The sequence below is a fragment of the Toxotes jaculatrix genome, chromosome 4 (genome assembly GCF_017976425.1).
Source record: "Toxotes jaculatrix isolate fToxJac2 chromosome 4, fToxJac2.pri, whole genome shotgun sequence".
NCBI classification, from domain to species: Eukaryota; Metazoa; Chordata; class Actinopteri; family Toxotidae; genus Toxotes; species Toxotes jaculatrix.
In genome coordinates, this window is record NC_054397.1 from 28378418 (window position 1) to 28450506 (window position 72089).

Genomic DNA, 72089 nt, shown 5'->3' on the forward strand with positions numbered 1-72089 from the left:
TTGGACTCGGGGTGCACACAAATGGGGGGGTAGGACAAGGTCCCATGTCTCTATCTTGCTCCGCTGAGGATCGGTCAAAACTGACCCTGGTTAAAACTCCAAGCCCTGTACACTCTTAACAACCGTAAACACCAACTTCAACTTGACAAAAAGTACCACAAAAAGGGGGGTCCAAACCACTCGTAGGGCTCTGAAATGTGTTCCTAAACACTTTCTGGGGGAACACTTTTGGCCTCTCACACTTGGGCAAATTTTCACTCTCCCAACTCACTTATATGGGGGAACTTCAAATGCTCATAACTCCAGAACCCTATGTCCTAGAAACTCAAGGGTGGTACCGTTGGACTCGGGGTGCACACAAATGGGGGGGTAGGACAAGGTCCCATGTCTCTATCTTGCTCCGCTGAGGATCGGTCAAAACTGACCCTGGTTAAAACTCCAAGCCCTGTACACTCTTAACAACCGTAAACACCAACTTCAACTTGACAAAAAGTACCACAAAAAGGGGGGTCCAAACCACTCGTAGGGCTCTGAAATGTGTTCCTAAACACTTTCTGGGGGAACACTTTTGGCCTCTCACACTTGGGCAAATTTTCACTCTCCCAACTCACTTATATGGGGGAACTTCAAATGCTCATAACTCCAGAACCCTATGTCCTAGAGACTCAAGGGTGGTACCGTTGGACTCGGGGTGCACACAAATGGGGGGGGGGTAGGACAAGGTCCCATGTCTCTATCTTGCTCCGCTGAGGATCGGTCAAAACTGACCCTGGTTAAAACTCCAAGCCCTGTACACTCTTAACAACCGTAAACACCAACTTCAACTTGACAAAAAGTACCACAAAAAGGGGAGTCCAAACCACTCATAGGGCTCTGAAATGTGTTCCTAAACACTTTCTGGGGGAACACTTTTGGCCTCTCACACTTGGGCAAATTTTCACTCTCCCAACTCACTTATATGGGGGAACTTCAAATGCTCATAACTCCAGAACCCTATGTCCTAGAGACTCAAGGGTGGTACCGTTGGACTCGGGGTGCACACAAATGGGGGGGTAGGACAAGGTCCCATGTCTCTATCTTGCTGCGCTGAGGATCGGTCAAAACTGATCCTGATTAAAAACCCCAATTTTCACTCTCCCAACTCACTTATATGGGGGAACTTCAAATGCTCATAACTCCAGAACCCTATGTCCTAGAGACTCAAGGGTGGTACCGTTGGACTCGGGGTGCACACAAATGGGGGGGTAGGACAAGGTCCCATGTCTCTATCTTGCTCCGCTGAGGATCGGTCAAAACTGACCCTGGTTAAAACCCCAAATTTTCACTCTCCCAACTCACTTATATGGGGGAACTTCAAATGCTCATAACTCCAGAACCCTATGTCCTAGAGACTCAAGGGTGGTACCGTTGGACTCGGGGTGCACACAAATGGGGGGGTAGGACAAGGTCCCATGTCTCTATCTTGCTCCGCTGAGGATCGGTCAAAACTGACCCTGGTTAAAACTCCAAGCCCTGTACACTCTTAACAACCGTAAACACCAACTTCAACTTGACAAAAAGTACCACAAAAAGGGGGGTCCAAACCACTCGTAGGGCTCTGAAATGTGTTCCTAAACACTTTCTGGGGGAACACTTTTGGCCTCTCACACTTGGGCAAATTTTCACTCTCCCAACTCACTTATATGGGGGAACTTCAAATGCTCATAACTCCAGAACCCTATGTCCTAGAGACTCAAGGGTGGTACCGTTGGACTCGGGGTGCACACAAATGGGGGGGGGGGTAGGACAAGGTCCCATGTCTCTATCTTGCTCCGCTGAGGATCGGTCAAAACTGACCCTGGTTAAAACCCCAAATTTTCACTCTCCCAACTCACTTATATGGGGGAACTTCAAATGCTCATAACTCAAGAACCCTATGTCCTATAGACTCAAGGGTGGTACCGTTGGACTCGGGGTGCACACAAATGGGGGGGTAGGACAAGGTCCCATGTCTCTATCTTGCTCCGCTGAGGATCGGTCAAAACTGACCCTGGTTAAAACCCCAAATTTTCACTCTCCCAACTCACTTATATGGGGGAACTTCAAATGCTCATAACTCCAGAACCCTATGTCCTAGAGACTCAAGGGTGGTACCGTTGGACTCGGGGTGCACACAAATGGGGGGGTAGGACAAGGTCCCATGTCTCTATCTTGCTCCGCTGAGGATCGGTCAAAACTGACCCTGGTTAAAACTCCAAGCCCTGTACACTCTTAACAACCGTAAACACCAACTTCAACTTGACAAAAAGTACCACAAAAAGGGGGGTCCAAACCACTCGTAGGGCTCTGAAATGTGTTCCTAAACACTTTCTGGGGGAACACTTTTGGCCTCTCACACTTGGGCAAATTTTCACTCTCCCAACTCACTTATATGGGGGAACTTCAAATGCTCATAACTCCAGAACCCTATGTCCTAGAGACTCAAGGGTGGTACCGTTGGACTCGGGGTGCACACAAATGGGGGGGGTAGGACAAGGTCCCATGTCTCTATCTTGCTCCGCTGAGGATCGGTCAAAACTGACCCTGGTTAAAACCCCAAATTTTCACTCTCCCAACTCACTTATATGGGGGAACTTCAAATGCTCATAATTTAAGAACCCTATGTCCTATAGACTCAAGGGTGGTACCGTTGGACTCGGGGTGCACACAAATGGGGGGGTAGGACAAGGTCCCATGTCTCTATCTTGCTCCGCTGAGGATCGGTCAAAACTGACCCTGGTTAAAACCCCAAATTTTCACTCTCCCAACTCACTTATATGGGGGAATTTCAAATGCTCATAACTCAAGAACCCTATGTCCTAGAGACTCAAGGGTGGTACCGTTGGACTCGGGGTGCACACAAATGGGGGGGTAGGACAAGGTCCCATGTCTCTATCTTGCTGCGCTGAGGATCGGTCAAAACTGATCCTGATTAAAAACCCCAATTTTCACTCTCCCAACTCACTTATATGGGGGAACTTCAAATGCTCATAACTCCAGAACCCTATGTCCTAGAGACTCAAGGGTGGTACCGTTGGACTCGGGGTGCACACAAATGGGGGGGTAGGACAAGGTCCCATGTCTCTATCTTGCTCCGCTGAGGATCGGTCAAAACTGACCCTGGTTAAAACTCCAAGCCCTGTACACTCTTAACAACCGTAAACACCAACTTCAACTTGACAAAAAGTACCACAAAAAGGGGGGTCCAAACCACTCGTAGGGCTCTGAAATGTGTTCCTAAACACTTTCTGGGGGAACACTTTTGGCCTCTCACACTTGGGCAAATTTTCACTCTCCCAACTCACTTATATGGGGGAACTTCAAATGCTCATAACTCCAGAACCCTATGTCCTAGAAACTCAAGGGTGGTACCGTTGGACTCGGGGTGCACACAAATGGGGGGGTAGGACAAGGTCCCATGTCTCTATCTTGCTCCGCTGAGGATCGGTCAAAACTGACCCTGGTTAAAACTCCAAGCCCTGTACACTCTTAACAACCGTAAACACCAACTTCAACTTGACAAAAAGTACCACAAAAAGGGGGGTCCAAACCACTCGTAGGGCTCTGAAATGTGTTCCTAAACACTTTCTGGGGGAACACTTTTGGCCTCTCACACTTGGGCAAATTTTCACTCTCCCAACTCACTTATATGGGGGAACTTCAAATGCTCATAACTCCAGAACCCTATGTCCTAGAGACTCAAGGGTGGTACCGTTGGACTCGGGGTGCACACAAATGGGGGGGGGGTAGGACAAGGTCCCATGTCTCTATCTTGCTCCGCTGAGGATCGGTCAAAACTGACCCTGGTTAAAACTCCAAGCCCTGTACACTCTTAACAACCGTAAACACCAACTTCAACTTGACAAAAAGTACCACAAAAAGGGGAGTCCAAACCACTCATAGGGCTCTGAAATGTGTTCCTAAACACTTTCTGGGGGAACACTTTTGGCCTCTCACACTTGGGCAAATTTTCACTCTCCCAACTCACTTATATGGGGGAACTTCAAATGCTCATAACTCCAGAACCCTATGTCCTAGAGACTCAAGGGTGGTACCGTTGGACTCGGGGTGCACACAAATGGGGGGGTAGGACAAGGTCCCATGTCTCTATCTTGCTGCGCTGAGGATCGGTCAAAACTGATCCTGATTAAAAACCCCAATTTTCACTCTCCCAACTCACTTATATGGGGGAACTTCAAATGCTCATAACTCCAGAACCCTATGTCCTAGAGACTCAAGGGTGGTACCGTTGGACTCGGGGTGCACACAAATGGGGGGGTAGGACAAGGTCCCATGTCTCTATCTTGCTCCGCTGAGGATCGGTCAAAACTGACCCTGGTTAAAACCCCAAATTTTCACTCTCCCAACTCACTTATATGGGGGAACTTCAAATGCTCATAACTCCAGAACCCTATGTCCTAGAGACTCAAGGGTGGTACCGTTGGACTCGGGGTGCACACAAATGGGGGGGTAGGACAAGGTCCCATGTCTCTATCTTGCTCCGCTGAGGATCGGTCAAAACTGACCCTGGTTAAAACTCCAAGCCCTGTACACTCTTAACAACCGTAAACACCAACTTCAACTTGACAAAAAGTACCACAAAAAGGGGGGTCCAAACCACTCGTAGGGCTCTGAAATGTGTTCCTAAACACTTTCTGGGGGAACACTTTTGGCCTCTCACACTTGGGCAAATTTTCACTCTCCCAACTCACTTATATGGGGGAACTTCAAATGCTCATAACTCCAGAACCCTATGTCCTAGAGACTCAAGGGTGGTACCGTTGGACTCGGGGTGCACACAAATGGGGGGGGGGTAGGACAAGGTCCCATGTCTCTATCTTGCTCCGCTGAGGATCGGTCAAAACTGACCCTGGTTAAAACCCCAAATTTTCACTCTCCCAACTCACTTATATGGGGGAACTTCAAATGCTCATAACTCAAGAACCCTATGTCCTATAGACTCAAGGGTGGTACCGTTGGACTCGGGGTGCACACAAATGGGGGGGGTAGGACAAGGTCCCATGTCTCTATCTTGCTCCGCTGAGGATCAGTCAAAACTGATCCTGATTAAAAACCCCAAATTTTCACTCTCCCAACTCACTTATATGGGGGAACTTCAAATGCTCATAACTCCAGAACCCTATGTCCTAGAGACTCAAGGGTGGTACCGTTGGACTCGGGGTGCACACAAATGGGGGGGGGGGTAGGACAAGGTCCCATGTCTCTATCTTGCTCCGCTGAGGATCGGTCAAAACTGACCCTGTTTAAAACTCCAAGCCCTGTACACTCTTAACAACCATAAACACCAACTTCAACTTGACAAAAAGTACCACAAAAAGGGGGGTCCAAACCACTCGTAGGGCTCTGAAATGTGTTCCTAAACACTTTCTGGGGGAACACTTTTGGCCTCTCACACTTGGGCAAATTTTCACTCTCCCAACTCACTTATATGGGGGAACTTCAAATGCTCATAACTCCAGAACCCTATGTCCTAGAGACTCAAGGGTGGTACCGTTGGACTCGGGGTGCACACAAATGGGGGGGTAGGACAAGGTCCCATGTCTCTATCTTGCTCCGCTGAGGATCGGTCAAAACTGACCCCGGTTAAAACCCCAAATTTTCACTCTCCCAACTCACTTATATGGGGGAACTTCAAATGCTCATAACTCCAGAACCCTATGTCCTAGAGACTCAAGGGTGGTACCGTTGGACTCGGGGTGCACACAAATGGGGGGGTAGGACAAGGTCCCATGTCTCTATCTTGCTCCGCTGAGGATCAGTCAAAACTGATCCTGATTAAAAACCCCAATTTTCACTCTCCCAACTCACTTATATGGGGGAACTTCAAATGCTCATAACTCCAGAACCCTATGTCCTAGAGACTCAAGGGTGGTACCGTTGGACTCGGGGTGCACACAAATGGGGGGGTAGGAATAGGTCCCATGTCTCTATCTTGCTCCGCTGAGGATCGGTCAAAACTGACCCTGGTTAAAACCCCAAATTTTCACTCTCCCAACTCACTTATATGGGGAAACTTCAAATGCTCATAATTCCAGAACCCTATGTCCTATAGACTCAAGGGTGGTACCGTTGGACTCGGGGTGCACACAAATGGGGGGGTAGGACAAGGTCCCATGTCTCTATCTTGCTCCGCTGAGGATCGGTCAAAACTGATCCTGATTAAAAACCCCAATTTTCACTCTCCCAACTCACTTATATGGGGGAACTTCAAATGCTCATAACTCCAGAACCCTATGTCCTAGAGACTCAAGGGTAGTACAGTTGGAGTCGGGGTGCACACAAATGGGGGGGTAGGAATAGGTCCCATGTCTCTATCTTGCTCCGCTGAGGATCGGTCAAAACTGACCCTGGTTAAAACTCCAAGCCCTGTACACTCTTAACAACCGTAAACACCAACTTCAACTTGACAAAAAGTACCACAAAAAGGGGAGTCCAAACCACTCATAGGGCTCTGAAATGTGTTCCTAAACACTTTCTGGGGGAACACTTTTGGCCTCTCACACTTGGGCAAATTTTCACTCTCCCAACTCACTTATATGGGGGAACTTCAAATGCTCATAACTCCAGAACCCTATGTCCTAGAGACTCAAGGGTGGTACCGTTGGACTCGGGGTGCACACAAATGGGGGGGTAGGACAAGGTCCCATGTCTCTATCTTGCTCCGCTGAGGATCGGTCAAAACTGACCCTGGTTAAAACCCCAAATTTTCACTCTCCCAACTCACTTATATGGGGGAACTTCAAATGCTCATAACTCCAGAACCCTATGTCCTATAGACTCAAGGGTGGTACCGTTGGACTCGGGGTGCACACAAATGGGGGGGTAGGACAAGGTCCCATGTCTCTATCTTGCTCCGCTGAGGATCGGTCAAAACTGATACTGATTAAAAACCCCAATTTTCACTCTCCCAACTCACTTATATGGGGGAACTTCAAATGCTCATAACTCCAGAACCCTATGTCCTAGAGACTCAAGGGTGGTACCGTTGGACTCGGGGTGCACACAAATGGGGGGGTAGGACAAGGTCCCATGTCTCTATCTTGCTCCGCTGAGGATCGGTCAAAACTGACCCTGGTTAAAACTCCAAGCCCTGTACACTCTTAACAACCGTAAACACCAACTTCAACTTGACAAAAAGGGGGGTCCAAACCACTCGTAGGGCTCTGAAATGTGTTCCTAAACACTTTCTGGGGGAACACTTTTGGCCTCTCACACTTGGGCAAATTTTCACTCTCCCAACTCACTTATATGGGGGAACTTCAAATGCTCATAACTCCAGAACCCTATGTCCTAGAGACTCAAGGGTGGTACCGTTGGACTCGGGGTGCACACAAATGGGGGGATAGGACAAGGTCCCATGTCTCTATCTTGCTCCCCTGAGGATCAGTCAAAACTGATCCTGATTAAAAACCCCAATTTTCACTCTCCCAACTCACTTATATGGGGGAACTTCAAATGCTCATAACTCCAGAACCCTATGTCCTAGAGACTCAAGGGTGGTACCGTTGGACTCGGGGTGCACACAAATGGGGGGGTAGGACAAGGTCCCATGTCTCTATCTTGCTCCGCTGAGGATCGGTCAAAACTGACCCTGGTTAAAACTCCAAGCCCTGTACACTCTTAACAACCGTAAACACCAACTTCAACTTGACAAAAAGTACCACAAAAAGGGGAGTCCAAACCACTCATAGGGCTCTGAAATGTGTTCCTAAACACTTTCTGGGGGAACACTTTTGGCCTCTCACACTTGGGCAAATTTTCACTCTCCCAACTCACTTATATGGGGGAACTTCAAATGCTCATAACTCCAGAACCCTATGTCCTAGAGACTCAAGGGTGGTACCGTTGGACTCGGGGTGCACACAAATGGGGGGGTAGGACAAGGTCCCATGTCTCTATCTTGCTGCGCTGAGGATCGGTCAAAACTGATCCTGATTAAAAACCCCAATTTTCACTCTCCCAACTCACTTATATGGGGGAACTTCAAATGCTCATAACTCCAGAACCCTATGTCCTAGAGACTCAAGGGTGGTACCGTTGGACTCGGGGTGCACACAAATGGGGGGGTAGGACAAGGTCCCATGTCTCTATCTTGCTCCGCTGAGGATCGGTCAAAACTGACCCTGGTTAAAACCCCAAATTTTCACTCTCCCAACTCACTTATATGGGGGAACTTCAAATGCTCATAACTCCAGAACCCTATGTCCTAGAGACTCAAGGGTGGTACCGTTGGACTCGGGGTGCACACAAATGGGGGGGTAGGACAAGGTCCCATGTCTCTATCTTGCTCCGCTGAGGATCGGTCAAAACTGACCCTGGTTAAAACTCCAAGCCCTGTACACTCTTAACAACCGTAAACACCAACTTCAACTTGACAAAAAGTACCACAAAAAGGGGGGTCCAAACCACTCGTAGGGCTCTGAAATGTGTTCCTAAACACTTTCTGGGGGAACACTTTTGGCCTCTCACACTTGGGCAAATTTTCACTCTCCCAACTCACTTATATGGGGGAACTTCAAATGCTCATAACTCCAGAACCCTATGTCCTAGAGACTCAAGGGTGGTACCGTTGGACTCGGGGTGCACACAAATGGGGGGGGGTAGGACAAGGTCCCATGTCTCTATCTTGCTCCGCTGAGGATCGGTCAAAACTGACCCTGGTTAAAACCCCAAATTTTCACTCTCCCAACTCACTTATATGGGGGAACTTCAAATGCTCATAACTCAAGAACCCTATGTCCTATAGACTCAAGGGTGGTACCGTTGGACTCGGGGTGCACACAAATGGGGGGGGTAGGACAAGGTCCCATGTCTCTATCTTGCTCCGCTGAGGATCAGTCAAAACTGATCCTGATTAAAAACCCCAAATTTTCACTCTCCCAACTCACTTATATGGGGGAACTTCAAATGCTCATAACTCCAGAACCCTATGTCCTAGAGACTCAAGGGTGGTACCGTTGGACTCGGGGTGCACACAAATGGGGGGGGGGTAGGACAAGGTCCCATGTCTCTATCTTGCTCCGCTGAGGATCGGTCAAAACTGACCCTGTTTAAAACTCCAAGCCCTGTACACTCTTAACAACCATAAACACCAACTTCAACTTGACAAAAAGTACCACAAAAAGGGGGGTCCAAACCACTCGTAGGGCTCTGAAATGTGTTCCTAAACACTTTCTGGGGGAACACTTTTGGCCTCTCACACTTGGGCAAATTTTCACTCTCCCAACTCACTTATATGGGGGAACTTCAAATGCTCATAACTCCAGAACCCTATGTCCTAGAGACTCAAGGGTGGTACCGTTGGACTCGGGGTGCACACAAATGGGGGGGTAGGACAAGGTCCCATGTCTCTATCTTGCTCCGCTGAGGATCGGTCAAAACTGACCCCGGTTAAAACCCCAAATTTTCACTCTCCCAACTCACTTATATGGGGGAACTTCAAATGCTCATAACTCCAGAACCCTATGTCCTAGAGACTCAAGGGTGGTACCGTTGGACTCGGGGTGCACACAAATGGGGGGGTAGGACAAGGTCCCATGTCTCTATCTTGCTCCGCTGAGGATCAGTCAAAACTGATCCTGATTAAAAACCCCAATTTTCACTCTCCCAACTCACTTATATGGGGGAACTTCAAATGCTCATAACTCCAGAACCCTATGTCCTAGAGACTCAAGGGTGGTACCGTTGGACTCGGGGTGCACACAAATGGGGGGGTAGGAATAGGTCCCATGTCTCTATCTTGCTCCGCTGAGGATCGGTCAAAACTGACCCTGGTTAAAACCCCAAATTTTCACTCTCCCAACTCACTTATATGGGGAAACTTCAAATGCTCATAATTCCAGAACCCTATGTCCTATAGACTCAAGGGTGGTACCGTTGGACTCGGGGTGCACACAAATGGGGGGGTAGGACAAGGTCCCATGTCTCTATCTTGCTCCGCTGAGGATCGGTCAAAACTGATCCTGATTAAAAACCCCAATTTTCACTCTCCCAACTCACTTATATGGGGGAACTTCAAATGCTCATAACTCCAGAACCCTATGTCCTAGAGACTCAAGGGTAGTACAGTTGGAGTCGGGGTGCACACAAATGGGGGGGTAGGAATAGGTCCCATGTCTCTATCTTGCTCCGCTGAGGATCGGTCAAAACTGACCCTGGTTAAAACTCCAAGCCCTGTACACTCTTAACAACCGTAAACACCAACTTCAACTTGACAAAAAGTACCACAAAAAGGGGAGTCCAAACCACTCATAGGGCTCTGAAATGTGTTCCTAAACACTTTCTGGGGGAACACTTTTGGCCTCTCACACTTGGGCAAATTTTCACTCTCCCAACTCACTTATATGGGGGAACTTCAAATGCTCATAACTCCAGAACCCTATGTCCTAGAGACTCAAGGGTGGTACCGTTGGACTCGGGGTGCACACAAATGGGGGGGTAGGACAAGGTCCCATGTCTCTATCTTGCTCCGCTGAGGATCGGTCAAAACTGACCCTGGTTAAAACCCCAAATTTTCACTCTCCCAACTCACTTATATGGGGGAACTTCAAATGCTCATAACTCCAGAACCCTATGTCCTATAGACTCAAGGGTGGTACCGTTGGACTCGGGGTGCACACAAATGGGGGGGTAGGACAAGGTCCCATGTCTCTATCTTGCTCCGCTGAGGATCGGTCAAAACTGATACTGATTAAAAACCCCAATTTTCACTCTCCCAACTCACTTATATGGGGGAACTTCAAATGCTCATAACTCCAGAACCCTATGTCCTAGAGACTCAAGGGTGGTACCGTTGGACTCGGGGTGCACACAAATGGGGGGGTAGGACAAGGTCCCATGTCTCTATCTTGCTCCGCTGAGGATCGGTCAAAACTGACCCTGGTTAAAACTCCAAGCCCTGTACACTCTTAACAACCGTAAACACCAACTTCAACTTGACAAAAAGGGGGGTCCAAACCACTCGTAGGGCTCTGAAATGTGTTCCTAAACACTTTCTGGGGGAACACTTTTGGCCTCTCACACTTGGGCAAATTTTCACTCTCCCAACTCACTTATATGGGGGAACTTCAAATGCTCATAACTCCAGAACCCTATGTCCTAGAGACTCAAGGGTGGTACCGTTGGACTCGGGGTGCACACAAATGGGGGGATAGGACAAGGTCCCATGTCTCTATCTTGCTCCCCTGAGGATCAGTCAAAACTGATCCTGATTAAAAACCCCAATTTTCACTCTCCCAACTCACTTATATGGGGGAACTTCAAATGCTCATAACTCCAGAACCCTATGTCCTAGAGACTCAAGGGTGGTACCGTTGGACTCGGGGTGCACACAAATGGGGGGGTAGGACAAGGTCCCATGTCTCTATCTTGCTCCGCTGAGGATCGGTCAAAACTGACCCTGGTTAAAACTCCAAGCCCTGTACACTCTTAACAACCGTAAACACCAACTTCAACTTGACAAAAAGTACCACAAAAAGGGGGGTCCAAACCACTCGTAGGGCTCTGAAATGTGTTCCTAAACACTTTCTGGGGGAACACTTTTGGCCTCTCACACTTGGGCAAATTTTCACTCTCCCAACTCACTTATATGGGGGAACTTCAAATGCTCATAACTCCAGAACACTATGTCCTAGAGACTCAAGGGTGGTACCGTTGGACTCGGGGTGCACACAAATGGGGGGGTAGGACAACGTCCCATGTCTCTATCTTGCTCCGCTGAGGATCGGTTAAACCTGACCCTGATTAAAACCGCAAATTTTCACTCTCCCAACTCACTTATATGGGGGAACTTCAAATGCTCATAACTCCAGAACCCTATGTCCTAGAGACTCAAGGGTGGTACCGTTGGACTCGGGGTGCACACAAATGGGGGGATAGGACAAGGTCCCATGTCTCTATCTTGCTCCCCTGAGGATCAGTCAAAACTGATCCTGATTAAAAACCCCAATTTTCACTCTCCCAACTCACTTATATGGGGGAACTTCAAATGCTCATAACTCCAGAACCCTATGTCCTAGAGACTCAAGGGTGGTACCGTTGGACTCGGGGTGCACACAAATGGGGGGGTAGGACAAGGTCCCATGTCTCTATCTTGCTCCGCTGAGGATCGGTCAAAACTGATCCTGATTAAAAACCCCAATTTTCACTCTCCCAACTCACTTATATGGGGGAACTTCAAATGCTCATAACTCCAGAACCCTATGTCCTAGAGACTCAAGGGTGGTACCGTTGGACTCGGGGTGCACACAAATGGGGGGGTAGGACAAGGTCCCATGTCTCTATCTTGCTCCGCTGAGGATCGGTCAAAACTGATACTGATTAAAAACCCCAATTTTCACTCTCCCAACTCACTTATATGGGGGAACTTCAAATGCTCATAACTCCAGAACCCTATGTCCTAGAGACTCAAGGGTGGTACCGTTGGACTCGGGGTGCACACAAATGGGGGGGGGGGTAGGACAAGGTCCCATGTCTCTATCTTGCTCCGCTGAGGATCGGTCAAAACTGACCCTGTTTAAAACTCCAAGCCCTGTACACTCTTAACAACCGTAAACACCAACTTCAACTTGACAAAAAGTACCACAAAAAGGGGGGTCCAAACCACTCGTAGGGCTCTGAAATGTGTTCCTAAACACTTTCTGGGGGAACACTTTTGGCCTCTCACACTTGGGCAAATTTTCACTCTCCCAACTCACTTATATGGGGGAACTTCAAATGCTCATAACTCCAGAACCCTATGTCCTAGAGACTCAAGGGTGGTACCGTTGGACTCGGGGTGCACACAAATGGGGGGGTAGGACAAGGTCCCATGTCTCTATCTTGCTCCGCTGAGGATCGGTCAAAACTGACCCTGGTTAAAACCCCAAATTTTCACTCTCCCAACTCACTTATATGGGGGAACTTCAAATGCTCATAACTCCAGAACCCTATGTCCTAGAGACTCAAGGGTGGTACCGTTGGACTCGGGGTGCACACAAATGGGGGGGTAGGACAAGGTCCCATGTCTCTATCTTGCTCCGCTGAGGATCAGTCAAAACTGATCCTGATTAAAAACCCCAATTTTCACTCTCCCAACTCACTTATATGGGGGAACTTCAAATGCTCATAACTCCAGAACCCTATGTCCTAGAGACTCAAGGGTGGTACCGTTGGACTCGGGGTGCACACAAATGGGGGGGTAGGAATAGGTCCCATGTCTCTATCTTGCTCCGCTGAGGATCGGTCAAAACTGACCCTGGTTAAAACCCCAAATTTTCACTCTCCCAACTCACTTATATGGGGAAACTTCAAATGCTCATAATTCAAGAACCCTATGTCCTATAGACTCAAGGGTGGTACCGTTGGACTCGGGGTGCACACAAATGGGGGGGTAGGACAAGGTCCCATGTCTCTATCTTGCTCCGCTGAGGATCGGTCAAAACTGATCCTGATTAAAAACCCCAATTTTCACTCTCCCAACTCACTTATATGGGGGAACTTCAAATGCTCATAACTCCAGAACCCTATGTCCTAGAGACTCAAGGGTAGTACAGTTGGAGTCGGGGTGCACACAAATGGGGGGGTAGGAATAGGTCCCATGTCTCTATCTTGCTCCGCTGAGGATCGGTCAAAACTGACCCTGGTTAAAACTCCAAGCCCTGTACACTCTTAACAACCGTAAACACCAACTTCAACTTGACAAAAAGTACCACAAAAAGGGGAGTCCAAACCACTCATAGGGCTCTGAAATGTGTTCCTAAACACTTTCTGGGGGAACACTTTTGGCCTCTCACACTTGGGCAAATTTTCACTCTCCCAACTCACTTATATGGGGGAACTTCAAATGCTCATAACTCCAGAACCCTATGTCCTAGAGACTCAAGGGTGGTACCGTTGGACTCGGGGTGCACACAAATGGGGGGGTAGGACAAGGTCCCATGTCTCTATCTTGCTCCGCTGAGGATCGGTCAAAACTGACCCTGGTTAAAACCCCAAATTTTCACTCTCCCAACTCACTTATATGGGGGAACTTCAAATGCTCATAACTCCAGAACCCTATGTCCTATAGACTCAAGGGTGGTACCGTTGGACTCGGGGTGCACACAAATGGGGGGGTAGGACAAGGTCCCATGTCTCTATCTTGCTCCGCTGAGGATCGGTCAAAACTGATACTGATTAAAAACCCCAATTTTCACTCTCCCAACTCACTTATATGGGGGAACTTCAAATGCTCATAACTCCAGAACCCTATGTCCTAGAGACTCAAGGGTGGTACCGTTGGACTCGGGGTGCACACAAATGGGGGGGTAGGACAAGGTCCCATGTCTCTATCTTGCTCCGCTGAGGATCGGTCAAAACTGACCCTGGTTAAAACTCCAAGCCCTGTACACTCTTAACAACCGTAAACACCAACTTCAACTTGACAAAAAGGGGGGTCCAAACCACTCGTAGGGCTCTGAAATGTGTTCCTAAACACTTTCTGGGGGAACACTTTTGGCCTCTCACACTTGGGCAAATTTTCACTCTCCCAACTCACTTATATGGGGGAACTTCAAATGCTCATAACTCCAGAACCCTATGTCCTAGAGACTCAAGGGTGGTACCGTTGGACTCGGGGTGCACACAAATGGGGGGGTAGGACAAGGTCCCATGTCTCTATCTTGCTCCGCTGAGGATCGGTCAAAACTGACCCTGGTTAAAACCCCAAATTTTCACTCTCCCAACTCACTTATATGGGGGAACTTCAAATGCTCATAACTCCAGAACCCTATGTCCTAGAGACTCAAGGGTGGTACCGTTGGACTCGGGGTGCACACAAATGGGGGGGTATGACAAGGTCCCATGTCTCTATCTTGCTCCGCTGAGGATCGGTCAAAACTGACCCTGGTTAAAACTCCAAGCCCTGTACACTCTTAACAACCGTAAACACCAACTTCAACTTGACAAAAAGTACCACAAAAAGGGGGATCCAAACCACTCGTAGGGCTCTGAAATGTGTTCCTAAACACTTTCTGGGGGAACACTTTTGGCCTCTCACACTTGGGCAAATTTTCACTCTCCCAACTCACTTATATGGGGGAACTTCAAATGCTCATAACTCCAGAACCCTATGTCCTAGAGACTCAAGGGTGGTACCGTTGGACTCGGGGTGCACACAAATGGGGGGTAGGACAAGGTCCCATGTCTCTATCTTGCTCCGCTGAGGATCGGTCAAAACTGACCCTGGTTAAAACCCCAAATTTTCACTCTCCCAACTCACTTATATGGGGGAACTTCAAATGCTCATAACTCCAGAACCCTATGTCCTAGAGACTCAAGGGTGGTACCGTTGGACTCGGGGTGCACACAAATGGGGGGGGGGGGGGGTAGGACAAGGTCCCATGTCTCTATCTTGCTCCGCTGAGGATCGGTCAAAACTGATCCTGATTAAAAACCCCAATTTTCACTCTCCCAACTCACTTATATGGGGGAACTTCAAATGCTCATAACTCCAGAACCCTACGTCCTAGAGACTCAAGGGTGGTACCGTTGGACTCGGGGTGCACACAAATGGGGGGGTAGGACAAGGTCCCATGTCTCTATCTTGCTCCGCTGAGGATCGGTCAAAACTGACCCTGTTTAAAACTCCAAGCCCTGTACACTCTTAACAACCGTAAACACCAACTTCAACTTGACAAAAAATACCACAAAAAGGGGGGTCCAAACCACTCGTAGGGCTCTGAAATGTGTTCCTAAACACTTTCTGGGGGAACACTTTTGGCCTCTCACACTTGGGCAAATTTTCACTCTCCCAACTCACTTATATGGGGGAACTTCAAATGCTCATAACTCCAGAACCCTATGTCCTAGAGACTCAAGGGTGGTACTGTTGGACTCGGGGTGCACACAAATGGGAGGGTAGGACAAGGTCCCATGTCTCTATCTTGCTCCGCTGAGGATCGGTCAAAACTGACCCTGGTTAAAACCCCAAATTTTCACTCTCCCAACTCACTTATATGGGGGAACTTCAAATGCTCATAACTCCAGAACCCTATGTCCTAGAGACTCAAGGGTGGTACCGTTGGACTCGGGGTGCACACAAATGGGGGGGGTAGGACAAGGTCCAATGTCTCTATCTTGCTCCGCTGAGGATCGGTCAAAACTGACCCTGGTTAAAACTCCAAGCCCTGTACACTTAACAACCGTAAACACCAACTTCAACTTGACAAAAAGTACCACAAAAAGGGGGGTCCAAACCACTCGTAGGGCTCTGAAATGTGTTCCTAAACACTTTCTGGGGGAACACTTTTGGCCTCTCACACTTGGGCAAATTTTCACTCTCCCAACTCACTTATATGGGGGAACTTCAAATGCTCATAACTCCAGAACCCTATGTCCTAGAGACTCAAGGGTGGTACCGTTGGACTCGGGGTGCACACAAATGGGGGGTAGGACAAGGTCCCATGTCTCTATCTTGCTCCGCTGAGGATCGGTCAAAACTGACCCTGGTTAAAACCCCAAATTTTCACTCTCCCAACTCACTTATATGGGGCAACTTCAAATGCTCATAACTCCGGAACCCTAAGTCCTAGAGACTCAAGGGTGGTACTGTTGGACTCGGGGTACACACAAATGGGGGGTCGGGGGTAGGACAAGGTCCCATGTCTCTATCTTGCTCCCCTGAGGATCGGTCAAAACTGACCCTGGTCAAAATCCCAAATTTTCACTCTCCCAACTCACTTATATGGGGGAACTTCAAATGTTCATAACTCCGGAACCCTAAGTCCTAGACACTCAAGGGTGGTACCGTTGCACTCGGGGTACACACAAATGGGGGGATAGGACAAGGTCTCATACTATGACCATTTTTATGACATTTTGAGGCCATGCTATACTATGACTTTTTTTTTTTTTAGCCTATATTGAAGCCTTGCTATACTATGACCTTTTTTGGCCCATTTTGAGGCCATACTAAAGTATGACTTTTTTTGACCTATTTTGAAGCCTTACTATACCATATGCCACAGTCAGTAGGTCAAAAGATCAGTTACAGCTCTGGTTTTCAGAAGCTAATGGCCATTGGTGTACACTGTTCAAATGAATCATAAAATTAACATACACTGCATTCTGTCTCTCTCTGTATCTTCTCCTTTCCATGTGTGCAGCAGTGGACAGCCATGTGAAAAGCACCTGCATGTGATTGGATACACAAACACCAATTTCACCAACTTCAGTGGAGCCCCTCCTCCCCGGCCTAGAGATCTGGACCCGTCCTGCTCTCTCTTCCAGTGTTATATTACCAAGGAGGGTCAGGTGAGCTCCAGACCCCTGTGGATGTCAGCTGGTGGTGTGGGTGGAGGAGCATCAGGAGGCTCCCACAGGAGGCCCAGCAGCAGCCTGGAGGTGGAGGACGGTTTGCTCCTCCAGGAGCTGGAAGTGACAGCTAACAGGACGGAGAAAGAAGCGATCCTGCTGGCCCACTTCAGCATCCCTAACTGTGTGAGCTCTGAGCAGAGCTCAACGGTAGGAGAGGGTGACCTGCTGCTGGGAGAGCCAGAGCTGCCAATCATTCTAGATGGGCGGGACGAGAGTGGCAGAAAACACCAATAACCACAATGATTTCACATAGAGTTGGAGAGCTGAGAGCAGCTGCTCATCAGATGGGATAACTTAGCAGACACCATTGGTTTGATTCCAACTTAACATGGATGGATGATGTGTACTCTTCCAGACATTAAAATATTCACTGACTGGTCACTAAATACTCTGACCAGCCCACCCATGGAAACAACAGCATCATCCAGCAACTGCTAAGACCTAAAGACCTAAAAGGAAGGATAAAGGAAGACAGTCAGTCAGACACAAGGATTCATTTTCATACTGTGCAAAAGCATGTATGGATTTTGTTGATATCTCTGCTAGAAATGAACAATCTCATCTTTACTATATACTGTAAATGAGGATTGAACAACAGGAAAGTGGCTGGAATGGAAACCGACAGAAAATCAAACTGCAGCCATAAAGAAGTTCCTCTACTGGTATGAGGTAAATGAGAGAAAATGTACAGTAACAATCCAGCGTTATTGTTGTTCACACCTCTGATAAGTTCTATAAATAGTGGTATTTGAGATACTGATCCTAGTAGCATCAACAGCCTGTAACAGGCTAAACTCCTCTATTCTGAATACGTTAATATGCATTCTTTTACTTTACATTTATTTATAATCACCAATAACATTTAGTGCAGTCAGTCCAGCACGTCCCAGACGGCCTGTAATCTCTTCTGTCTGTGTACTGCTGTCATGCAGGACCCTGAAATGAAGGACAAACATGATAAATATCTGCCATTCTTATGTGTCATTGGGGTAAAAGTGGAGAAGCTGCAGTTTCTACAAACTTCCTGGTGACCTGATGTCCATCACACCTGTGTCCACATTCAGAAGCTAGCTAAAAATGTTCCTGTTCTCTCAGGCTCATCATTCATGTGTTGTGTGGACCTGCTCTGTTAATGTTTGTGGTTGTCTTATAGTGTATATATATGTTGTGTTTATTTTTCTACAGTTTTCATTTTGATGTAAAGCACATTGTGTTTACTTGTAATGTGGTGTGTGTACAAACAAATCTACTTTGCTCCGCCTTTGAGCCACAAGCACTATTTCACATTATCTACAGCTTACCTTGCACGCAGCAAACCCATGCTACAGAGGTCTGACCCCGAGCTCCATGTTCCCAGGGCTTTTCATGTCTCTTCCTCACATACCAGGATTGCAGGGATGGCAGGGAAAGAAAACAAGCTGGAAGTCAAGTGATAAAATTAATGAGCAACTGAGATAAAGTTCAAGTTATGCTCAGAGACACCGGACAGCAACAAAGATAAAGAATAGACTTCTAATGCAGGAAATAATACAACATCCAATCAGACTGAACACACTTGCACCAATAAGTATAGCAGATACGATAATTGATTTCCATTTACCAAACTTACTGTCATACCAGTCCATCAATGTATCTCATCACTGTATATGTTAGGGTCCATTCCAAATACATCTCGCGTCTGCCGGTGACGGTCAGTGACTGCAAGGAACCTTTGTTCAGGAATGACAACAATTTCCTGTACCAGCATTACATGACCACACAAACCTGTCCAATTGAAAGGCAGGACAGAACGCAATTTATTATCTCCACAAACCCAGAAAACATCAGGAACTGGATAGGTTTGCTTACCTATCCACTCGTACCATACCAGGGCCTGCAGCTGTTTTTTATTCGGGATAGAGTCGCCAGAGTTGTTCTTTTGTGCCACTACAATTTGAGTACAGGGCCCCGTCCAATTTCCTACGGACTGGTTACCGGTGGGGCGATAATAACAGACAATATGTGTGTTGTTTAAAGGTGGTGGAGCTGTCCTTGTGGGCGGCGGGAGCCTGCTGTGGATCCTAGATTACATGAGGACCAAGAGGAGACTCTAGAGCGGGCTCCTCGAGCTAGTAAACAGTCGTGCTTACACAAATTAGTACTGGTGGAAACACAATCATCTCCTTCAAACGGAATACCTATCATAAGCAATCTGGGTCTGCCTGCTGCACACATAAAACAGGACGTATTACCTCCATACAGTTGTTGAGCTGTGAAATTTAGCCACAATGTCCACAGATTAGTTTCATATAAATCAACAGAGCGTGGAGTGCGCATGTGTGCTCGGAATTGTGACACATTAGGATGCACACTGGTTAGGTTATGAGCATTAGCTGGTGGTGTATAATGTGTGAAAAAAATAACAAATACCACAAATACAGCTAAAAGAATAAGTAAAGCTGTTGAACCTTTGAGACCGCATCATCCTGGCCCCCTGAAGGGATGCCAAGGTCTGGGCTCCATTGTTGCTCTCGTTGGTGACACGGAGCTTTAATCTGTAGTCACTTCGTTGGAGCTTGGCACGCTACTGGTGGAGGAGGGCGCTTTTTCACCCCTCACTCTTATATCGCAGATGGTTCCAAAGCAGCTGCAGGTTAGGGGCAGCGCACAGCATACACCCCAGTTGTCTTCCTCAATGTCTAGATGAGTCAATTTTATTCTTAGACCATTATTCTGGGTCTAGAGCTGAATTTGTGTCACCTCCTTAGCTTTACTCCTCTGGTGTCTAGATGTCGGCTGTTGGTTCAGGAACCTGTTTGCAGTGGCTGGCGTGTACCCATGCGGCCTTCTCCGCAACCTTTACAGCTGTTTCAGTGATCAGCAGAACCTGGAACGGGCCCTGGAATCACCTTTGTTTCCAGTGACGGCGTCTGTGATCTTTGATGAGAACCCAATCTCCAGGCTGTAAGTTGTGGAGGACTGCTGTGGCTGCAGATGGCAGGGCACTTTTCACCTGTGAATGCAATGCTGACAAGGTTGTAGACAAGTTGGCACAGTATCTCAACATAGCATCATCACATGCACCTGTGGTAAGGGGAGGACGCCTAACTGGACCTACACCTGTCTGAGGGGGTCTACCAAACAAGATTTCAAATGGACTCAAACCATGTTTATTTCTGATTCGCGTGCGCATGTGGAAAAGCACCAGTGGAAGCGCTTTAACCCACAAAAGACCAGTTTCATCACAACATTTAGCAAGTTTTGCTTTAATGGTGCCATTTTCTCTTTCAACAGCACCTGCACTCTGTGGATGATATGAACAATGATGACGTATGTCAAACCCAAGATAGTCTGACACTTCTTTCAGGGCTTGGTTGACAAAACCTGGTCCATTGTCACTGCTGATGACTGAAGGAATTCCCCACCTAGGAATAATTTCAGTTAGTAGTGCTTTAGCCACAGCTCCAGCATCCTGTTTGGAAGAGGGGAAAACTTCAACCCATTTGCTGAACATGTCAACAATTACAAGACAGTATGTTTTCCCTTCACTTGGTGTTAGGTCAATGAAATCCATCATTAAATGATCAAAAGGTCTGTCAGGTGGTGGATGACCAGCAGGCAGCATATGAATAGCCCCTGATGCATTGTTGGATGCACAAATTAGGCATTTCCTGCAAAAATCCTGTGCAAAAGTTGAAAAACCACATGTGTACCATGATGAATTAACAGCAGCACACATTCCCCCTTTGCCCACGTGGTCTCTTCCATGGGACAGTTTAGCATAACAGTGGAAGAGAGGACGAGGCAAACAAGGTTTGTTATCTGGACCCTTCCACACTGAGTCTTTAAATGCGGCACCTGATTTTGACCACATGGTGCGCTCTTGAGGAGTGGAAAGAGACTGCAGAACAGAAACATCAGCAGATGAGCAAGTGTCAGGAGTGTTAGACAACATCAAACAGTTAACTGTGAAAGGTGAACCAGACAATGCAGCAGCTTTAGCAGCTGCATCTGCTGCAGCATTTCCTGTAGAAATAGAGTCAGAACTGTTAGATTGAGCTTCACATTTAATCACAGAGATGGATGCTGGAAGGAGGATGGCATCTAGCAATGCAGACACAAGTTTATGGTGTGAGATGGGCTTGCCAGAAGATGTAAGAAATCCTCTATGTCGCCAGAGGGCCCCAAAATCGTGCACCACTCCAAGCGCATAACGCGAGTCTGTGTAAATATTCACAGTTTTACCTGAAGCCAGTTTACAGGCTTCAGTAAGAGCTACAAGTTCTGCAGCTTGTGCTGAAAAGTGTGATGGCAGTTTGCCACTGAGCAAAATGTCATGTGATGTCACTATTGCAAAACCCACTCGAGCCGCACCTGTGTCCACGTTGCAGGACGCCGAACCGTCCACAAACAGCTCCATGTCTGCATTTGGTATGGGCTGAGTGGAAAGACCTGGTCTGGCTGTGCAAACTTCATCAAGAACCTGAAGACAGTCATGTGCTTCTCCATCTGCTGCAGTTGGGAGAAGAGTTGCTGGATTAAGTACACTGCATCTTTTAACAGTAATGTTAGGCATATCAAGCAAAGTAGTGTGATATCTTAACCAGCGCTGTGCAGAGAGATGAGAGGTCTTCTGTGTGTGCAGAATGTGAGCAACAGCATGAGGAACCATGAGTGTCAAATCTCCATAACCCACAATGTCACGTGATGCAACCACAGCCTTCTCTGCTGCAGCTACAGCACGCAGACAGAGAGGGAGACCAGCGGCAACAGCATCAAGCTTGGTGGAAAAATAAGCTACAGCTCTAAGTCTACCCCCATGTTCCTGTGTCAAAACAGAGGTCATGTATCCGTCCTTCTGGTCAACAACCTGAGTAAAAGGAAGGTCAGGGTTTGGCAGTCCCAGTGTGGGAGCAGCCTGCAAAGAAGCCTTTAAGTCAGTGAAGGCTCTGTCAGTTTGGTCAGTCCAAGTCAGTTTGTCATGTGCACACAGACTGTTACCATGAATCATGGAAGAGAGAGGTGCCTCTCTCTCTGAATAATTTGGGATCCACTGTCTGCAATATAACATCATGCCTAAGAAACTCATCATTTGCTTTTTGGTGATTGGTTTTGGTACAGATTGAACTGCTTCAATACGTTTGGGAGAGAGAGATTTGCCCTCTGCTGTGATCACATGTCCCAAATATGTAACACAAGTCTGAGCAAACTGCAGTTTTGACAAGCTAGCTTTATGGCCATTGTTTGCTAGATGTTTTAGCAATATCAACATACTGTAACAAGACAGAACCTAGAGGCAAATGGAGGCTCTGTAAATTGTCACGCAGTGCACTGTGGAATACTCCAGGACTTTCTGAATATCCCTGTGGACAGCGAGTCCAAGTGTAGCCCTTACCATCAAAAGAAAACGCAAACCAGAATTGACTATCTGGATGAACGGGAACAGAGAAAAAAGCATTTGCAAGATCAATGACAGAGAAATGAGTGGCATTAGGTGGAATTACTGACAAAATTGTATGCGGATTTGAAACTTGGGGCGCCCGCGGATGTATTGCAGCATTTACTGCTTGCAAATCTTGTACAAATCGCCACTCAGTGGGTTGATCTGCGTCTCTGATTTTCTTAACCGGAAAAATTGGTGTTCTGACAGGGGAGTCATCGCACGGAACTATAACTCCAGCCTTCAAAAGTGAATCAAAAACAGGCCTGATACCATTTAGCGCTTCTGGTTTCAATGGATATTGTCTCATGCATGGTCTGTAATCTGATTTTGGGTGAACTACAAGAGGTGTGGCTCCCTCAATAAGCCCCACGTCATATTTGTGACGCGCCCACAAACAGGGTGGCACCTCAGATAGTTCAGCCATGTCAACTGGTGTGTCATGTAAAAGCATGCAAGGTGTGGTGTGTGTATTAGGAATCAAGCAAATCGTTCTGTCGACAAAGGCAGCAGATGTAAGTTTTGTTTTATGTACATCTTTGCAACATTGTACATTATACTATTATTATTTGTACAGACTTTCTTCCTCTTAGTACTTTCCTCTTTCTCTTATTTTAGTATTAAAACTTTCTTCTCTTGTTCAACTTTGTGTTATGGGACTTGTCAGTCCAATTTGTCTGTTTGTTGCACCAACAACACCACGCCAAATTCCTTGTATGTGTAACATACCTGGCAATAAAGTTTTCTGATCAGCCCTTTCGCTGTACAGTGTTCTGGGATCCCCTTTCGTGGGCCTGAAATCAGAGAGGGTCTGTTGTCTGCGGAGCCATGGTCCCATTTCCTGCCATGTCCAGTGGGCAGGTTTTGCCAGAGACACGTGTGGGGACGCACCATCAAACAGCTCATCTTGTGAATGAGAGAGAGATACAGAGACAGCAGCAGCCCTCTTTGTCCAATAAATACATGTCATATTCAATTTCTCCACTTCAAGTGGCTTTCTGTTCCAAACCTTCTCAAACCTTTCATCTGACCCTTCTGAAACATGTGCTGTGCAGTGTAGTCAATCAGGTGACATGTAATCAGTGTGTGAGCAAAGCTGGTCTTCATTGCAAGCAGTGTGTGTGTGTGTTACCTCCTGTAGTCTGTGAGTCAGTGTTGCTGTGGTCAGATTGCTCCTCTCCTCGTGCCCCGTCCCGCACTCACTTTGCAGCAGTTGTAGTCTGCACAGAGACATTCTTCTGTGGACAGTCTTTAGCCCAGTGTCCTTGCTGATGACAGTCAAAACAAGTGTTGGGGTCATATCGCCAGTGTCCATCTCAGTGGCAGTGGAGGTGCGGTCGGAGGGCAGGAGTTGAGGTCGCGATCCACCTTGACATATTGACTCACAGAGAACAGAAGGACAAGGTGTATTAGGTTTTTTTTTTTTTCTCTCTGTGACGAATGTCATGTACTTTTGTGTTTCTTTTCCCTACGTTCTGCTTCCTCTATCCACACTTTCATTGCTCTTTTGTCCTTTTCAATCTCTAAAAAAAGATACGTGCTAGTGTGTCCAGATTTGTTTTCATGTCTGTTCTCTTAATCTCCTTCTTTCCCTCTCTTCTCTTCTTTTCTCCACATGCTGTATGCCTTCCAGTCTGCTTTAAACCATTCATGCTTCTCTCGTTTACGTTTGGACAACGCCACATGCCGCTCTGCACTTTTTTTTTTCTTTTGCTTCCAAACATGTCTTCAGTTGATCCAATTGTCTCAGACTAAAGCTGCCATTTTCTGGAAACCCCAAATCAACCCACTGTTTGAATTGATTCATGCTTCCAGGATTTTTCTCCATCATCAGTTTTATTATTGGTGGGAGGATTTTGGGAGTTGGCTCCACTTTGAACTTCTCCTTACTCTGACTTTTACCCATCCTTTATATCTGATTATTTTGTCTCTTGTATTTACAGAATAAACTGGTCCACTTTTCAAGCAGATACACCAGAAATCCTCAAACACTACAATAATAACCAAGACACGTCTGTCTGCAAGTGCTTATGTGAGATTATACCGGTTTAATTCCCTGATTAACTCTGCAAACTCTCACAAGCAACATCAACACTTCTCACCGTGTGTGATTCTTTCCCTTTAAATCCCTCGGGATTGGAGCGATGACCGGGCTCCGTCTGAGGACAGCTTCTCACCCACAGGGAGGAATCTTTCTTTGCAGCCGGCTTTCTGTCTTTCCAACGGAGTCCAGATCACACGTCCAATCCCATCCTCGTCGCCAAGTTTGTGGTGGAAAAATACTTTCCTCCTGATGAGAAGTGAAATAGAATTCTTTAGACAGTTATTGTCTTTTGATGTTTTATTATAAAATAAGGTTTACAGAGTAATCCATTTCTGCAGAAAGGACAGAGCTCACGCAGCATGTCATGCTACAGAGGTCTGACCCCAGGTTACAAGTTACAAGAGTACTTATGCCTGTTTCTCACGTACCAGGATGGCAAAGAGGGCAGGGAGACAAAATAATTTGCAGGTCAAAAAATAGAGATAAGTTGTGCTCGGAGGCACTGGAGACATAACAGGTGTCTTCACAAAGTACAGTAAACAAAGTACATTAGGCCACTACATGTCATGTTATATGTACTTCACCCAGAATTGAATATACGAGTTCATGAGAATATATGAATGCTTGATAAAAGAATATATGGTTATATGATAAATTGACATTACATTTAACACTGTTCCCCCGGACATGCTGGCCCTGAACTGTTAGGGTCATAGTGGACTATAGGAGGTCCAGGAAGACTGAACACACTCCTGTCTGCATGGGGAGGCTGTGGAGCGTGTGGACAGCATAAAGTTCCTGGTCATCCACATTTCCTCTGACCTCTCGTGGTCTGTGAACACTTCACACCTGGTGAAAAAGGCCCAACAATGACTCTCCTTTCTCAGGAAGTTGAAGCTGACTGGACTCTCTTCTCAGCTGCTGGCAAACTTTTACAGAGCCACAATCGAAAGCGTCCTGTGCCTCAGTGTGACAGTGTGCTATCGTATCTGCACAGCACAGGACAGGAAGGACTTAACCCGGGTGGTGAAGACAGCACAGGGGATTGTCGGCCGTCGGCTAGCAGATCTGGACTCAGTTTAAGTTGCTCCAGTGCAGAAAAGGGCCAGATGTATTACAACAGATCCCACCCACCCGGGCAACGCACTGTTTGTACCGCTTCCATCAGGAACGTGGTACAGGAACATTAAAACAATCACCAACAGACCCAGGGACAGCTTCTTCCCCAGAGCTGTAAAAGCAACAGCCCCACCGCAGTGAAAACACTCAAATCCCATCCCCATACAGGAACATGCCCCCAACACCACCCCCACCCCTGCTGATGCTGACAACCACACACAACACAATTAAACACTCACAGCATTCCATACACTGCGCTTGCACTAAGCTGCACTTTATTACTTACTTACTTTACTTACTATACTTTATGTTTTCATAAGTGTTCTTTTTTAAATAGCCTATTTGTATTATTTATTTATATATGTGCCTTAAAGCCGGGAGTCTCTGCAAAATTTAGTTATGTTCGCATAATGACATTAAAGACTCTTGAATCTTGAATATGTTAATATTTTGTATAGCTATTTTTCTAATGTATCTAGTGTAACACTGTGGGCCTAGGGAGCACTGCAATTTCAAAACCTGTGTATGACCTGTTCATATGGTTTTGACAATAAAGTTGACTTTGACTTTGAAGGGCTAACGTCCTTAGCGCTAGCTTACAAGTGCTCATTACATCAACGTGCTAGCGCTAGCGACGTTAGCCCTAGGCCTTGTAAAACTACTCATTCCTTCTAATTTTTAGGATACCTCAAAGAGTTTCGGCAAACGTATTGTCCTTCTTAACAGTTGCTAAATCAAGTGCTACAGCCATTGATGCTGCAGTAAATATTTAAGTGGGACATTTAGAGAAAGCGCTAACAACGTTAGCGCTAGCTAACGCGCTATCTACACATGCTAACCTCTGTGGTGTCTGTTGGGACCGAGTCCCAGCAAAATAAATAAATAAATAAAAAGGCAGTGTCATTTCAGCTTGCTTAGGAGTATTTGAATTGCCAATCTGAAGACATACGGTTAACCTGAAAGCTTTCGCCGACAGATGAGGCATACGGCATAAGACCTAAAGACCTTACTAAATAAAAAAGCCGATAAAATCTTCCAGTTTGCAGCAACTTACCTTAACATGACAGAGACAGAAGCTTTCTTCCCGCTTTCAATGAGCTTGCGGCCATTACCGAGCACGTCTTCACGGGGAAATGCGCATGTCACACAGCCAAGTGCTGCCACCTAGTGTCGGGCATAGGTGTCAGTTGTTGTGAGGACGGCTCTTCATCACTCATACTTTCTCAGGCTGATGACTTTAATTACTTTCTTCACTAAAAAGTTTTATTAACTAAGTGTACCATAGCAGAGTCAGCAAAGTAAGCACACCTCAGTTAAGATCACTTCTTATTTTAAGCTATATTAGCAATTCCATTTTACAGTGTTCATACCTACGCTCTTTGCTCAATATTCAGAACTCTAGTCTCAGTCTTTGCTCCAGCAGCTTCATTAACCTCGTCATTCCAAAAGCCTGCACCTCCTTTGGTTGCTTCTCTTTTCAATTTTCTGCCACAAACGACTGGAATCACTTACAACAGACTGTAAAACTCAGCTCTTTAATACCATTCTCTTCTTTTAAGAATACATTACAAACCATAATCCACGATCTTTGTACTTGTTTTTAGACATTTACCATGAACCTCACTGTTTATATATGCACATATTACACTGTCATTCTGATTGATATGTAATGAATATGTCTTATCTTCTGGATTGTGTCTGTGGCCAGGTTGTCACTGCAAATGAGAATTGGTTCTCAATGGACTTACCTGGTTAAATAAAGCGCAAATAAAATCCTACTATATATGCTACTGTATGTGTGTGTGTTTGTGTGTGTGTGTGTATTTTTAACACAGTGGCCATTTTTAACACTTGTGACCATTCATCAGTTTATTCCATTCTTTCATACCTTTCTGCTGATATTGATGGTTCATACAATTCTTGAAATGAATCCACTTTTTAATGTGCAATAAAGGTATTTATGAAGCTGCTCTGAGTTTGTTGCTGTTTCTTTTTCATACCTTATCTGGTTTGCACTCTATTGTAACCATCCAAGAACACACTGATAGAGGTTTTTCCCACAATTTGTAATTAATTACAAGGCCATTTCTGTATTAGCTTTAATCAGCTACATAAATAATAGAAATGTTGATTGAATGTTGCTGTCTATATTGGAATGTCTGCTTTCCTCATGTGTCTTTTGTACTTGTACCAATTTTAATGACACTGAAAACATTAATTCACCAAAGCATCCTGTTAGATTCATTATGAGCTTTATGGTAAATCTGGAAAAACCTGACGAGTAGTTCATAGAAAATGAACTCAGTGCCATTACTGTTGGGGGTTACAGTAGGTTTATTTGAAATTCAATATAACTGTGACCACAAATGAATAAGGCACATTAAATATGTCTTCATTTACAATAACTACTTGGGAAAAATAAAACTGATATTGACAGTTGATACAGTTGTTGAAATGAATACAGTTTTTAATGTGCAATAAAGGTATTTCTGAAGCTCTTGCTCTGAGTTTGTTGATGGTTTTTTCAGAACTTCTCTTCATTCTGTTGGCACAGATGGTTCAGTTTTCAGTGTCACATTTTGAATAAGACTCAAGGAAAAACATTTTAGCTGAGACATGGTGGATCACAGTGAATCACATGTAGCATCTTGTCAGGACAGGTGCATGAATGTGAGCTTCAGCTGTGGATGATCATGTATGAACCTACAGTATTAAATGAAGTCATACATGACAAAGTGTAGAGCTGCACTTGATCATGTTTATTCTTTCCACTGTCTTTGGAATGCTTTGGAATTTTCCAACAATCTGACTGATGTATCAGAACACCCCTACACTTGCTGGGATTTTCACTCGCAACACTTTGTAGAGTTTAACTGTGAATGTAGTCAAAAGCAAAAAGCATCCAGTGAGCAGCAGCTCAGAGGAGGCGTGGCTCATGACGTCACCATCTCACCTGCCTTTGATTCCCAGGCAACGGCTCTGACGTCACTACGGCGGCAGCCAGATGATATAAATGAGGAGCCTTCCTTCACTGACTCAACGTTTCTGAGGAGGTAGGGACAGCTCTGGTGGGGGTGCGTCGCCGGTGTCTCAGGCTACCAACGTCTTTGCTGGGGACATTCAGTCGCTTTCGTTCCGCTCATGCTGCGGATCCTTACTGATAACGGTTCATTTTGAGCGTCTGTGAGGTTAATATCCAGGAGAACTGAATACAGATGTGACCCGGGCCACCAGACTCTGTCCTCCTCTCTCTCTCTCCCTGAGAGAGAAACAGAGAGTTTTTGCTCTCTCTTTCTGTCTCTATCGATGGAGAGGGAGGGAGCGAGAAGGAGAGCATGGCCTTCTTTAGCCCTCCTCAGCGAGAAACAGCGTTTTCCGTAACGCCAGTGGCGGTTTTTGGCACAAGCTACTACTCAGTGGCCTTGCTGTCATCAGTATCAATCATTCAATAGGGAGCAGATTTCGTATAATCACATTATTGATGATTTTGCATCAAGGAAGGCCAGAAAGCTCAGGTTTTAGTTTGAGTTTTTTCTTTGCTGCTCTTAGTGCAATAGTGTTAGAATTAGATTTCCTGTAGTGTGTTTTCATTTGTGTGATGAATGATTTGTGCTATTCACAATATTTATTCTATATTTTATTTGTATATTATTCCTTTACTTTTTTATTATTCTAAAATAATACAATTATATTGTTTTTTTATCTTATATCATTATTATCTGCTGTTATGTGTGATTGTGTATATTTTGCCACTTTTATGTATATAGAGTATATTTATTTAATTTCTGATAACTTTAATTTCAAGTAATTCAATGTAGAACCGCCACTGCGTAACGCTAACCCTCTTTCTCCACCGAAAGAGAAAGAGAGAGAAGAACTCTCTCTTTCTCTGCTTCTATCTATCTCAACTTCTCTGCTGTTCTCTTTCTCTTCCCTCCGAGAGTTTTTTCTCTCTCTTTCTCTCAGAGTTCTTGTCTCTCTGAGAGAAAGAGAAAGTTTTTTCTCTCTTTTCCCTCAGTGAGAAAGAGAGAGTTTTTTTCTCTCTCTTTCTCTCAGAGAGTTCTTCTCTCTCTGAGAGAAAGAGAGAGTTTTCTCTCTCTTTCTCTGTAAGGTGCTGTACAATTAATGAATAAATTGAATTGAATTGATGGCAATAAAATAAGAGTTAGAATGATATCCTCCATCATCTCTGCCCTTCATTTTCATACTGTAATTCTTTAGGTGGAACTAGAAAATATCTTCTTGAATCCACATCAGCAACTTGCCATTGAGGAAATATCCAAATTACAAGTAGGCACGTTACAGGCCATGAATGAGGCAAAGTGGTAAATGCAGCTCCAAAAGTCCCAATTGGAAGAATCCAGATGGCTCAAATGACAAAGTGTGGATACATTACAGATAGCTGTTACTGTAGTATGACTGAGGTGTACCATGTTGGAAATAAAGCTCTAAGATAAGAAAGATAAGAAAATCATACATACATACATACACACACTGACACACACACACACACACACACATACATACATACATACATACATGGAAAGTGGATGTTTGGGCAAGATAATGCCCCTTGCCACGCATCCAGGTCAAGTAGAACTTGGCTGCAGGAGCACAATATCCAGGTGTTAGAGTGGCCAGCTCAATCCCCGGACATGAGCCCCATTGAAAATCTTTGCTGGATTATCAAAAGGTCTGTTTTAAGCAAAGAATTTGGAAAAATTAAAAACAGTAATTGAAGAAGAATGGGAGAAGATTACCCCTCAACAGTGTGAAAGGCTCGTGGAGAACATGCCAGCCAGGATTAAAGTGCTACTGCGTGCTAATGGCAGGAGCACTAAATATGAATTTTGTTATGTGATGCTTTATTTATCTTTTGTTCAGTTTTGAAGACATTCTTTGTTATTTGTTAACTTTGATACCAACAATGTTGAGAACTGACATGTTGACACCATGAAGAATTTACTTTTGCTATTTTTTGTCTTGATAACAATAAACAAATGATTTGTTTTGTTTGTGTCTGATGCAGCCACACCTCGTGAAATCCCAAAAAGATTTTTCTGCAAATATTTCATGATGATATCTGAGTTGTTAGTACAGTTGCTGTACTGCAGAGAGGAGCTCTGTTTGAGCCTTTGGTTGAAGCTGAATCTTCTCTCCCACCTTGATGAAGGTAATGGTCCACCAATAGTGAGGAAACAGTTTATGGCCATAGTTTAGTCACCTTGAACCTGATGACACTCCACGGTAGCACAAGACTCTGACACACAGAAAAGCTAATCTAAGTGATGATATGAAGCCTTGTGAGGTATGAAAGGATTTGTAAGACTGTGTCAGAAACAGGTTGATGCTCTGAGCTTAGAACAGAGTGTACTGCCATCTTGTGCTGAAATAAATGTCCTGCTAATAAGCTGGGACTTGACAAGTGCCACACAAAGGATCCCTGGTTTGAGTGTTTACCCCACAGTCAATGAGAATCAGTGCAGGTGTAAAGATACAAGTTGATGCAGTGAGATTTTCCTCTTTGCTTTAAGGTTATTGTGATGACAGTGTGTGGTTTCATGATGCTATAAATCATTGATAACAGACTTCTATCATATATTATCAGACACTGAGATTGTGAATGAGCGACAAACCACAATTTAGTAAATACATTTTTTTGATGTCATATTTATTTAAATGGAGACATGAGACTAATCTATACCAGTGTGAGAATATGGACCGTGAGAGAGAAATAAAGAGACGATACAAAAGGAGGGGAATGGCAAAAGTGAGTGAAAAGCTTCACAGCCACATTCAGCTGGGGTCTGGTTTGTCCGTCACATTCACCGTCTTCTCAGTCTGCAGGTATTTCTACAAGAGGAGGAAAAAAGGAAAAACACTCTTTGTGAACACACGTGGATGTTTTATCACCTGTATCACAGTAAGTGTGAAAATGGAGCAGAATAAAAGAGGGAGAAAGTGCAACAAATAACCATGAGCTGCCTACCTTTAGGTTCTCGTAGTGTTTGATGGTTCTGCAGTGGTTGATCTCAGCTTCTTTGGTTCCGCTGAAGAATCGATTACATACTGTACAGAAGAAAGCGGTCTTTGGGACTAAGAACTCCATACCTGAGGACACACACACACACACACAAGAGTGACTGTGGAAATACACATGTAAAGAAAACAGTGATGAACAGTCACAGTGAATAAATAGTGTCATACCAACTGGATTGCTGGGATCAAAAGAGGGGAGGGAGTAATCCGTGCTCATGGGTGTTTTCATCTGTAATTTCTTCTTCATACTCTCCTCTTCTCCGTTTGTTTGGTCTTTGGACGTCTGTTGCTTTCCTAGAAGAGACAGGGACTGCTTTAAACTCCAATCTAAGACATACACAGGGGTAAAAAGACCTGGTCCTGGCTTTGCTCAACAAAGCAGATAAGCTAATAATTAAGCATTTTCCAAATGGAATTCATGTGTCTTCATCTTGGTGCTGTTATTAAACACCTGCAATGACTTATGGCAAGTACCTGCCCCAAGGACAACGTCCCATCATCTCAAACACTTGAAGAAGAGGTAAATTTGGACAAGCCTGATTCTCTACCCACTGAGGAACTGCTGCCACTCACAGTTCTACTTCAAAGAAAATCAAAGCGTACCCGTCTCTGCAGCAGGAGCTCCCGTCTCTTTGTCCTCCTGGTCCTGCATCTTCTCCTGTCTTTCTGTTTTGTCCAACACCAGCATGGTCTCGTCCTCCTTGGCCTGGCTGTGACTGAGAGGACTCTCCTCTTTCTTATGGTCCTCACTCTCTGCGGTCACTGCTCCTATGGCTGGGCTGTTTGAGGAGGAGTCTGCAGGGGCAGCTTCAGGTGGGTTACCTGATGCTGCAGGGGCAGGCACGGACAGGTGTTGGACCTCTGGGGTGGAGTCCAGGGTGGACAGTGGTGTGATTTCTAAACATAAAGACAGATTTCAGGTCAAATTTACAATTTGAAACCAAAAACAAATAAAGAAAAATATCTAGGAAAGACTGTGTTTCCTTGTGTTGATGGTAGAAGTGAAATCAGTGTGAGGCTGTACCAGTCTCAGGTGTTTGGCTGAGAGAGGACTCAGCCTGTGGAGCTGGTAAGGTGGATGCTGCAGCGGTGAGGACCGGACCGAGTGTTAAACCTGACGACCTGTCTGAGGAGTCAGCTGTTGGTGCTCTCACGGGTTCAGACTCTGAAACTTGTTGATCAGACTTGAGCAGAGTCGCTGTGGCATCCGATACAGCTGTTTCTATGGCAACCTCCATGGGTGTGTCCTAGAAGCAGAAACCCAGAAAAGGACTGACGTCATAAGACTGTGGACATTTACGTCTCGGACACCCCCCATCAAACATGTAGAGAAAAGCTAAAATGTACCACAAGCTAAAATGTACCCCTGTAGTGTCCTGAGGGACAGATGTGGTAGCATCCTCCTCCTCCCTGTCTGTGGTTTCCATGGGAACAACAGCAGGAGAACACGGAAGGTCGGTAACATCTCCTACTTCATCTAATGTCACAAAGTCACTCATGTTGAATGGGAAGTGGTCCTCGTCCTCCACCTGATTTCATGACAGGACAAAGAAACGGGGTTGTGGGTTAGGACACACAGGAGACATTTAAGTGTCCAGGTTTTGACCCAGCAGCACCTCCTCACCATTGTGGTCTCAGCCTGTGAGCTGTTACGCTGTGCGTCCGTCCAGGAGCTCTGCTTGTATCCCTCCGACCGGCAAGACCACCTGGATCCGGACAAACCTTCACCGTGTGCTCTCTTTCTCTCCCTCCTCTCTCTTTCCCTCCTCTGCCACTCCCTCCTTTCCTCCTCCCTCTTCTCCCTCTCCTTCCTGGCTCTTTCATCCCATTCCCTCTCCCTCTTAGCCCTCTCCTCCTTCTCCCAGGCCCTCCTCTCCCTCTCCTTCTTCTCTCTCTCCCTCACCTCCTTTCTGGCTTCCCTCTCTTTCCTCTCCCTCTCCTGCTTCTTCACCTCCTCCTCCTCTGTGTGGCTCTTGGCCGCCTCTTTTGTCCCCTCTGCTGATTTTTTGTCCTGCTCTGTCTCTGTTTGTGTTTCCCCCTTCACGCCACAGGTGGAAGCTTCTACGTTGTTAGGATGGCTGCCGGTTCTTGTTCGGCACTCTACAAGCAACGCGTTAACCATTTGTTGAGTGACCTGGTGAAACAGGGATGAAAAAGAGACATGAAACCTCACAAGCTGAGCTACACAGAAGAACAACCCGACTCCAACAACAGGCTGACGAGCGCAGAGACACATTTCTGCTGTATGTTACCTTAGGTAGCTCTGGCATGGCCGTCTCCATGGAAGCTGCTCTGCCATTAGAGACAGATGCCTTTGTCTCTTGGGCACCTGCAGCCTTGTCCTTTCCTGCTTCAGATAGATTGACTCCGTTATTGTCTCCTACTGTCTCTGTGACAGTTTTATCAGCAGATGTTTCCCTCATGTCTGTATCCATGACTGCTTCTGCTTTGGCGTCTTGTGCAGCTGAAGAGTGGGAAACAGCAGCGCTAGGCTCATGGCTTCTGATGCTGTCTTTGCTGGCGTTTTCTCCCAAAGCTTGGTCTTCACCAGCCCTCTTCTCTGTGAACTTCATCGTCTGGTCTGTCCCAGAAGTGTCTTTTTCCACCTCCTCCAAAGGAGGTTGAGACTTCTCTATATGGACAGCCTCCTCTTCCTCTGCAGCTGCTGCTGTTTGGCTGCTTTTGCCGTTAGCAGGTGCATCCTATGACCAGACACAAGGAGCTATTGAGCAGTGTGACATCAAACACGTGCACATAGAGCTGACGCTGCGGGACATCATGCCAGCAATAGATAACAAATACAGTCAAGCCCGAAATTATTCATACCCCTGGCAAATTTTGACTTAAAGTTACTTTTATTCAACCAGCAAGTGTTTTCTTGATTGGAAATGACACAGGTGTCTCCCAGAAGATAATAAGATAATGTACAAAAGGCATCATTGTGGAAAAAAATATTTCTCACCTTTTATTTACATTTAAAAGTAACTTTCCCCTCCTAGAACCGCCACCTTACCGTGGTGGAGGGATTTGAGTACCCGAATGATCCTAGGAGCTATGTTGTCGGGGCTAAATGAGGCAAACAGGTCCTGGGGGACGGGTCAGACCAAGAGCGGTTCAGAAGCCTCCTATGACTATAACTAAAGCAAGGTCAGTTACGTCGCCCGGTATGGCGCAGCCGGGGCCTCACCCTGGAGCCAGGCCTGGGGTTGAGGCACACATGCGAGCGCCTGGTGGCTGGCCCTCTCCCTACGGGGCCCGGCCGGGCAGAGCTTGAAAGAACGACGTGGGGCCATCCTCCCGTGGCACAGAAACTGGCTCTTGGGACATGGAATGTCACCTCACTGGAGGGGAAGGAGCCTGAGCTTGTGCGGGAGGTTGAGAGGTACCGACTAGAAATAGTCGGGCTCACCTCCACGCACAGTCTGGGCTCTGGAACCCAACTCCTTGAGAGAGGCTGGACTCTCTTCTACTCTGGAGTTGCCCGCGGTGAGAGGCGGCGGGCTGGTGTGGGCTTGCTTATAGCTCCCCAGCTCAGCCGCCATGTGTTGGAGTTTTCCCCGGTGAATGAGAGGGTCGCCTCCCTGCGCCTTCGGGTCGGGGGGAGGTCTCTCACTGTTGTTTTCGGCCTATGGGCCGAATGGCAGTGTAGAGTACCAGACCTTCTTGGAGTCCCTGGGAGGGTGTACTGGACGGTGCTCCGACCGGGGACTCAGTCATTCTACTGGGGGCCTTCAATGCCCACGTGGGCATCGACAGTGACACCTGGAGGGGCGTGATTGGGAGGAACGGCCTCCCCGATCAGAACCCGAATGGTGTTCTGTTGTTGGACGTCTGTGCTAGTCGCAGTTTGTCCATAACAAACACCATGTTCAGACATAAGGGTGTCCATCAGTGCACATGGCACCAGAACACCCTAGGCCGAAGGTCAATGATCGACTTCGTGTTCGTGTCGTTTGACCTTCGGCCGCATGTCTTGGAAACTCGGGCAAAGAGAGGGGCTGAGCTGTCAACTGATCACCACCTGGTGGTGAACCCAGTGGTGGACACCAGAGGTAAGGGATGCTGTCAAGCTGAAGAAGGAGTCCTATCGGGCCTGGTTGGCTTGTGGGGCTCCCGAGGCAGCTGACAGGTACCGACAGGCCAAGAGTGCTGCAGCCCGGGCGGTTGTAGAGGCAAAAACTTGGATCTGGGAGAAGTTCGGTGAGGCCATGGAGGAGGACCATCGGTCGGCTTCGAAGAGATTCTGGCAAACCGTCCGGCGCCTCAGGAGAGGGAAGCAGTGCTCTACCAACACTATGTATAGTGGGGATGGAGAGCTGTTGACCTCGACTGGGGACATTATCAGACAGTTGAAGGAATACTTTGAAGATCTCCTCAATCCCACTGTTACTCTTTCCGTTGAAGAAACAGGGGCTGGGAGCTCGGGGGCGGACTCATCCATCACCCAAGCTGAAGTCACTGAGGTGGTCAAAAATCTCCTTGGTGGCAAGGCACCGGGAGTGGATGAGATTGGTCCCGAGTATCTCAAGTCTCTGGATGTTGCAGGGCTGTCTTGGTTGACACGCCTCTGTAACATCGCGTGGCAGTCGAGGACAGTACCCCTGGAGTGGCAGGCAAGGGTGGTGGTCCCTCTTTTCAAGAAGGGGGACCGGAGGGTGTGCTCCAACTATAGGGGGATCACACTCCTCAGCCACCCTGGGAAAGTCTATGCCAGGGTACTGGAGAGGAGGATTCGGCCGATAGTCGGATTCAGGAGGAACAATGCGGTTTTCGTCCTGGTTGTGGAACACTGGACCAGCTCTATACTCTCTATAGGGTGCTCGAGGGTTCATGGGAGTTTGCCCAACCAGTCCACGTGTTTTGTGGATCTGGAGAAAGCGTTCGACCGTGTCCCTCGTGGCATCCTGTGGAGGGTGATCTGGGAGTATGGAGTCCGGGGCCCTCTGCTAAGGGCTGTCAGGTCTCTGTAAGACCGGAGCAGGAGCGTGGTTCCCATTGCCGGCAGTAAGTCAGACCAATTTCTAGTGCATGTTGGACTCCGGCAGGACTGCCCTTTGTCACCGGTTCTGTTGATAATTTCAGGATTTCTAGGCGCAGCCAGGGGCCAGAGGGAGTCCAGTTTGGGGACCACAGGATTTCATCCCTGCTTTTTGCGGATGATGTTGTCCTGTTGGCTCCATCAGGCCAAGACCTTCAGCATGTACTGGGGCATTTTGCAGCCGAGTGTGAAGCAGCTGGGATGAGAATCAGCACCTCCAAGTCCGAGGCCATGGTTCTCAACCGGAGAAGGGTGGCTTGCCCTCTCCGGGTTGGAGGAGAGCTCCTGCCTCAAGCGGAGTAGTTTAAGTATCTTGGGGTCTTGTTCACGAGTGGGGGAAGGACGGAACGTGAGATTGACAGGCGGATTGGTGCAGCTTCTGCAGTAATGCGGTCGATGTACCGGTCCGTCGTGGTGAAGAAGGAGCTGAGCCAAAAGGCGAAGCTCTCGAATTACCGGTCAATCTACGTTCCTACTCTCACCTACGGATATGAGCTTTGGGTCATGACCGAAAGGACAAGATCTCGGATACAAGCGGCCGAAATGAGCGCTCCCTTAGAGATAGGGTGAGGAGCTCGGTCATCCGGGAGGGGCTTGGAGTACAGCCGCTGCTCCTCCACATCGAGAGGGGCCAGTTGAGGTGGCTCGGGCATCTATTAAGGATGCCCCCTGGACGCCTCCCTAGGGAGGTGTTCCGGGCATGTCACACCGGGAGGAGGCCCCGGGAAGATCTAGGACACGATGGAGGGACTATGTCTCTCTGCTGGCCTGGGAACACCTCGGGGTTCCCCCGGAAGAGCTGGAAGAAGTGTACGGGGAGAGGGAAGTCTGGGCATCCCTGCTTAGGCTGCTGCCCCCGCGACCCGGCCCCGGATAAGTGGATGAAAATGATGATGATGATGAAGTAACTTTAAGTCAAAATTTGCCAGGGGTATTAATAATTTCCTGCATGACTGTATGTCTAACTGAATAATGAGCAAGCACTGCCAATCAATTACCGACCTCAGACGACTCAAGGTACGTAGTGATGACTTTTGTCTGTGTGTTGGCCTTGGGGCCCGGCTTGCGGGAGAAGAACAGGGGGTTGTTCTGGATGATGCACGGAAACGTCTGGAAGCGTTTGTAAACAGAGAATGCCATGGCTGCAGTCGCCATCTCACAAATGACCTAAGCAGGAAGAGGCACAACATCACATCAACAGCATGTTACATGTCTTAAGATAAAGAGCAAGACATGATTTGGAGAAAATGTGATTTGTATTTTCAGCCCAGGACAGAGCTGTGTGTGAGGACACGAATATTCAGGACAGGGGTGGCTGAGGATCTCATGGATGGCTTATCTGCAGCTGCACAGACAAACAGCCCTCACCATGTTGTTGAGCACAAGGGTCTTGATGACGGTACCAAAGCGTCGCACCAGTTTTTGGACCTCAGAGGATCCAGAGGGCATGTTGGGGACATTACTGATCACCAAGAGCCTGCTCCAGCCCACTGGAACAGTACTCTCCTGAAGGACACAAAGGACATACAGTCACTAATTAGCCAGCGGATAATTAGTGGATCAAGGTACACAGAAGACTAAAGCAGAAGATATACAGAAGACATATTCATTACCACCAGTAAATGAGGGTTTCTGCAATATTACTATACCCATGAAAAATACTGTTTTCTTACTTTAATGTACTTTTTATAAGAAAAACTAGTTGTAAAGTTCCAGCAGATGTCACGTTTTACAGGACTGTCCCTGTTTATCTACATCTAAAATGTAGGACAGGGACAACTGAACACTTACTGCTGCAGTTTGACAGTAAGACCCTTCAGCCTGATTTAGGTTTATTACTTTAAAGAGCTTAGTGTAAATGTACATTTGGATCATCTACACTTGTCCCTGGTGTATTTACAGCAAAGTTTATTAACGTGCACTGTCCTTGTTACATCAAGGAATAAATAAGATGAAGTGCATAGAAATATCTAATGGTAGAAATACTCACTAATGAGTCCACTGATCCCATCAGCAGATTGTAGAGGGCCACCTGTGTAAAGAGGTTTTTTTATTGTTAATCAGCAGTTACTGCTCAAGGTTCACAAACAACTAGAAATGCTACACTAAGCACAAGATGAAAGAAGCAAGCACACAAAAGGAAGATATTTAATATAGAAGATTAGAGCAGAGGAGGAGAAAAAGATGATGAGTGTCCTGTAAAGGATGTGGGTGAATGATGAGAGGCCTTACCGGTGTGCTGAGGCCAATACGCTGTTTGACATGGATTATCTTCAGCTCACAGTCTTTAATCTTGGTGGGGATGAAGGAGTGGACTTTCACTATCTCTTGAGCAATCTCTGTGTCTGCCACTGACACAAGCACCTAACATACAATAAGGATGTTTTTAACATGGTGCTGTAGGAAGATGAACTTTGTAACAGGTCAACAATCCAGAAACTAGTATCTATGGACAGATTGAGTGTGTAGACTGTCCACAAAACAGTCCCACTGAGCCTGTGATAGTAGTTGAAGCTATGACAGAAGCAGCTTGCATGGCTACATGTATTACTGGTGTCCAGGTGTGATCACACCAACCTTTCCCATTTGTTTTGCCAGGATGAGGTCCGAGGGCGTGTCAAAGGGCTGGATCAGCTTGATGATGTCACTCTCTGACTAGCTGCTCTCAGGAAGTCCTGTGATCAACACCATGCCTTTCTGTAGGAGACATTACAGAACAAGTGAATTTAACAGACATTTAGCTGAACTTAGGTTTTCCTTTTTGTACATTTCCAAACATAAAATTCTGTTTTCAGACTGATGAGGGGGAAAATGACCTGAAAAGATTTTAGTATCAGGCTGAAACACAAGAAAATGTGATGGAAGTGAAGGTAACTGTACCTCATCAGACATCTTGCGTTCAGCCTCAGCTCCCGCAGTGGGGAGTAGGAGGGGAAGATGCTACACTCAGTATGTTTTCATACACATCACAACTACAAGCCAGCAAAAGCAAGACATCACAAACCAGACTACATGTGACTAAGCAACAATTTATTCCATGTGATCATGTATAGTTAACTGTGATTTTAACTAGATATACTGAGTATTTCTTGACAGTGATAGATGTAGATATAGTAGCACTGACTGCCTGCAGACTAGCAGTGGCGGTTTTTTGTTGTCCTACCTGAGTCTTCCCCGGCAGGACCCTTCTCCTGTCCTGAAGCAGGTTTGCTGTGAAGTCAGAAATAATCATATCTGAGTGCAGGTTTGAAATGGGCAGGTTGAGTGAACAACATATGGGGTTAAAGGGGAAGAACGGTGATGATAACTGTGGCAGACCTGTTGTTGGCATCAGGAGACTGCACTCCTTCAGGTTTCTAAAGGAAATCAAAAAGAAATGAGACTTCAAACATCAAAAAATAATAATTAAAAAAGGAACTGAAACTTTCTGAATCAACAATTGCATTTAGACAGAAAACAAACTCCACTCAGCATTTTTGTGGAAGCTTTATGTTTTCTATGATTGAAAGGGTTTAAAGTGAACATGCCTTCAGTGCCACATGTGTGTGTTTTCCACATGGTACCTTGGCTGTTGAAGCAGTGATTTTCTGGTCTCTGATGGAGAGATTTGTGGAGTTAGCCAGTGCCTGAGCGTCTTCAGCCTTCACCATACATACAGATGCCTGCAGCAAGGGAGGGAGACAAAGTGATGATGTGGGACAGACAGAAACCACGATGACGTTGTGCAAAGTAGAAGCAGGAAACCTGCACAGGCTAAAATATCCACAGCCACTGTTTTGTTGACTGAAGAGTGACAGATGACCAGGCCAATGCTATTCTTTCTTGTAAAACACATGAACATGTAGATACTCTTAGACGTACCTTCTGTCCTTGGCTCTTCTCGCTCTCTTCTTCTGAGCACGGCATGAGGATCACGTTGTTGATCTTGCCAAAGGACCCGGTCAGTCAGTAACTTCCTGCTCCGAGGCGTGGTTTGGAATGCCTGTCAGATAAAGCAGACCTTCTTCTTGGCTGGAGGAGGCCTGGCACACTACAAAGCAACAGCATTAGTCTTTGGTTAGTTTTAGGCTGAAAGAAGTGTGTAGACATAGTTAGCTGTGGCTGAGCTTGGTCCAAAACAGTGGAATTCTGTGACAAGCTTTACACAACTAAAGAGAAAAACAGCCACTGTGTCAGCCGCCTTGTTACTTGCTGTCTCAGCCATCTTAGTTCCAGTCTTCATCCTGCTCTTAACAGTTGTGATGTTGGACTGTCCACGTTTGGAGCTGTGAGCCGCCTTAGAGGAGGGTGGATGTCGGCTGGTGTCAGTGGAGTCATGGTGTGGACGCTTCCCACCGATGCCAGAGGAACCCCCTGTAGACACAGCACGAAGCAAAGGGAGGAGGGAAAGCAAAGAAAGCTCCACATCACTCTTGTGTAAGGCTCCAAAACTAGAAGTGATGTGAGAAATCTCAGGTAAACAACAGGTAAAGTGTGATTTTAGCTGAGCACAGACAAACTATCTTCCCCGTTAGCAGATGAGTTTAAAAGAGCTTTCCAGAGTCAGACTCTGAACATACATGAGTCTGTAAAGAACAAAGCTACACACTGACTAACCTGATGATTCCTTGTCCTTCCTCTCAGGCCGCTGCTCTCTGGAGGAGGAGGAGGTTGGGTGTGAGTGAGAGGGACTGTGTGAGCCGGAGTGGCGGCCCTCCAAACGATGGCCGTGTTCTTAGGACAGTGAATGGATGGATGAGGTTAGAAGTGAGTCAACTATCATACAGACATTTCCCCTGATCTGAGTCACTTATTGCTGAAAAGATAATTGTGTATTAAGAACCTGCAGCACCACTGAACAGTCCAGTAGCACTTTAGCAAATGAGCTCACTACATATTTGTATTATTTGTATTGTTTGCAGATTTTTTTTTTTATTGAAAAGAGACATAAGATTCCTCCAATCACCAAAAATACATTTTACCATTTTTGTTAAGTATATATATATATATATGTATGTATGTAAACACACACATATACGCACATATATACATAAGAACAATGAACAGGCTTTAAGCCACAGAGAGATGGAAGGATATTTAGCAGACTTCCAATGCAATAATAAAGAACGTCTTGCCAGCAAGGAAGTATAAGCTATAATATCCTTCTGAGTGCAAGTGAGGCGTCAGGAATCCTGAATATAGCAATCAATGGGCAGTGGACATGATAGTAAAGTAGCCAGTCCAAAAACCATTCAAATCTGGGCAAAAGAAAAACCATATGACTAAGGTGACAGGGAAAGCCATGACATTTATCTTTAACTTCTGGATATATTTCAGAGTCTTGACTTAGAAAAATGGACCCTGTGTAGAACTTTAAATTGAATAAGTCCAGGATGAGCACAAGAGGTGGTAGACCTTATCCTATCTATAGCATGTGCCCAGAACTCTTCACTTAATTGAATCCAAAATTCCCTTTCCCAAGCATTCTTCATTTTGGTGCTCGACTGATTAGTTAATGCCAAAATGAAGTCATAAACTTTGGAAATCATTCCTCTCTGATGTGGACTACGTAAAAGCAAGCTTTCCCATGGCTGCTCTGGAGGTGCAGAGGGGAAATTAGGGAAACACTTAGAAACAAAATTACCAATTTGAAAATAGCGAAACAAATGAGTAACAGGGAGGCCATAACACAATGACAAATTGGTAAAAACTAAGACACCATCTACATATAAATTTTTAAATTGTTTAATACCCTTGTCATCCCAGACTGAAAATACTGAATATGAAAGTGATGGAGGAAATAAATGGTTGTTACTTAAAGGACCCAAGGAAGATGCAGTCACAAATTTAAAGTGCCATCTAAACTGATACCAGATCTTAAGTGTGTTAAGAACCACAGGATGATCAGTATATGTGGAAAGTTTTATGGGTAAAGAGGAATAAAGTAAAGCAGGTATGGATGAACCCCTACAGGATGATAGTTCCAATTTACACCAAGAGGAAGCAGGTGATTCTAACCAGTAACAAAGTTTATGAATGTGAGCAGCCCAGTAATAAGATTGAAAGTCCCCCACTAAGTCTACATCTGTGAAATAAAGTTTTATGAATTCTTGGTGACTTCCCACCCCAAATAAAAGACCAAATTATCTTATCCAGTGAGTCAAAAAAAGTTTTGGGAGGAAAAGAGGAATTGACTGGAACAAGAAAAGAAATTTTGGTAATATATTCATTTTGACAACATTAATCCTGCCAATCAAAGAAAGGGGGAGGTTACCCCATCTTTGAATGTCAGATGTAATCTGTGAGATAAGGGGAGTGAAATTAGCTGATGCAAGATTTGGTAAAGAACGTGTCACATTGATACCTAGGTATTTAAACCCTGACAAGCTAAATTGAAAAGGTAAGTCTGACTGTTGGAGACTACATGCTGCAGTGTTAACTAGAAAACACTCGCTTTTCTCCAAATTTAATTTATAATCTGAGAAGAAACTAAAATTCTTCAGAATGTTCAAAACAACTGGAATAGAAATAGTAGGATCAGTTACAATAACAAATCATCAGCATATAACGATAATTTGTATTCAATTCCATTTCTGACAATTCCTCTAAATAAAGATGAAGATTTTAACATAACAGACAGAGGCTCAATAGCAATAGCAAAGAGCAAAGGTGATAAAGGACAACCTTGGCGAGTTCCGCGTCCAAGAACAAAATAATCAGAAAAAATATCATTAGTATGGACACTGGCTTTAGGGGATGAGTAAAGGAGGCGAATCCAAGAAATAAATTTATCACCAAATCCAAATTTCTTCAAAACCGCAAATAGGTACTCCCACTCTACCCTGTCAAATGCTTTTTCAACATCTAATGAGATTACAATCTCAGGAAGTTCAGCTGAATGTTTAGAGTAAATGATATTAAAAAGTGTACGGGTGTTAAAAAACAATTGACGTCCCTTTATAAAACCATTTTGCTCTTCAGCTGTAATATAAGGAAGCACATTCTCTAAACGAGATGCAATTACTTTAGCCAACACCTTCACATCAGCATTAAGCAGAGATAATGGTCTATAGGAACCACAGGAGGCTGGATCCTTATCCTTCTTAAGAAGGAGAGCTATAGTGGCTTTTGTCAGAGTTGGTGGTAAAGAACCGCATTCCAAGGATTCGTTGAACATGGATAAAAGTAGCGGTGCCAGTTTTCCAATAAACGTTTTTAAAAATTCAATCAGAGTAAGATATAATTTGTCCCCTAAGATAAGATTTAAGAGTCTCCCATAAGAAAGAATACGAAGTGGAGTCATTCTGATTGAAAGAAAGGAACTCATCAATAGAATTTGAAATGAAATCGCGAAACTCTTTGTCTGCCAAAAGAAGAGAGTTAAATCTCCAAAGTGGTGGGCTGTGCTTATAAGTAGATAACTGAATATCTAATAATAGAGGTGCATGATCTGATATTACGATACTTAAATAGTTAGAAGAAACTACACGAGAATTAAGAGTGCAGTCTATAAAAAACTAATCGATCCTAGAATATGAGTGATGCGCCTGGGAGAAGAAAGAACATTTCTGAATAGAAGGGTTACGAGATCTTCATGGGTCAACAAGACCGTTGTGCTTCATAAAATCAGAGAACGTTTTAGCCATAGCAGTCTGAGTCAGATTACGAGGATTAGACCGATCCATGATTGGATCAAAAACACAATTTAGATCCCCACCAAAAATCAACAAGTGAGTAAGAAGGGAAGATTGCTCAGTAATCTGTTTGCAAAATCAGCATTATCAAAGTTCGGGCCATATATATTTACCAATAAAACCTTTGTTTGCGTTAGAGTACCCGCAACTATCAGATATCAGCCATTTTTATCAGCTATGACATTAGTAGATGAGAACTGTACGTTTCGGCGTACAATAAAAAACAATAAAAATACAAATAGCCACGGAGAGCCAAGATGGGACCCCCTCCCCCCAACACACCCCAAAACACACCTACGATGTCATTGGTACATCCAGAGAGTGCATGCTCCATTTCCCCAACAGTTTGCAGATGAATATTTAACAGAGTTGTACACTGTTCCACTTTGTAGACGCTGTGCCTGCTCTCTAGCCTGTGGACTACCTGTGCAGTGGTGGAAGCGAGGGAGATGGTGAGGGGAGTAGAGCTTCCCGTGTGGCCTGTGGGGATGGGGGCCCACCCTGTGTTTGTTGTGAGGAGGACTTGGGGTGGGAGAACCTGAGAGGCTCCGAGACACGGAATGGGATGGAGAGCGATCCTTGGGATCCCACAGAGCTCGGCTGCCATATTGTCTGCTCTGACTGGATAACACATTGACACACACTGACAGACAAAACCAGTAAACGTGAGCCAGCCAGTTGACTGTCCAGTTGAGCTGAGCGCGAAAAGTGTTTGAGATGTGGTACAAACACTGAATATGACATCAGCATTAAACATACAAAGCTGAGAGTTCAGGATTGAGGCGAGGATCTTTGATTATGTGCCCAGAAATGCTAAAGCCCACATTTAAAGGAGCTAACAGGAAGTTTAGCAGATAGAATTTCAATGGGAATAGGACACCTCATAGTCTGAGAAAATAATAGCTCTAAAAGACAGTTAACACGTTTAATGGCCTTAAAATGATATAGTTAAGAAAAAAGTGTGAAAGCAAGTAGAATATGTTTTGTATTTTGGATTGTGGGAAGTAGCCACCTTTTGCTTTGATGACAGCTTTGCACACTGTTGGCATTGTGTCAGTGAGTTTGATGAGGTCGTCACCTGGAATGGTTTTCCAACAGTCTTGAAGGAGTTCCCAGAGGTGCTGAGCACTTGTTGGCTGTTTTCCCTTCAGTCTGCGCTCCAAGTGATCCCAAAGCATCTGAATTGGGTGTAGGTGAGGTGACTGTGGAGGCCAGGTGGTCTGATGCAGCACTCCATCACTCTCCTTCTTGGTGAAATAGCCCTCACACAGCCTGGAGGTGTGTTTGGGGTCATTGTCCTGTTGAAAAACAAATGATGGTCCAACTAAGCACAAAGCAGATGGGATGGCACGTGGCTGCAGAATGCTGTGGTAGCTATGCTGGATAAGTGTGCCTTGAATTTGGAATAAATGAGCAAGAGTGTGAGCAGCAAAGCCCCCCCACACCATCACACCTCCTCACATAAAGAACAAACAGCGAAGGAGAAGCTGTGTCCAAACTTTTGACTGGTACTGGAAATAAAGCAGCAATGATTGAGGCTAAGTGGAAGAGACACAATACTGTGGTGCTGAATTGAATAATAGGGACTACAGACAAGTTCCAAAGCATGTGTTTAAAGTGTGCATTGTCATCTCCAAGGATGACAGGAAGCCCACGAAGGACTGCTGCTGGCTTTACAGTAACATCTGTACTGTGAAAAAAAAAGGGAAATAAAGATGAGTCAAAAATGGTGAAGGGGAGACAATTAACAGCAGGAGACTGAAGAGCCTCCAGGCCAGGACCAGCAGAATGAGAGACAGCTTGGTCCACCAGGTGGCAAAACACAGCTACAAGCAGCACACTGAGGAGCACTTGAATGATAACAACCCACGTCACGTAACATGTGGAAAGGCATCAGGACCATGACAGATTACAAGAGCAGCGACCAGCAGGTCGGCCATGATCACATCTTAAACAGCTTCTTGGCACGCTTGGACTCTCCAAGCAGCAGAAGGACTGTACATCTTCCTCAGCCAGAGGTGCAGCACCTCCGCCATGAGGAGGATCAACATCAACAAGGCTGCAGATCCAGACAAGGTGTCAGGTCGTACCCTGAAATCACGCGCTGAGCAACTGGCAGGAGTTTTTCTGGACATTTTCAAGCTGTCCATGCAGCTTTCCACGGTCCCTGTATGCCTGAAGTCCTCCATCATTGTGCCTGTGCCCAAGAAAGCAACCATCACTTGCCTCAATGATTACCAACCTGTCGCTCTGACTCCAGTCATCATGAAGTGCTTGGAGAGGATCCTCCCAAAGTACATCAAGGACGCCATCCCTGCTGGCCTGGACAGCCTCCAGTTTGCCTACAGGGAGAAGCGTTCTACGGAGGATGCAGTCTGGTTAGCACTTGACACGGCCCTGGCTCACCTGCAGCATCCTAACACCTATGTTAGCACTGTCTGTACCAATTCCATCAGGAACACGGTACAGGAACATTAAAACAATCACCAACAGACTCAGGGACAGTTTCTTCCCCAGAGCTGTAAAAGCAACAGCCCGAGGGAGCTCTGCAATTTCAAAACCTGTGTATGACCTGTACATATGGTTTTGACAATAAAGTTGACTTTGACTTTGAAGGGCTAACGTCGTTAGCGCTAGCTTACAAGTGCTCATTACATCAACGTGTGTAAGCTAGCGCTAGCGACGTTAGCCCTTCATAGATTTTGTAAAACTACTCATTCATTCTAACTTTTAGGATAACTAAAAGAATTTCAGCAAACGTATTGTGCCTTAACAGTTGCTAAATCAAGTGCTACAGCCACTGATGCTGCAGTAAATCTTTAATGTTAAGTGGGACATTTAGAGAAAGCGCTAACGACGTTAGCACTAGCTAACGCGCTATCTACACATGCTAACCTCTGTGGTGTCTGTTGGGACCGACTCCCAGCAAAATAAATAAATAAATAAAAAGGCAGTGTCATTTCAGCTTGCTTAGGATTTGAATTGGCAATCTGAAGACATACGGTTAACCTGAAAGCTTTCGCCGACAGATGAGGCATACGGCATAAGACCTAAAGACCTTACTAAATAAAAAGCCGATAAAATGTTCCAGTTTGCAGCAACTTACCTTAACATCACAGAGCCAGAAGCTTTCTTCCCGCTTTCAACGAGCTTGCGGACATTACCGAGCACGTCTTCATGGGGAAATGCGCATGTCACACAGCCAAGTGCTGCCACCTAGTGTCGGGCATAGGTGTCAGGTTGTGAGGACGGCTCTTCATCACTCATACTTTCTCAGGCTGATGACTTTAATTGCTTTCTTCACTAAAAAGTTTTATAACTAAGTGTAACATAGCAGAGTCAGCAAAGTAAGCACACATCAGTTAAGATCACTTCTTATTTTAAGCTATATTAGCAATTCCATTTTACAGTGTTCATACCTACGCTCTTTGCTCAATATTCAGAACTCTAGTCTCAGTCTTTGCTCCAGCAGCTTCATTAACCTCGTCATTCCAAAAGCCTGCACCTCCTTTGGTTGCTTCTCTTTTCAATTTTCTGCCACAAACGACTGGAATCACTTACAACAGACTGTAAAACTCAGCTCTTTAATACCATTCTCATCTTTTAAGAATACATTACAAACCATAATCCATTATCTTTGAACTCACTGTATATATATGCACATATTACATTGTCATTTTGATTTGAGGTATTTCTGAAGCTCTTGCTCTGAGTTTGTTGATGGTTTTTTCAGAACTTCTCTTCATTCTGTTGGCACAGATGGTTCAGTTTTCAGAGTCACATTTTGAATAAGACTCAAGGAAAAACATTTTAGCTGAGACATGGTGGATCACAATCAATCACATGTAGCATCTTGTCAGGACAGGTGCATGAATGTGAGCTTCAGCTGTGGATGATCATGTATGAAGCTACAGTATTAAATGAAGTCATACATGACAAAGTGTAGAGCTGCACTTGATCATGTTTATTCTTTCCACTGTCTTTGGAATGCTTTGGAATTTTCCAACAATCTGACTGATGTATCAGAACACCCCTACACTTGCTGGGATTTTCACTCGCAACACTTTGTAGAGTTTAACTGTGAATGTAGTCAAAAGCAAAAAGCATCCAGTGAGCAGCAGCTCAGAGGAGGTGTGGCTCATGACGTCACCGTCCCACCTGCCTTTGATTCCCAGGCAACGGCTCTGACGTCACTACGGCGGCAGCCAGATGATATAAATGAGGAGCCTTCCTTCACTGACTCAACGTTTCTGAGGAGGTAGGGACAGCTCTGGTGGGGGTGCGTCGCCGGTGTCTCAGGCTACCAACGTCTTTGCTGGGGGCATTCAGTCGCTTTCGTTCCGCTCATGCTGCGGATCCTTACTGATAACGGTTCATTTTGAGCGTCTGTGAGGTTAATATCCAGGAGAACTGAATACAGATGTGACCCGGGCCACCAGACTCTGTCCTCCTCTCTCTCTCCCTGAGAGAGAAACACAGAGTTTTTGCTCTCTCTTTCTCTCTCAGGGAGCGAGAGAGAGAAACACAGAGAGAGATGCTTATTTAAATTTAGATGTATAGAAATGGAAATAATGTAAATACATTATCAGAGTTTTTGCCTCTCTGTGTTTTCTCTCTGGGTTCCTCCTCTCTCTCTGGCAGAGAGAAAGGGAAGAGCAAGAGATCTCTCTCTTCTCTCTCTCAGGCAGAGAGCGAGTTACACCAGAGAGCTTCCCCTCTCTCTCCTTGAGACAGATAGAGACCGAGACGCTTTTCCTCTCTCTTTCTGTCTCTATCGATGGAGAGGGAGGGAGCGAGAAGGAGAGCATGTCCTTCTTTAGCCCTCCTCAGCGAGAAACAGCGTTTTCCGTAACGCCAGTGGCGGTTTTTGGCACAAGCTACTACTCAGTGGCCTTGCTGTCATCAGTATCAATCATTCAATAGGGAGCAGATTTCGTATAATCACATTATTGATGATTTTGCATCAAGGAAGGCCAGAAAGCTCAGGTTTTAGTTTGAGTTTTTTCTTTGCTGCTCTTAGTGCAATAGTGTTAGAATTAGATTTCCTGTAGTGTGTTTTCATATTTATTATATATTTTATTTGTATATTATTCTTTTATTTTGTTTATTATTCTCAAATAATACAATTATATTGTTTTTATCTTATATCATTATTATCTGCTGTTGTTGCTGTTGTATCTGCTGCTTCTCTGCTGTTCTCTCTTTCTCTTCCCTCCGCAGACAGTTCTTCAGAATACTGTAGAATGGAACGCAGAATACTGGAAAAGAGAACTTAGAAGGGAATACTGTATAATAGAATGTAGAATACTGTAGAAGAGAACATAGAACACAATACTGTAGAACAGAACGTAGAACAGAATACTGTAGAACAGAACGTAGAACGGAATGCTGCAAAATAGAACGCAGAACGGAATACTGTAGAATAGAACGTAGAATGGAATGATGTAGAACAGAACGCAGAACAGAATGCTGTAGAATAGAACGTAGAACGGAATACTGTAGAATAGAACGCAGAACAGAATACTGTAGAACGTAGAATGGAATGCTGTAGAAGAGAACAGAACAGAATGTTGTAGAACAGAATGTAGAACAGAATACTGTAGAACAGAACGTAGAACAGAATGCTGTAGAATAGAACGTAAAACAGAATGCTGTAGAATAGAACGCAGAACAGAATACTGTAGAACAGAACGTAGAACATAATACTGTAGAATAGAATGTAAAACAGAATGCTGTAGAATAGAACGCAGAACAGAATACTGTATAACAGAACGTAGAACATAATACTGCAGAACAGAATACTGTAGAATAGAACGTAGAACGGAATGCTGTAGAAGAGAACGTAGAACGGAACGCTGTAGAATAGAACGCAGAAAAGAATACTGTAGAATAGAATGTAGAACGGAATGCTGTAGAACAGAACGTAGAACAGAACGCAGAACGGAATGCTGTAGAACAGAACGCAGAAAAGAATACTGTAGAATAGAATGTAGAACGGAATGCTGTAGAACAGAACGCAGAAAAGAATACTGTAGAATAGAATGTAGAACGGAATGCTGTAGAACAGAACGTAGAACGGAATGCTGTAGAATAGAACGCAGAACGGAATACTGTAGAATAGAACGCAGAACGGAATACTGTAGAATAGAACATAGAACGGAATGCTGTAGAATAGAACGTAGAACGGAATCCTGTAGAATAGAACGTAGAACGGAATGCTATAGAATAGAACACAGAACAGAATACTGTAGAATAGAACGTAGAACGGAATCCTGTAGAATAGAACGTAGAACGGAATGCTGCAGAAGAGAACACAGATCAGAATTCTGTGGAGTAGAACGCAAAACACTGTACAATATAACTTAGCTGTGTAATTAATGAATAAATTGAATTGAATTGAATTGATGGCAATAAAATAAGAGTGAGAATGATATCCTCCATCATCTCTGCCCTTCATTTTCATACAGTAGACAAGACTTATTAGAGGAAACAATAATAATAAATACTATAAACAGTATGGCCAAAGTGACCATGTGCACTGTTTGAACATGTGTGTGTTTTGTGTGCATGTGGTTTGCTCAGCACAGTTGGTTGTAGTTCGTTAAGTGGAAGAAGAAAATATCTTCTTGAATCCACATCAGCAACTTGCCATTGAGGAAATATCCAAATTACAAGTAGGCACGTTACAGGCCATGAATGAGGCAAAGTGGTAAATGCAGCTCCAAAAGTCCCAATTGGAAGAATCCAGATGGCTCAAATGACAAAGTGTGGATACATTACAGATAGCTGTTACTGTAGTATGACTGAGGTGTACCATGTTGGAAATAAAGCTCATTAAGAAAGATAAGAAAATCATACATACATACATACATATAGGCTTCTCTGCAGAAAAGTGCTGTGGCTGTTTGAAGATGCACAGTGGAGGTGGAAAGCGGATGTTTGGGCAAGATAATGCCCCTTGCCACGCATCCAGGTCAAGTAGAACTTGGCTGCAGGAGCACAATATCCAGGTGTTAGAGTGGCCAGCTCAATCCCCGGACATGAGCCCCATTGAAAATCTTTGCTGGATTATCAAAAGGTCTGTTTTAAGCAAAGAATCTGGAAGAATTAAAAACAGTCATTGAAGAAGAATGGGAGAAGATTACCCCTCAACAGTGTGAAAGGCTCGTGGAGAACATGCCAGCCAGGATTAAAGCGCTACTGCGTGCTAATGGCAGGAGTACTAAATATGAATTTTGTTATGTGATGCTTTATTTATCTTTTGTTCAGTTTTGAAGACATTCTTTGTTATTTGTTAACTTTGATACCGACAATGTTGAGAACTGACATGTTGACACCATGAAGAATTTACTTTTGCTATTTTTTGTCTCGATAACAATAAACAAATGATTTGTTTTGTTTGTGTCTGTCTGATGCAGCCACACCTTGTGAAATCCCAAAAAGATTTTTCTGCAAATATTTCATGATGATATCTGAGTTGTTAGTACAGTTGCTGTACTGCAGAGAGGAGCTCTGTTTGAGCCTTTGGTTGAAGCTGAATCTTCTCTCCCACCTTGATGAAGGTAATGGTCCACCAATTTGACTCATAGTGAGGAAACAGTTTATGGCCATAGTTTAGTCACCTTGAACCTGATGACACTCTACGGTAGCACAAGACTCTGACACACAGAAAAGCTAATCTAAGTGATGATATGAAGCCTTGTGAGGTATGAAAGGATTTGTAAGACTGTGTCAGAAACAGGTTGATGCTCTGAGCTTAGAACAGAGTGTACTGCCATCTTGTGCTGAAATAAATGTCCTGCTAATAAGCTGGGACTTGACAAGTGCCACACAAAGGATCCCTGGTTTGAGTGTTTACCCCACAGTCAATGAAAATCAGTGCAGGTGTAAAGATACAAGTTGATGCAGTGAGATTTTCATCTTTGCTTTAAGGTTATTGTGATGACAGTGTGTGGTTTTATGATGCTATAAATCATTGATAACAGACTTCTATCAAATATTATCAGACACTGAGATTGTGAATGAGCGACAAACCACAATTTAGTAAATGCAATTTATTGACGTCATATTTAAATGGAGACATGAGACTAATCTATACCAGTGTGAGAATATGGACCGTGAGAGAGAAATAAAGAGACGATACAAAAGGAGGGGAATGGCAAAAGTGAGTGAAAAGCTTCACAGCCACATTCAGCTGGGGTCTGGTTTGTCCGTCACATTCACCGTCTTCTCAGTCTGCAGGTATTTCTACAAGAGGAGGAAAAAAGGAAAAACACTCTTTGTGAACACACGTGGACGTTTTATCACCTGTATCACAGTAAGTGTGAAAATGGAGCAGAATAAAAGAGGGAGAAAGTGCAACAAATAACCATGAGCTGCCTACCTTTAGGTTCTCGTAGTGTTTGATGGTTCTGCAGTGGTTGATCTCAGCTTCTTTGGTTCCGCTGAAGAATCGATTACATACTGTACAAAAGAAACTGGTCTTTGGGACTAATAACTCCATACCTGAGGACACACACACACACCCACACACACACACACACACACACACACACACACACCCACACACACACACACACGAGAGTGACTGTGGAAATACACATGTAAAGAAAACAGTGATGAACCGTCACAGTGAATAAATAGTGTCATACCAACTGGATTGCTGGGGTCAAAAGGGGGGAGGGAATAGTCCGTGCTCATGGGTGTTTTCATCTGTAATGTCTTCTTCATACTCTCCTCTTCTCCGTTTGTTTGGTCTTTGGACGTCTGTTGCTTTCCTAGAAGAGACAGGGACTGCTTTAAAGTCCAATCTAGGACATACACAGGGGTAAAAAGACCTGGTCCTGGCTTTGCTCAACAAAGCAGATAAGCTAATAATTAAGCATTTTCCAAATGGACTTCATGTGTCTTCATCTTGGTGCTGTTATTAAACACCTGCAATGACTTATGGCAAGTACCTGCCCCAAGGACAACGTCCCATCATCTCAAACACTTGAAGAAGAGGTAAATTTGGACAAGCCTGATTCTCTACCCACTGAGGAACTGCTGCCACTCACAGTTCTACTTCAAAGAAAATCAAAGCGTACCCGTCTCTGCAGCAGGAGCTCCCGTATCTTTGTCCTCCTGGTCCTGCATCTTCTCCTGTCCTTCTGTTTTGTCCAACACCAGCACCGTCTCCTCCTCCTTGGCCTGGCTGTGACTGAGAGGACTCTCTTCTTTCTTATGGTCCTCACTCTCTGCGGTCACTGCTCCTATGGCTGGGCTGTTTGAGGAGGAGTCTGCAGGGGCAGCTTCAGGTGGGTTACCTGATGCTGCAGGGGCAGGCACGGACAGGTGTTGGACCTCTGGGGTGGAGTCCAGGGTGGACAGTGGTGTGATTTCTAAAAATAAAGACAGATTTCAGGCCAAATTTACAATTTGAAACCAAAAACAAAGAAAAATATCTAGGAAAGACTGTGTTTCCTTGTGTTGATGGTAGAAGTGAAATCAGTGTGAGGCTGTACCAGTCTCAGGTGTTTGGCTGAGAGAGGACTCAGTCTGTGGAGCTGGTAAGGTGGATGCTGCAGCGGTGAGGACCGGACCGGGTGTTAAACCTGACGACCTGTCTGAGGAGTCAGCTGTTGGTGCTCTCACGGGTTCGGACTCTGATACTTGTTGATCAGACTTGAGCAGAGTCACTGTGGCATCCGATACTGCTGTTTCTATGGCAACCTCCATGGGTGTGTCCTAGAAGCAGAAACCCAGAAAAGGACTGACGTCATAAGACTGTGGACATTTAAGTCTGGGACACCCCCCATCAAACATGTAGAGAAGAGCTAAAATGTACCACAAGCTAAAATGTACCCCTGTAGTGTCCTGAGGGACAGATGTGGTAGCATCCTCCTCCTCCCTGTCTGTGGTTTCCATGGGAACAGCAGCAGGGGAACACGGAAGGTCGGTAACATCTCCTACTTCATCTAATGTCACAAAGTCACTCATGTTGAATGGGAAGTGGTCCTCGTCCTCCATCTGATTTCATGACAGGACAAAGAAACGGGGTTGTGGGTTAGGACACACAGGAGACATTTAAGTGTCCAGGTTTTGACCCAGCAGCACCTCCTCACCATTGTGGTCTCATCCTGTGAGCTGTTAAGCTGTGCGTCCGTCCAGGAGCTCTGCTTGTGTCCCTCCGACCGGCAAGACCACCTGGATCCGGACAAACCTTCACCGTGTGCTCTCTTTCTTTCCCTCCTCTCTCTTTCCCTCCTCTCTCTTTCCCTCCTCTGCCACTCCCTCCTTTCCTCCTCCCTCTTCTCCCTCTCCTTCCTGGCTCTTTCATCCCTCTCCCTCTTAGCCCTCTCCTCCTTCTCCCAGGCCCTCCTCTCCCTCTCCTTCCTCTCTCTCTCCCTTGCCTCCTTTCTGGCTTCTCTCTCTTTCCTCTCCCTCTCCTGCTTCTTCACCTCCTCCTCTGTGTGGCTCTTGGCCGCCTCTTTTGTCCCCTCTGCTGACTTTTTGTCCTGCTCTGTCTCTGTTTGTGTTTCCCCCTTCACGCCACAGGTGGAAGCTTCTACGTTGTTAGGATGGCTGCCGGTTCTTGTTGGGCACTCTACAAGCAACGCGTTAACCATTTGTTGAGTGACCTGGTGAAACAGGGATGAAAAAGAGACATGAAACCTCACAAGCTGAGCTACACAGAAGAACAACCCGACTCCAACAACAACATCTTATGACCAGACACAAGGAGCTATTGAGCAGTGTGACATCAAACACGTGCACACAAGTAGGAGGTGGTGGTAGTACAAAGAGTAAGTAAGGGGGGTGGGGAGGGGAGTCCACAGGGCAGGGTTAGAGTTCAGCAGCCTTACAGCTCTAGGGAAGAAGCTGTTCCTGAGTCTGGTGGTCCTGCTCCGGATGCTCCTCAGCCGCCTGCCTGAGGGGAGGGGTTGGAAGAGACTGTGTGCAGGATGGGTGGAGTCCTTCATGATGCGGAGGGCCCTCCCTCTGCATCGTGCTGTGTAGAGGTCTGAGGTGGTGGGCAGGCTGTTCCCCACAGTCCTCTGTGCAGATCTTACCTGTCCAGGTATCAGGTAGTAATGTTAGGATAATACCGGGACTTTTAGGTGATGGACAGGCATGAAAATCGCTCACCTTTAGGAGAAATTTGCCGTTTTGAAGCCCAAACAGGTGACCTACGTGTAGAATTACATGAGAATGGTGAGCAGTGAATAATGTTCTTATTTCCTGTCGCAGCAGTTGCCTTAAATTGTTTAGTTTTTGTTCCGTGCAAGTTTTTTCTACAGTATCACTGCAGTTAGTATGAGATTTTTCTGATTATTATCAAAAAATAAAAATGTTTTGATGGTTTAGATAGTTGCACAGTTTTCCCAGGTAGTTCCAAATATTTTTATTTTTAATTTGGTTTTTTAGGTTTTCTATTTATCACTTAATAAATTGTAATAATCTGTCCCTCTCTTCCTGTCTAGTCAAGCCAGGCTGTTGAGGTAGCAGTTGAGGAGAGAGAAGAGAGAGTGTGTTATAATATTTCTGAAATCTATTCCAAATATTTGAAGCTGTCATTTACTGGGGGCTCTAACTCCCTCCACTTCCAGGTGGACTGCCAGCCAACGTGCTCCTGACCTTGTGTGCTAGATGCATTTTAAATAAACTATTGAATGTGTAGTTACTACGAGTTTGCTGGTGGTTTTTGGGAGCTGGGATTTTTCCTTTAAATGTTGTGCCATGGTTTCCCCTAGGCCAAGACGTAACAATAGTAAAATGCATTGCTTCGGGGAACACACACATAAATTAGTCCGTTGTGCACCGCTAATTATGAGGGGTCGGTCTAAGCCAAAAATGCCAGGGCTGTTTTTTTGTCCCAGTCCAGCCCTGATTCTGACTCATCGTTGTCAGTGATGCGTCCTACTACTGCTGTATCGTCCGCAAACTTCACTATATGACAGCTGGGGTGTCTCGCCGAGCAGTCATATGTCAGCAGGGTGAACAGGAGAGGCCTCAGTACACAGCCCTGCAGCGAGCCAGTGCTGAGGGTGATGGAGGAGGAGATGGTGTTGTGGATTCTGACAGTCTGCGGTCTGTTGGTCAGAAAGTCCAGGACCCAGTTCCCCAGTGTGGGACTCAGACCGAGGAGGGAGAGCTTCTGTACCAGGGTCTGTGGGATGATGGTATTAAAGGCTGATGAGAAGTCCAGGAAGAGCAGAGGGACGTACGAGTTCCTGCTCCTACGTCACCGGGTGGTGGTGTGAGTCTGGTGCAGGAGGGGAAGGGGAGGGGGGAGTCAGGATCTGTTGAGTGCATCTGGCAGGGAGGGGTCCAGTGGGCATTGTGCATCCCTGGTGTTGTAGCTTGTGATGCACTTGATGCCCTTCCACATGCTCCGGGGGTCGTTGGAGGTGAAGTGACCCTGAATTTTCTGAGCATATGTGGCTTTGGTCCTGGAGATGCCTGCTGTCAGTTCTTTCCTCGCCACTCTCAGCGCTGATGCCTCACCTGCATCCCTAGCTTTCAGCAGAGCTCTGACTTCAGCATTCAGCCAGGGTTTCTGGTTTGAGAAGCAGGTTACTGTCCTGGTGGTGGCGACGTCATCAGCACACTTGGAGATGAAGCCGAGGACGGAGGAGGCGTATTCCTCTAGGTCCACCTCTCCCTCATGTGTAGCTGCCTCCCTGAAGACCTGCCAGTCTGTGCATTGAAAGCAGTCCTGGAGCACAGAGGCTGCATCACTGGGCCACACAGAGACATCTTCTTTGACGTCTTCTTTGTTGGACTGATCCGTCTCAGCAGGGGGCGGTAAGCTGGCGCAAGCAGGATGGAGATGTGGTCGGAGAGGCCAAGAGGAGGGCGAGGAAGAGCTCTGTATGCATCCTGAATGTTAGTGTACACACAGTCCAGAATGTTGTCTCCGCGTGTGGGGATGGTGACATGCTGGTAAAATCTGGGCAAAGTGTCCGTCAGTTTCACGTGGTTAAAGTCTCCCGCAACCACGTCAAACCATAAGTTCAGTAGATCTGTACCTTACACGCAAATTTAGCACTAAACTAGAGCTAAAAGCTCCTCGAAGTTAGAAAAATAAGGCTTAATCCCAGGAGCTCGAGAAGCCGCTGCACCACTGTGCACCGCCATCTTGTTTTTATACCCATGAAAAATACTGTTTTCTTACTTTAATGTACTTTTTCTAAGAAAAACTAGTTGTAAAGTTCCAGCAGACGTCAAGTTTTACAGGACTGTCCCTGTTTATCTACGTCTAAAATGTAGGACAGGGACAACTGAACACTTACTGCTGCAGTTTGACAGTAAAACCCTTCAGCCTGATTTAGGTTTATTACTTTAAAGAGCTTAGTGTAAATGTACATTTGGATCATCTACACTTGTCCCTGGTGTATTTACAGCAAAGTTTATTAACGTGCACTGTCCTTGTTACATCAAGGAATAAATAAGATGAAGTGCATAGAAATATCTAATGGTAGAAATACTCACTAATGAGTCCACTGATCCCATCAGCAGATTGTAGAGAGCCACCTGTGTAAAGAGGTTTTTTTATTGTTAATCAGCAGTTACTGCTCAAGGTTCACAAACAACTAGAAATGCTGCACTAAGCACAAGATGAAAGAAGCAAGCACACAAAAGGAAGATATTTAATATAGAAGATTAGAGCAGAGGAGGAGAAAAAGATGATGAGTGTCCTGTAAAGGATGTGGGTGAATGATGAGAGGCCTTACCGGTGTGCTGAGGCCAATACGCTGTTTGACATGGATTATCTTCAGCTCACAGTCTTTAATCTTGGTGGGGATGAAGGAGTGGACTTTCACTATCTCTTGAGCAATCTCTGTGTCTGCCACTGACACAAGCACCTAACATACAATAAGGATGATGACGAGGGCGTGTCAAAGGGCTGGATCAGCTTGATGATGTCACTCTCTGACCAGCTGCTCTCAGCTCCTGCAGTGGGGAGTAGGAGGAGAAGATGCTACACTCAGTATGTTTTCATACACATCACAACTACAAGCCAGCAAAAGCAAGACATCACAAACCAGACTTCATGTGACTAAGCTACAGTTTATTCCATGCGATCAGGTATAGTTAACAGACTGTGATTTTAACTAGATATACTGAGTATTTGTTGACAGTGATAGATGTGGATATATTAGCACTGACTGCCTGCAGACGAGCAGTGGCGGTTTTTTGTTGTCCTACCTGAGTCTTCCCCGGCAGGACCCTTCTCCTGTCCTGAAGCAGGTTTGCTGTGAAGTCAGAAATAATCATATCTGAGTGCAGGTTTGAAATGTGCAGGTTGAGTGAACAACATACACTACTCACAGTAAGTTAGGGAAATTGTTATTTACATGAGTGCTTTTCCTATTTGGTCTGAATTTTAATGAAAAAAGTAAAAGTTCCCTTTGATATTACTAATAATGAATGAGAAGAAACACCCTTTTCATTAGTTTAATATTTATTAACCCAAAAATTTAGACAATACCAAGGACAGGCCCAAATAACAAAAATGGACAATGTCAGTAGCGGGTGTTTTCACCATTTGCCGCAATGACAGCGACGTCTCATGCTCCTCACTAGCCTCATGATGTTGTTCTGAGGCAATGCGTTCCACTCTTCTACAAGTGCTACACGCAGTTCTGCCAGGTGACGTGGGGGTGGGGTACGATCACCCAGTCTCTGCTTCAGCTGGTCCCAGACGTGCTCTATGGGGTTCAGGTCAGGGGACATTGCTGGCCATACCATAGGAGACACTCCGACTTCCTGAAGTGGAGCTGTGACAATTCTGGCGCGATGTGGTGGAGCATTATCATCCATGAACAGAAAGTTGGGGGTGTGCTGGTGGAATTGGGGGATGATGATGGGTTCTATGATGTCTCTGAGGTAAGAACGTGCAGTGACTGATCCATCTACAATAACCAAATCTGTTTTGCACTGACTGGTGATGCCTGCCCAGACTGTTGCACCTCCTCCACCAAAGGGAACCTGTGTCTGTGTCTTGATGCAAGTCTGCTGATGACACACCAAGTTCACGGGCAACATGTGACTGCCTGCCACCGACCCGAAGGCGCGCTATGGCCAGTTGGTGCTGCTCGTCCGTTAAGTGACGTCCTGTGTTCATGGCTGTTTGAATGATGAACTTGGAATGACTTATTGACAATACCAGCCTTTTATACCCACACAATGTTGAAATTGATGCCACATTGAAACGGGTTGTCTTCTAGTATTACTTGGTATTGGCCCCAATATGTAAGGCACACTGTACACAGTAATATTCACGACATGAGCAAACTGCAACACTGACAACACTTGGTTTTTCTTCTTTTATTTTTCCTATCATCTGTTTGAAACTGCTCTGGAACATCAAATCTCAAAGTGAGATTTCTTGTAAAACACATGAACATGTAGATACTCTTAGACGTACCTTCTGTCCTTGGCTCTTCTCGCTCTCTTCTTCTGAGCACGGCATGAGGATCACGTTGTTGATCTTGCCAAAGGACCCGACCAAGTCAGTGACTTCCTGCTCCGAGGCGTGGTTTGGAATGCCTGTCAGATAAAGCAGACCATCTGAAACAGACGAGCCCAGAGAGGCTGGAGTGGCTGTTTTCTTCTTCTTCTTGGCTGGAGGAGGCCTGGCACACTACAAAGCAACAGCATTAGTCTTTGGTTAGTTTTAGGCTGAAAGAAGTGTGTAGACATAGTTAGCTGTGGCTGAGCTTGGTCCAAAACAGTGGAATTCTGTGACAAGCTTTACACAACTAAAGAGAAAAACAGCCACTGTGTCAGCCGCCTTGTTACTTGCTGTCTCAGCCATCTTAGTTCCAGTCTTCATCCTGCTCTTAACAGTTGTGATGTTGGACTGTCCACGTTTGGAGCTGTGAGCCGCCTTAGAGGAGGGTGGATGTCGGCTGGTGTCAGTGGAGTCATGGTGTGGACGCTTCCCACCGATGCCAGAGGAACCCCCTGTAGACACAGCACGAAGCAAAGGGAGGAGGGAAAGCAAAGAAAGCTCCACATCACTCTTGTGTAAGGCTCCAAAACTAGAAGTGATGTGAGAAATCTCAGGTAAACAACAGGTAAAGTGTGATTTTAGCTGAGCACAGACAAACTCTCTTCCCCGTTAGCAGATGAGTTTAAAAGAGCTTTCCAGAGTCAGACTCTGAACATACATGAGTCTGTAAAGAACAAAGCTACACACTGACTAACCTGATGATTCCTTGTCCTTCCTCTCAGGCCGCTGCTCTCTGGAGGAGGAGGAGGTTGGGTGTGAGTGAGAGGGACTGTGTGAGCCGGAGCTGTAACAGAGTTGTACACTGTCCCACTTTGTAGACGCTGTGCCTGCTCTCTAGCCTGTGGTCTACCTGTGCAGTGGTGGAAGCGAGGGAGATGGTGAGGGGAGTAGAGCTTCCCGTGTGGCCTGTGGGGATGGGGGCCCACCCTGTGTTTGTTGTGAGGAGGACTTGGGGTGGGAGAACCTGAGAGGCTCCGAGACACGGAATGGGATGGAGAGCGATCCTTGGGATCCCACAGAGCTCGGCTGCCATATGGTCTGCTCTGACTGGATAACACATTGAGTGACAGACATAAGCAGTGAAATGACAGAGAAAAGTTGTGTCAAGTGGCAGCTTAAACAGCAGCATTTGAATAGATGTGCATTTTTCTTGTGTGGCCTCATTTGAAATGTTTTGGAGCAGCCTACTGACAGGAGTGATTCCTCCCCAGCTCATGCTCACAGCTAAAAACACATTATTGGAAACAGAAGAAGAAGAGTCCAGCTGATCTTGGCAGACTTGGTTTCCAGTCAGGGTACCTTCAGAGACACACAAACATCTGTTAGCATGTCATCAAACATCTGACTCCTAAACCTGTGTTTAGAAGGAATTAGAAAATTCAACTGTACGTATCAATACAAAGCTGCACTTTTCAAAATGTGCAATAAACAGTGAGTTAAATAATATTCAATGCAATGTGAAATGGTGACTTGTAGCACGAGGGCCACTCAGAATGAGCTCCTTACTCTGCAGCTCCATTCACATTTAGCCTTTTTCTACAGCCTGAACATCAGTGACATGTTTGACTCTCAGCAATTCCTCCAGTTTCCCTGGTCCAGATCTTTGCTCACTCACTGATTCCTCTGCCAACAAAGCTAAATGTTCTCATGTACATTTATTAGCTTTTGACTGATTGTGTAATGGTAAAATCCTTGGTTTAATGCATTTAAACATACTATTCTGCCCTCACAAGAATGCAGCTGACTTCATAACATGGAGAATCCCATTGACAGGTTAGCACATTAGCATGGGTCGCACACATACGCAGCCTCCTCCCAAAAGTTGCTGCACTGACTGCAAATCCTGACATTTTAGTCATCTCTGAGTCTTGGTTTAAGAAATCCAACAGAAAAACTTTAATGAACAGAATTTTTTATATGACCTGACAAAAGTTGAATGGCACAGAATTGGTCTTCTCCCTGACGTGGAAGACGCCTGGACATACTTTAAAACGTTGTTGGGTGCCATCTTGAACAAACATGCTGCTCTCAAAAGAATGAGGATAAAAAAGCGTCTCAGTCCCTGGTTCAGTTCTGATCTGTCTGAGCTTATTGGCCATAAACAGCACCTATGGCATAAAGCAAATTCTTCTAATGAAACATCAGACTGGCAGACATACAGGGCAATAAGAAACAGATGTACTGTCAAATCAATAGAAAAGAAAAATATGTCTTCCCATTTGCCCACTGTTATTAAATCTGATGGTATTGTGGTCACAGGCAAAACAAAATGTGGATTATTTCAAAAGACACTTTGTCAAAGCTGGTTGTGCTTTTGTTTTGCTGAAAGAAAAGGAGACATTTTGAAGGGGACACAAAAACAGTTTATTTGTTCTCTAAGAAGAAGAAATTGTGTCCAGTTCATTAACATGAACAGCAGATATGAATGTGCACAAGTCTAACTGTGTAATGTGCAAGTGTAATGCAGACATTTGAGACAGCAACAGCTAAAACCTGCTGAGAACATTGTGAGTGAATTGTTAGAGGATGAGTTTAACTGTACTGGAGACTGAGTTCCAATGTAGTAAATTTGGAGGTAACTGGCTATAGAGCCTGATGCTGCTATGTGGCCACAATGGTGTGAGCATGAAGAGAGAGGGAAGAAGAAGGGCTGAAAGAAAAGCTGTTGACATTTCTCCTTGTGAACAGCAAAGTATTTAGCAGCCTGTTTGAGAAGAAAGAGCAATGAGGCTGGCTCCAGCAAAAAAAGGGCTGACCAAGGGGACACTGTCCCAGTACTGAGCAAACCTAACATGAGACATTCTACTGACATTGTGAAGACAATGAGTCAATGCAAGAGAAGATTTTTGAGTAAATGTATTTTTGCTTTTAGGGTCTTGTGTCCAAGTGACAGAAGCACTCTTTGAATGAAGTCAAAGGTGGTGTTGTGTTGTTGAGGGTATTCCAAGTTGAGGGCGTAAATAAGTGGAAAGAGAAGGCACATGGCATGTGTAAGATTTTTAAGGCCATCCATCAGCACTGTTCCCTCCAAAATGATTGCAGTACCTGAAGCCTGTAGGTGCAGTGAGTCAGGAGAGTCCACACTGTGCTGAGGAATCAGTGTCAGGATCCCCATTGAGGTGTGGGACATGTGTGGGTCATCATAGTCCTAAGAAGAAGAAGAGCAAGCACAAGTACATGTTAGTTATCACCTTGCCTATCTATGGTTCTTTGTCAGTGCAACATGTGGGCAGACTGATGACAGGGTATACAGAGCAATCCTTAAGTTACATTTAATACCTTTTAATAGCTTTTTTACTACCTTTGGATTTTTTTAAAAACCATCAGGACACTGAGTTGCAAGTGTTAATCAGAGACCTTATTAACACTGACTTAGATTTTGACAAATTGTGACCCAACTCAGAATGTAGAGAGTCCTGAGGAGTTAAAATCATGAACCTTAAGGCAATATAACTGACTACTACTGACTGGTGACACAAATAATACAACAGTTCAAAAGGAAGAGCGGCAGACATGCTTTAAAACAAATAATTAGTTTATTTTAATTAAGATAATTAAAACAGGAGGAGTTGAGGGCTGAGAGGCCTAAAAGAACAAAAGCACTCAGGTAAGTGCAAATGATAGCTTTCATTCTACAATATAAGAAAATAGCACCAACTAAATACTATAAGAAAAGCTTAAAACAAAGGTAGAGTCCTCACTGTGGGGAGATCCTATCGCGTTCAGCTTATACTTAGACCATGTGCTCACCAGGTGCCCACTAGAAGATAATTCAATCACTGCAAGGTTTTAAGCACTGCACTACACAAGAAAATTCAGACATGACTATGTGACCGCCACCATTTATATCAGCACACAGCATGCAAAGTGTGTACCCAGCGAAACTACTCCCCACAGGCTGGACCTCTACCTAAAAATAAAAACAATGTACAGTCAGCTGGTTCTGCTAAAACAAACAAATAAAATGAATAAGACAGGACTTAGATAGAGAGTAAAAACAACAGGTGAAGCAGATACATTCGATCAATAAAAGAACTGCTCAGGCAAAGCAGCAGTCTGGATCTGGGCCTGTAAAACTGACAAGCACTATTAAAAAAATGTGTGTTAATACGTATATAGGATATAGCCCCACTACACTGCCTTTAAATAAGTTACATACTTAAGGATGTACAACAGAATCCCCTGGCTCTGTCTGGTTCTGTGGTCAAAGCTCAACAAGGTGCACTCCTCAGTCTTCCAGTCAGATGGAAACACATATTACTAAGGAGCACAGGGAAAGAGCTAAGTTTAATTTAGCCACAGCCTACAAGCTCACAGGACTACAAAGATCTGCACACACCAAAGCACAGCTCACAGGAGGCCTCAGACAAAGGAAGTGCTGCACCCTCACCTGGCTTTTTAAAGGTAGGCATATCTATCCCCACCCATTCCTGGGTGGAGTTACAAACCTAAACCAGGCCTGTAGGCCTAACTCAGCCCTCACAATATATGAGACTATAGACAACAGAACAGATTTAGAGACTGACTGATGTTGTTGACTGTAAGTTCTACAAACTGTAGACACTGTATATCCTGCACTTTCTGCTTTAGCACTCGTGGTTAGATGCTAAACTGCATTTGGTTACCTTGTCCTTGTACATGTGTAATGACAATAAAGTTGAATGTAATCAGATTTCTTTGACTTCCCTACTACAGAGCTGAGCCAGTCCTTAAACGCTGGCTCTTCCACCCAGCTGTCAGAAAAGCTGCATTTGCCCATGACAGCGACGATGGTTGTCTGGACGTTGAAGATTTGCCTGAAGTAAACGTGAGCCAGCCAGTTGACTGTCCAGTTGAGCTGAGCGTACAAAGTGTTTGAGATGTGGTACAAACACTGAATATGACATCAGCATTAAACATACAAAGCTGAGAGTTCAGGACTGAGGCGAGGATCTTTGATTATGTGCCCAGAAATGCTAAAGCCCACATTTAAAGGAGCTAACAGGAAGTTTAGCAGATAGAATTTCAATGGGAATAGGACACCTCATAGTCTGAGAAAATAATAGCTCTAAAAGACAGTTAACACTTTTAATGGCCTTAAAATGATATAGTTAAGAAAAAAAGTGTGAAACCAAGCAGAATATGTTTTGTATTTTGGATTGTGGGAAGTAGCCACCTTTTGCTTTGATGACAGCTTTGCACACTGTTGGCATTGTGTCAGTGAGTTTGATGAGGTCGTCACCTGGAACGGTTTTCCAACAGTCTTGAAGGAGTTCCCAGAGGTGCTGAGCACTTGTTGGCTGTTTTCCCTTCAGTCTGCGCTCCAAGTGATCCCAAAGCATCTGAATTGGGTGTAGGTGAGGTGACTGTGGAGGCCAGGTGGTCTGATGCAGCACTCCATCACTCTCCTTCTTGGTGAAATAGCCCTCACACAGCCTGGAGGTGTGTTTGGGGTCATTGTCCTGTTGAAAAACAAATGATGGTCCAACTAAGCACAAAGCAGATGGGATGGCACGTGGCTGCAGAATGCTGTGGTAGCTATGCTGGTTAAGTGTGCCTTGAATTTGGAATAAATGAGCAAGAGTGTGAGCAGCAAAGCCCCCCCACACCATCACACCTCCTCACATAAAGAACAAACAGTGAAGGAGAAGCTGTGTCCAAACTTTTGACTGGTACTGGAAATAAAGCAGCAATGATTGAGGCTAAGTGGAAGAGACACAAGAGACACAAGAAATAAAGATGAATCCAAAATGGTGAAGGGGAGACAATTAACAGCTGTGTATACACAATGCAGTTGCACAAGTTTACTGTCCAAATAATGAAAATGTTTTTCTACTGTGTGTGTGAGAAAGCTACCTGAGGTGCGACTTGCTGCAGATGCTCCTGAAGTTTGTGGCCGGCACGTCCCCCCTTGGACTTGAAATGTCAAAGAAGCGAGGAGTGTATTTGTGAAGGTCTTTGAGGAATTGTGTCTTGACAATATCCCTGGTGGAGTATTGAGAGACTTTGCTGTGGAACTCACAGATGTCTTCACAGACATCTTTAACACGTCACTGAGCCAGGCTGTTGTCCCCTCGTGCCTCAAAGCCTCCACCATCATTCCTGTCCCGAAGAAGCCGTCTCCCTCCTGCTTCAATGACTATGGTCCTGTTGCACTCACCCCCATCCTAATGAAGTGCTTGGAACGGTTAGTCATGCATGACATCAAGTCATCTCTCCCCCTCACCCTGGACCCATTTCAGTTTGCACATGGGTCCAACCGCTGGAGAAGACGAAGGAGATCATCATAGACTTGAGGAGAGCGCACGGCCAGCACACTCCACTAACCATCAACGGTGCTGCTGTGGAGAGAGTGAGCAGCAGCAAGTTCCTGGGTGTGCACATCTCAGAAGACCTCTCCTGGTCAAAAAACACTGCATCACTGACCAGCAAAGCCCAACAGTGACTCTACTTCCTCCATAAACTGAGGAGAGCCAGAGCCCCAGCCCCCATCATGTGCAGTTTCTACAGAGGCAGCATGGAGAGCATCCTGACCAGCTGCATCACTGTGTGGTTTGGCACCTGCACCGTGTCCTGTCAAAGGAAAACTACATCAGGTAGTGAGAGCAGCTGAGAGGATAGTGGGCGTCTCTCTCTCCTCCCTCCAGGACATCTAGCACACTCGCCTCACCTGCAAAGCCCTCTGCATTGCAGGCGATCCCACCCACCCGTCCAACAGCCTCCGGGCCAGGACCAGCAGACTGAGACAGCTTGGTCCACCAAGCTGTCAGGATGCTGAACTCTCTCCCCGTCCTGCCGTCCATCCCCCTGCTGACCCCCGCACACACCAACTCTGGACCCTGACAAACCCACCCCCTCTGACCCCCCCCACCGGAACTATGGACTCACACACACACCACCGGTGTGAACTGATCTGAACTCACACCTGCACTTTAACTCAGCTGCTGCTATGTGCCCTGCTGCTGCTCAAATGACATATTGGAGCTAAAATCACACACAAATTCTGTGACACATATTTGTATTATTGGTATAATATACAAGTTTATCTGTATTGTATAAAAGCCCTTTCTTTCTCTACTAAGTTCTCTTTCTCTATCTGATAGTGTTATGTTTATATAACACACAGTGGACAGCACAGTGCCGACCCTGCTAAAAGCCCAGGATGCAGCCTATAGGTCAGGAGATAGGCTGGCTTACAGCAGGGCCCGGAAAGAAGTGAAAAAGGGCATCAGGTGGCAAAACACAGCTACAAGCAGCACATTGAGGAGCACTTGAATGATAACAACCCACGTCACGTAACATGTGGAAAGGCATCAGGACCATCACGGTTCATCAAGGACGCCATCCCTGCTGGCCTGGACAGCCTCCAGTTTGCCTACAGGGAGAAGCGTTCTACAGAGGATGCAGTCTGGTTAGCACTTGACACGGCCCTGACTCACCTGCAGCATCCTAACACCTATGTTAGGATGCTATTTGTGGACTTGAGCTCAGCCTTTAACACTGTTCCCCCGGACATGCTGGCCCTGAACTGTTAGGGTCATAGTGGACTATAGGAGGTCCAGGAAGACTGAACACACTCCTGTCTGCATGGGGAGGCTGTGGAGCGTGTGGACAGCATAAAGTTCCTGCTCATCCACATTTGTGAACACAGCACAGGAGATTGTCGGCCGTCGGCTAGCAGATCTGGACTCAGTTTACGTTGCTCCAGTGCAGAAAAGGGCCAGACGCATTGCAACAGATCCCACCCACCCGGGCAACGCACTGTTTGTACCACTTCCATCAGGAACGTGGTACAGGAACATTAAAACAATCACCAACAGACTCAGGGACAGCTTCTTCCCCAGAGCTGTAAAAGCAACAGCCCCACCGCAGTGAAGACACTCAAATCCCATCCCCATACAGGAACATGCCCCCAACACCACCCCCACCCCTGCTGATGCTGACAACCACATAGAACACAATTAAACACTCACAGCATTCCATACACTGGACTTGCACTAAGCTGCACTTTATTACTTACTTACTTTACTTTACTTATATTTTGTTTTTTTGTTTTTTAAGTATTTGTGTTATTTATTTAAATGTGTGCCTCAAACCCGGGAGTCTGCACAATTTCTTTATGTTCGCATAATGACAATAAAGACTCTTGAATCTTGAATATGTTTTTATTTTTGTATAGCTATTTTTCTAATGTATCTAGTGTAACACTGTGGACCTAGGGAGCACTGCAATTTCAACACCTGTGTTTGACCTGTACATATGGTTTTGACAATAAAGTTGACTTTGACTTTGAAGGGCTAACGTCGTTAGCGCTAGCTTACAAGTGCTCATTACATCAACGTGTGTAAGCTAGCGCTAGCGACGTTAGCCCTTCACATAGGCCTTGTAAAACTACTCATTCATTCTAACTTTTAGGATAACAAGGATGAAAAAGCCGATAAAATCTTCCAGTTTGCAGCAACTTACCTTAACATGACAGAGACAGAAGCTTTCTTCCCACTTTCAACGAGCTTGCGGCCATTACCGAGCACGTCTTCACGGGGAAATGCGCATGTCACACAGCCAAGTGCTGCCACCTAGTGTCGGGCATAGGTGTCAGTTGTTGTGAGGACGGCTCTTCATCACTCATACTTTCTCAGGCTGATGACTTTAATTACTTTCTTCACTAAAAAGTTTTATAACTAAGTGTAACATAGCAGAGTCAGCAAAGTAAGCACACATCAGTTAAGATCACTTCTTATTTTAAGCTATATTAGCAATTCCATTTTACAGTGTTCATACCTACGCTCTTTGCTCAATATTCAGAACTCTAGTCTCAGTCTTTGCTCCAGCAGCTTCATTAACCTCGTCATTCCAAAAACCTGCACCTCCTTTGGTTGCTTCTCTTTTCAATTTTCTGCTGCAAACGACTGGAATCACTTACAACAGACTGTAAAACTCAGCTCTTTAATACCATTCTCTTCTTTTAAGAATACATTACAAACCATAATCCAACATCCTTGAACTCACTGTATATATATGCACATATTACACTGTCATTTTGATTGATATGTATTGAATTTGTACTGTGATCCTTTGTCTTATCTACTGGATTGTGTCTGTGGCCAGGTTGTCACTGCAAATGAGAATTGGTTCTCAATGGACTTACCTGGTTAAATGAAGCTGAAATAAAATCCTACTATATATGCTACTGTCTATATGTGTGTGTATTTTTAACACTTGTGGCTATTCATCAGTTTATTCCATTCCTTCATACCTTTCTGCTGATATTGATGGTTAATACAATTCTTGAAATGAATCCACTTTTTAATGTGCATTAAAGGTATTTATGAAGCTGCTCTGAGTTTGTTGCTGTTTCTTTTTCATACCTTATCTGGTTTGCACTCTATTGTAACCATCCAAGAACACACTGATAGAGGTTTTTCCCACAATTTGTAATTAATTACAAGTCCATTTCTGTATTAGCTTTAATCAGCTACATAAATAATAGAAATGTTGATTTAATGTTGCTGTCTATATTGGAATGTCTGCTTTCCTCATGTGTCTTTTGTACTTGTACCAATTTTAATGACACTGAAAACATTAATTCACCAAAGCATCCTGTTAGATTCATTATGAGCTTTATGGTAAATCTGGAAAAACCTGACGAGTAGTTCATAGAAAATGAACTCAGTGCCATTACTGTTGGGGGTTACAGTAGGTTTATTTGAAATTCAATATAACTGTGACCACAAATGAATAAGGCTCATTAAATATGTCTTCATTTACAATAACTAGTTGGGAAAAATAAAACTGATATTGACAGTTGATACAGTTGTTGAAATGAATACAGTTTTTAATGTGCAATAAAGGTATTTCTGAAGCTCTTGCTCTGAGTTTGTTGATGGTTTTTTCAGAACTTCTCTTCATTCTGTTGGCACAGATGGTTCAGTTTTCAGTGTCACATTTTGAATAAGACTCAAGGAAAAACATTTTAGCTGAGACATGGTGGATCACAATCAATCACATGTAGCATCTTGTCAGGACAGGTGCATGAATGTGAGCTTCAGCTGTGGATGATCATGTATGAACCTACAGTATTAAATGAAGTCATACATGACAAAGTGTAGAGCTGCACTTGATCATGTTTATTCTTTCCACTGTCTTTGGAATGCTTTGGAATTTTCCAACAATCTGACTGATGTATCAGAACACCCCTACACTTGCTGGGATTTTCACTCGCAACACTTTGTAGAGTTTAACTGTGAATGTAGTCAAAAGCAAAAAGCATCCAGTGAGCAGCAGCTCAGAGGAGGTGTGGCTCATGACGTCACCATCTCACCTGCCTTTGATTCCCAGGCAACGGCTCTGACGTCACTACGGCGGCAGCCAGATGATATAAATGAGGAGCCTTCCTTCACTGACTCAACGTTTCTGAGGAGGGAGGGACAGCTCTGGTGGGGGTGCGTCGCCGGTGTCTCAGGCTACCAACGTCTTTGCTGGGGACATTCAGTCGCTTTCGTTCCGCTCATGCTGCGGATCCTTACTGATAACGGTTCATTTTGAGCGTCTGTGAGGTTAATATCCAGGAGAACTGAATACAGATGTGACCCGGGCCACCAGACTCTGTCCTCCTCTCTCTCTCTCCCTGAGAGAGAAACAGAGAGTTTTTGCTCTCTCTTTCTGTCTCTATCGATGGAGAGGGAGGGAGCGAGAAGGAGAGCATGGCCTTCTTTAGCCCTCCTCAGCGAGAAACAGCGTTTTCCGTAACGCCAGTGGCGGTTTTTGGCACAAGCTACTACTCAGTGGCCTTGCTGTCATCAGTATCAATCATTCAATAGGGAGCAGATTTCGTATAATCACATTATTGATGATTTTGCATCAAGGAAGGCCAGAAAGCTCAGGAGTTTTTTCTTTGCTGCTCTTAGTGCAATATTGTTAGAATTAGATTTCCTGTAGTGTGTTTTCATTTGTGTGATGAATGATTTGTGCTATTCACAATATTTATTCTATATTTTATTTGTATATTATTCCTTTACTTTTTTATTATTCTAAAATAATACAATTATATTGATTTTATCTTATATCATTATTATCTGCTGTTGTTATGTGTGATTGTGTATATTTTGCCACTTTTATGTATATAGAGTATATTTATTTAATTTCTGATAACTTTAATTTCAAGTAATTCAATGTAGAACCGCCACTGCGTAACGCTAACCCTCTTTCTCCACCGAAAGAGAAAGAGAGAGAAGAACTCTCTCTTTCTCTGCTTCTCTCTATCTCAACTTCTCTGCTGTTCTCTTTCTCTTCCCTCCGAGAGTTTTTTCTCTCTCTTTCTCTCAGAGTTCTTGTCTCTCTGAGAGAAAGAGAAAGTTTTTTCTCTCTTTTCCCTCAGTGAGAAAGAGAGAGTTTTTTCCTCTCTCTTTCTCTCAGAGAGTCCTTCTCTCTCTGAGAGAAAGAGAGAGTTTTCTCTCTCTTTCTCTGTAAGGTGCTGTATAATTAATGAATAAATTGAATTGAATTGATGGCAATAAAATAAGAGTTAGAATGATATCCTCCATCATCTCTGCCCTTCATTTTCATACTGTAATTCTTTAGGTGGAACTAGAAAATATCTTCTTGAATCCACATCAGCAACTTGCCATTGAGGAAATATCCAAATTACAAGTAGGCACGTTACAGGCCATGAATGAGGCAAAGTGGTAAATGCAGCTCCAAAAGTCCCAATTGGAAGAATCCAGATGGCTCAAATGACAAAGTGTGGATACATTACAGATAGCTGTTACTGTAGTATGACTGAGGTGTACCATGTTGGAAATAAAGCTCATTAAGAAAGATAAGAAAATCCTCTATTATTCCCTCAGTGGGGAAATTGCATTTAGCAACAGCAGGGGTACAGTACAGTAAGTAAAATATAAGTAAGA

General features: G+C 45.1%; 1 protein-coding gene across 1 annotated transcript; it reads right to left on the bottom strand.

The window, feature by feature from the left end:
- Nucleotides 1-17807: 17807 nt before the first annotated feature.
- On the bottom strand, nucleotides 17808-38052 carry LOC121180335. Its single transcript, XM_041035651.1, has 5 exons — nucleotides 38035-38052; nucleotides 34247-34696; nucleotides 33946-34128; nucleotides 33149-33241; nucleotides 17808-17822 (listed from the first exon to the last, which is right to left on the bottom strand). Exons 2-5 carry the CDS (start codon nucleotides 34565-34567, stop codon nucleotides 17808-17810), a joined length of 612 nt encoding a protein of 203 aa, XP_040891585.1. The 5' UTR covers nucleotides 34568-34696; nucleotides 38035-38052.
- Between the last annotated feature and the right edge of the window lie 34037 nt (nucleotides 38053-72089).

Excerpts from the sequence above, each read along its gene's own strand:
- LOC121180335 (XM_041035651.1), bottom strand. The coding sequence starts at position 34,567 with ATGAAGTTCACAGAGAAGAGGGCTGGTGAAGACCAAGCTTTGGGAGAA. Across the intron at positions 34,129-34,246 it reads CCATGCCAGAGCTACCTAAG|GTCACTCAACAAATGGTTAA; the intron begins GTAACATACAGC and ends CTGTTTCACCAG. Across the intron at positions 33,242-33,945 it reads GCCACACAGAGGAGGAGGAG|GACACACCCATGGAGGTTGC; the intron begins GTGAAGAAGCAG and ends TTCTGCTTCTAG.